This window comes from Papaver somniferum, chromosome 3 (genome assembly GCF_003573695.1).
Source record: "Papaver somniferum cultivar HN1 chromosome 3, ASM357369v1, whole genome shotgun sequence".
In the NCBI taxonomy this organism is placed as follows: Eukaryota; Viridiplantae; Streptophyta; class Magnoliopsida; order Ranunculales; family Papaveraceae; genus Papaver; species Papaver somniferum.
The window spans coordinates 164,944,296-165,016,384 of NC_039360.1; the positions used below are offsets into that span (position 1 = coordinate 164,944,296).

Genomic DNA, 72,089 nt, shown 5'->3' on the forward strand with positions numbered 1-72,089 from the left:
AAAATAAAAAAAGGAACCTAGTCCAATTTTGAATACTTTCAGAATTAATCTGTTAGACAAAGACTACTACAATTTCGTATAATTGAGACCAAGTTACTCAGTTCCTTTAGTATCCCTATGGCTACAACCAATCTGGTTTATGCACGTAAATCCTAAGATATAGTCCACTATATTAAGTCCCTCCACCTTCCGAAGACTTCTAGCACTGGAGAGACTTGTCAGTAACCATCTCTTATCTTTCATGTTTTTCAAATTGTTCTTTCATCAGCGCAAGGTCTGTAACAGTCTTCTCGATATTTCCTTTTAGAAAATTCTAATTTCAAATCGATATCATGAGTTTGGTTCTTAGTTCTTCGAAACTGGCGATGTAATCAACCATTTCATCAGTATGAATGATACAGGTGTATCCGTACTCCTTTAGGGAACTTAGTTAACCTCAAGCTAAGTTGAGGGAAGAATCCTACTCTAGGCAGGAATCCTTTTTTAGGCAGAATTCCTAGTTAGGGAAGAGTTTTGTTTTAGGCAATACTCTTAGTTTAGGAAATAGATTCCTAATAGAAGTCCTTGGTTGGGTGAGTACGATGAAGGCTATAAATAGAGGGCTTTGGTTAACAGCTAAGGACACACAGATATTAGGTACAGAAAACCTAGAGAAAGCTTGCGACAATTCTGGTGCAAGCTTAGCAAACAATTTAAGGTTAATCCACTGTTAGAGAAGATTGTGAGCGTAACAAGAAGAGAATTGTAATAGTTTTCTTGTTCATAATCTAGAGAAGATATATTTCTTCGAATCATTACTTGTGTTCTATTTTCTAAGTTTCTCGTCTATTATTATTCTGAATTCCGCCTTTACAGTAATAGCTACCAAGGTACAGAGATCATACGTACCAAGTTGGCATCACGAGCAAGGTTAGTTTCTAGGGTAAATCCCTGTGGTTTATGGTTTTCACTAGATCTCTCTACATAAATCTTGGTGAGGTACTCGAGAAGCTAGAAGACGTTAAGAAAACAAGGGGATCAAGGATGACAAAGTCAGATGATGATCCTAAGCAAAGCGAACCACAAACTATGGAAGAAAAGGTGGCTACGCTGCAAACATACATGAAGTCGATTAAAACCACCCTTGCAGAATTGACTGAATGTATTCGTTCTCATACACCCAAGCCGAAGGCGAAGAAAAAGATTATACCTTCACTTGTAGATTCAGAAGAAGAGGATGAGGATGAAGAAGAAGAAAAAGAAGAAAAAGAAGAAGAAGAATAAGAGGAAGAAGATGAGGATGAGAAGAAGAAAAGTGATTTTCTTAAAAGTCCTACATCAACTAAATCTCATGGTAAGAGTCTGAAAATTGATTTTCGTGTTGATATTCCACTTTACGATGGAAGTGTCGATGTAGAAAAATTGGATGACTGGATTGAACGTCTAGAGACGTATTTTTGTTTCTTTGAATATGGTTCAAAGGAAAAGATTTCTTTCGCGGTATTGAAGCTACAAAAGCATGCTCTAACCTGGTGGAAAGCTTATCAAAGACAAAACCTAGGTAAGGGAGCACTGTCATGGAAAAGATTCAAGGCAGTTGTAAGGAAACAGTTTTATCCGGTTGGCGACCTTGAGGAGAGATGGTTCAAGTGGTACAACTTTAAGCAGACTTACAACCAAACCGTGCAAGAATATACTTCGGAATTTCAGAATCAAGCTATGGTTTTGGATTTAGACTTGGAAGATCATGCTATCTATATGAAGTATATTTCCGGGTTCCATGAGTATATGCGGAAGGAGTTGAAGATGTTTTCGGTGGATACTATCTCTGAAGTAAGTATAAAAGCTAATGCCATTGAAGGCAGGCTTAAGAAATCTGATTCAAAGGGAAATACTAAGGTGAAATCTGGAAGTACAACTACAAAAATATCGACTTTTAGCCACATGCTTTTTGCCACGGATTCATACTAGTCGTGGCTATTGATAACATATTGCCACGGCTTAGCCTGAGATGTGGCAGTAGATCACTCATTTGCGACGGCTGGTTGAGTATTTGCTTCGGGCTGACAATTTACCGTATTTGTATGCTCCGGAGGTATCTTAGTCGCGACATGGTAAGCCGTGAGTACTGGTGGGCTTTTGCCACAGCCGGTCGTGGCTATATTAGGAAGAAACTTCCCATGTCATAAGCGCCAAATCCCCGCCGAATGAGAATTCGACGCATGTTGTTAATTGAAGATAAGATAAAATAACTTACCACTTCCCCTTCCCCTTCTTCTTCTCTTCCTCCTCTCAGTCCTCGTTTCCATCGACCCGAAACCACCATGAAATACCTAACCCTTTAATAATTCATCTCCACTCCATTGTTCCAACCCTACGAGATACTCATTCCCACCTTGTTATCAATTGTTCACCTTTAAAATCCTAAATCGTGTTAACCAACTGAACCCTAAACACCATTAAATTAAATCAAAACGAACCAATTATTTCAAGATTCCTCCTGCTTCTTTCTTCTTCTTATTCTTCAGTGAAACCTGGATAATGATTAGTTCGGGTTACAAACCCTAGATACTAAAATTTCATAGGGTAAGGGATATCTCTTCTTCTGTTCCTTCTCTCGAAAAATCTAGATTCTTCTTTTTTATGTCTGGCAATTTAATTCCTTGTTTATTATGATTTTGTAATTTAATTTTGAAATCTAATCTGTCTTAGTTTAATTTTTCTCATTTATGGATATGGGGTGTTGTAATTGCTTGAATTGATGATTATAAAGGGCAGAAGAGGAGAAAGAAAAGGAAAAATAGGAGAGACTAAGGTCGATAGAAGTGGTGGTGGTGGTTATCTTTAGCTTCATCATAAAAAGATGAACATCCTAAAGATTGGTAGGATGAGTTTTTTAGAAGGATTACAGGTATGGGTTTTCATTTATGTCACTTTTCTATTAGTCTGTGGTGAACCATAGCCCCTAGGGACAGGAAGTTCGTAGGATTGCTTTTAGTGAAGATGTCAGGGCTTTGTAAATCATAAGCAGTAGAGTTTGATCTCCTTGCCTGGGGTTTTCTTCACTTCTTTCAAATTCTTCCAATTACAATTTATGTTTGAATTTTTCTTAGCTGAGCTTAAACCTCTCCAATTGTTACAGATCATTTCTTGTTGAATGTTGCACCAATTTCTTGTTAGCCCTACCACCGATGCATTTTCCCTAACATTATTAGCGTTTTAGTAAGAGTAATTGGTTCTTCACAGGTATTCACTTGCGTTCATATTCACATGGTTTGTCATGTTTTCTTCTTTTGCTTTCTTTGCATCTACAGAATGAGCTATATCGTCCAATTTTTGCTTGTAGTTCTGTCCAGTATTATTTTAATATCTGAATCGTGCAAGTAGCGTATCACTGAAGTCCCATAGGTCTCATTGGATACTTTTGATTTCATATGCATATTTATTGATTTTATTACTTTAGTGAACAAACAAGAAGCATAGTTTTGTAAGTAAAATGTTTATGTTTCATTTCACATAAGATATATGGTGAATTGGGAATATTATTTTTGAAATATATTGTTCAACACTAGAAAATTAGTGGCCAAATGTTGCTCATCCTGCACAATCTTAACATATAACAATGAACTTTGAAGACAGGGAGAGTATGTTTTCATCCAACAGGCTACCACATGCCATAGGTACATATATAGGCACATTTTTTTGTAATTATTTTACCCTGCTTGATGTTACTGTTACCCAAGGTTATGGCCATCTCAGATCTAGTTTTGGGGTGAGCATAAACCATATAAAAGCTTAAGTTGTAATCGTGTAATAGAAACATTTTAATGGGGGTGGGTCTGTGTAAGTTTGTGTTTTCAAGTTACCTACATTAGTTTGGTAATATTTGATCTTCATTAAACAAGGAATCTTTTGTCGTTTTCTTTGTTTTAGATTCCAACAACACGGCCAAAATCACCAAAACTGAACGAACAAGACTTATGGTGCAGTAGATAACTCTTCCGAAGGAAGTGGGTCTTCTCAGAGCCCAAAATGAGCAGCCCTGGACCACAAAAAATCTTCCAAAAGATTGTCAGTAGACACCGTTGAAGACTCGGTTTCTTCGAAGACACCAATTAGGAGGTCATCCCTCTTCAGGATTCCATCGGTGTCTACTGTATGTAATCATGGATTATTGACTTATCGTTATGATTTATGGCGTATGAATGATCCTGTTTGTTGTGGTATTTTGATTCTGGAAAATGGGTTTCAAACATTAGATAACTCTTTATGATACTCCTGATGCTTGCAAGTTTTGGCTGAAGCAATGACTCAGTGAGTGAGTTTGGCGAATTGGTGTCTGATCCAAAAACCAATGAACTTCTGCACTACACGAAGAAACCCGAGACTTTTGTATGTACAAGCCCCTAAAATTATCTAACTTTTTCGAACATTTTTAAATGATATACTGTTCCAGAGCTTCAAGTGGTTTATTATGTATTCGTCTTTCTCCCCATAACGTATTTTAATTTCCTTGTGTTATTCAGGTGAGTGATATAATTGATTATGGTGTGTACATATTTTCCCCATATATTTTTAAGGCTATGTTTGTGGTGTAATTTTATTTTGGATCTGTATAGGTAGAATATATATGCAGTTGTATATGTTAGGAATTGTGGCTTAATCTGACAATGCTGGATAACTACATTAAAATCGATTTAAGAAGATTTTTTGATATAAGGAATCGATTACTTTCCCAAACTAGTAAGAATTTTGTTTACTTGTCTGTTGGATGTCCTGGTAAGTCGTACATTTAGAATTTCTTCAAACCCAAAACTTTAAATGCGGTGATGTTGCTTTGATATATTCAATTGTAGTGGTGATACCCATCTATTATTCTTGCTTTAGAGTAGTTTTGAGTAGTTTTCCTTTGTTCTTTATTTGGGATCTTCCTGGTGAGGTGATAACCCACAAATCAACATATATTAACTGAAATCCCCATATTCATCTTCAAGTTATGAAGGTCTTATATTTAGAATTTAGTTAATGAAGTATTTGTTGGTGTATTTGCTATTACAGGCTAGGAAAAGTTGATAAAGACAAAGCGGTACCTTAATAGCTTATGAAGCAGAAAGTACTATCGAAACAGGTCTGAAAAAAGTCTCCAACAGGTCTGGCAACAGACAGGGCGAAAAGCTTTGGGCACCAGAAAACAATGTGAAAAGTTACCATAGAGATTTCTAGTTCAAATACATCTTCCTTAATTGGTAAGTAGAGATTTTTTGCATTTTTCTCAGGTAGAGCTCTGAACTATGAACTTCTTACCCATTGCCACTAGCACTGAACTATGTAGGATTATCTGCTGTCTTTTTAGGTTGCTTGATTTCTTGATGATATTTATCTTCGCGGGTAAATGCTAATGAAGTTGTCATCTACTTTTCATGCATATGCTACATGAAGATTTTGGGATACCTGATTCAATCCTCCATTAAAGTTTAAAGCCAAATGCGAAGATGTCTTATCAGAATCTGTTAGAGTTCTAGAGAAACCAGTTCATGTCACTCATGTTTTTTTATTTTGTTTCAATATCGCGAACTTACTATTATATTATCTGATTCTAATTGTGTTGGAATCATCTTGATGTATTTAACTTTCATTAATGAATGAATGAAAACTTTACATATTTTTCTTGCCTGTATTTTTGGTGAATGATTTCAGTAGCAAAAATCGAGCCATGAAAACTACAACGAACTGAGCATATATATTCAAAGAAAAAGAGTTGACAAGTGATATTTTGCCACGGCCACAAGATGTGGCAAGAACGGTAAATCATGGCACACATGTGTGCTAAATAGTGACGGCTGAAAACCGTAGAAAATGATTATGTGGAATTTGCCACGACCATAAACCGTGGCTAGCATTGTGGCAAATAGTATTAGCCACTGGACTATTTGTTACGGGAAGATAGCCGTGGCAAGTTGTCTTTTGCCACGGATTTTTGATCAATTGCCACTACTCTTTGGCATGGCTAAAACTCAGTATTTTTGTAGTGTACCACTGTGAAAGGAGGTGAAAGGAGCAAAGAAGAAGGGAAGTCTAGTGACAAGGAAAGTTTGACTTGCACTCATTGCAAGCAAACAGGCCACGTAGTCGACAAGTGTTGGGTTAAGAACCCTCATCTAAAGCCTAAAGGGTTGCATATAAAAGAAGCCAAGAAGGCGGCACTAGTCGCTCAAATTCCAAAAGAAGTCCACGGACTAACGGAACCCAATTCAAAGCTTTCTCTTATGACAGGGGCAAAAGAAAGACCTTCAAAAGATGATCTTAGGGAGAGACTCTTCACAGTGAAGATGCAAGTCAAAACACCACTAGTTGATGTTATTATTGACCTGGGAAGTCAGAAGAACTTACTTTCAAATTTTTTGGTGCAGAAGTTAGGATTGAAGACTATGAAACATCCAAGACCATACCCTTTAGGATGGATTCAAAAGGAAGGAGGCTTACAATTTTCACATTAGTGCACGTTCAAATTTGCTCTAGATGAGTCATATATTGACGAAGTTACATGCGATGTAGTTCCTTTGGATGTCTGCCAGGTAGTACTAAGTAGTCCTTACTTATGGGATAGAGATGCAACTCTACACATGAGGGAACAAAAGTATACCTTTACTAAAGATGGGAAAAGTTTTGTGATTCGGCCTATAGATTCTCCTCTTGAGGGAGCAATCTTAATCACAACCACTCAAGCTAAGCGGTTGGTGAATGCTAGCACAAAGTTCATTCTCCTTGTGATCCGTTCTCTTGAGGAGAAGCCGAGTAGAATTTTTTTGGCATCCTTGTCTGCACAACAAGAAGATGACCTAGAAAGGTTGAAGTTGAAGTACAAGGATTTATTTTCGGATGTCACGGGATTACTGCCAAAGAGGAGTGTGGAGCATGAGATCATGTTGACCGGGGAGGGTTCTCTACCTAATGTAGGTCTTTATCGCATGACCGTAGAGGAATCCAATGAGATCAAGAAACAAGTCCAGGAACTTCTAGAATTAGGAATGATAGTGCCAAGTGCTTCACCTTGTGGATCAGCGGTGTTGTTGGTACCAAAGAAAGATGGAGGCTGGCGTATGTGTATTGATTATAGAGCATTAAACAAGATCACAATCAAGAATCGTTACCCTCTACCTAGGATAGACGACATGATGGATCAGTTGGAAAAAGCTCCACTCTTTACAAAATTGGATTTCAAATTCGGATACCACCAGATAAGAGTTCGAGAAGATGATACATGGAAGACTGCTTTCAAAACCAAACAAGGCTTGTTCGAATGGTTGGTGATGCCTTTTGGTTTGTGTAATGCTCTAGCGACGTTTATGTGTTTGATGAATGATTTGTTACGACCTTTTATAGAAGATTTTGTGATTGTTTACTTGGATGATATCCTAATATACAACAGAACTTGGGAAGAGCATCTTGTTCACGTTGAGAAGGTTTTTAAAATGTTACATGAAGGCCAGCTGAAGTTGAACGTAAAGAAGTGTGAGTTTTGGAAGGAGGAGTTAGTATATCTCGGATTCATTGTTGGTAGTGGAAAACGGATGATTGATCCAAGGAAGGTTGAAGTGATCACTAAGTGGCCTACACCTAGTATCGTAACTGAAATGAGGAGTTTCTTAGGGGCTTGCACCTACTTGCGTAAGTTTATCCGGCATTTTTAGAATATTACAGGACCATTACATGGTTTGACAGGAGCTAAGGAAAAGTTTGAATGGCAGCAAACCCATGAAGACGCTTTTCAGTTACTAAAAAGGAAGATTTCAGAAGCACCAGTGTTGGCATTTCCTAACTTACAACGTACTTTTGAAGTTGAGACCGACGCTTCTAACTATGCATTGGAAGGAGTGTTGTTACAAGATGGTAAACCAGTGGAGTACCATTCAGAATTGTTCTCAGGTGCTATTAAAAACTACGCACCTTATGACAAAGAATTTTATGCTTTATGTCAATGTATCAAGCATTGGCGAGTGTATCTCTTAGGTAAATAAGTAGTGGTACATTCAGATCACAAACCATTGGAGTATCTACATGCACAGACGAAACTACAACAAGCCCGACACATGAAGTGGATGTCTTACTTGATGAGTTTCAACAGTCTCATTAGGTACAAGAAGGGAGTAACAAACAAGTTGGAAGATATGTTATCTCGACCTCCAGTTCGAGCATTAATGGTGGCCATGATAATTCAGCCAATTTTTCCTCAAGAGTATGCGGAGTCATACGCATCCAGCAAAGACTTCAAGAAGGTGTTAGAAGGTGTAAAGAGTGGTCTGAAAAACGAGTATGAAGTCCGAGATGGATTGTTATACAAAGGTCAGTTACTTTGCATACCAGAAGATGGAGATCGTTTACAGTGGTTGAGAAAGGCACACACTTCCCGAGTTGCTGGACACTTTGGGATGAATAAAACTCTACTTAACCTCCGGCGTTATGTCTTTTGGCCAAAAATGCAAGATGATGTGGCTAAGTTGGTTAGAGGGTGTAAGTTGTGCATCACATCTAAACCTTCCAACAGAAAACGTGGGTTATATCTACCATTACTAGTACCATCAAGGCCTTGGGAAAATATTTCTATGGATTTTCTTGGTGGGTTACCGAAGACCAAGTCTGGTTATGATTATTTGTTCGTTGTGGTCGACCGATTCAGCAAGATGATCGAATTAATTCCATGTACAAAGACGGTCTCGGGAGCCGGTGCAGCAAAGCTCTTATTTGAGCATGTGTGGAAGCATTTTGGTTTACCTACTTCGATTATTTCTGATAGGGATAGTCGATTCCTTAGTCATTTTTGGGATTCTTTATGGAAGATGATCGACACTAGGTTGAAGAAGAGTACAACTTTTCATCCACAAACAAATGGATAAACAGAAGTGGTCAACAAGACTATGGTTCACATGTTAAGGGGATATAATTCTAAGCATCCTAAAACTTGGGATGAGAGTTTACCATATCTACAGTTTGATTTCAATAGAGAAGTTCACAGTTTTTCGGGAAAATATCCTTTCGAGACGTGCTATGGCTACTTACCATCTAGCCCGTTTGATCTGGTATTCTAGTGACACCTCTATGAGGGGAAAGGAAGGAAGTGAACCACAAAAGGCACACAAGTTCTTGGAGAAGATGTCTCAGATTCATGCAACTGTTGAAGCACAATTAAAGAAGTCACAAGCCAGAAACAAAGCAAAGCATGACAAGCATCTTGTGCCTTGTAATTTTGGTGTTGGTGACTTGGTATGGTTAAATTTAGGTAAGGAACGACTGAAAGAGGAAGGTAAGAAGTTGAAGCCATTGAGGTATGGACCGTTTCCTATACTCGACCAGATTGGTGACAATGCCTTTCGTCTGGATCTGCCACCTTATCTAGTAATGTATTCGGTTATAAATGTTGAATACTTGAAGTTGTTTGAACCACCATTACTTGATGATGACGGCGACGACACTATGATCTTACCACGAGTAGAAGACTTATGGTTTGATAGAGAAGAATCACTCAAGGAAGACTGCATATTGGAGAGAAAAGTGACTAAAACACGACAAGGATAGAAGGAAGCTTTCCTAATTGGATGTAAATGTCAAGTTCCTAGCAAGGCCAAGTGGTTTAACAAAGAAAAAGGGACTCTCGAGTTCCCTAACCTTCATTTTTAACTCTCACAGGAGTTCAAGTTCTTAAAAGGGGGACCCATGATACAGGTGTATCCATACTCCTTTAGGGAACTTAGTTAACCTCAAGCTAAGTTGAGGGAAGAATCTTACTCTAGGCAGGAATCCTTGTTTACGAAGAATTCCTAGTTAGGGAAGATTTTTGTTTTAGGCAATACTCTTAGTTTAGTAAATAGATTCCTAATAGAAGTCCTTGGTCGGATGAGTACGATGAAGGCTATAAATAGAGGGCTTTGGCTAATAGCTAAGGACACACATATATTAGGTACAGAAAACCTAGAGAAAGCTTGAGACAATTCTGGTGCAAGCTTAGCAAACAGTTTAACGTTAATCCACTGTTAGAGAAGATTGTGAGCGTAACAAAGAGAGAATTGTAATCGTTTTATTGTTCATAATCTAGAGAAGATATATTTCTTCGAAGCATTACTTGTGTTCTGTTTTCTAAGTTTCTCGTTTATTATTATTCTGAATTCCTCTTTTATAGTAATAGCTACCAAGGTACAAAGATCATACGTACCAATGAAACTACTTGTTTACCTTTGGATCTTGATAATCAAAATCAAGCAGGCACGATTTCCTTTTGAGATCCTTCAAAACTATCGGAATCATAATTGAACATGGTTTTAGGGACAATCTTCTTCTTCACCCTTGACAATTCTTAACCTTCTGAGCTTTTTTTTGTCTACCTTAGTTAAATTATGAGTTAATAGAGGCATGCTCAAAGTTTTAGATAAAAATTATACAAGAGTTTCTCAATAAGTAAAGAATTTTCCTAAAAGGACTACGAAAATATTTTCGGACCGAAAATAGAAAAGAGTTCCCCCTGAGAAAAAATTCAAAAGTAAATTTGTATATTTTCTTGCCAAAATTGAAAGAAAAAATCTTTGTCCATAAGTCTCAAATATGGAAAAAGATATTTTTCCATTAAGAAATAATCTTTGAAATCAAAGTTATTTACAAAATCTTACACACCAAAAATTCATATTAACATGAACCTAGACATTATGGATTCACAGTTACCCATTAAGCCCATCAAGAAATACCCGAACAACAATCAAGTTACTTGATCAAGATAAAATTTGAATGTCAACGTATTATGATATTCACAAACACAAGAAATATGTGCTCTCGTTTAATGTGCTTCATCATCTTATTCTATCTGAGCACTAACTAGATGAGGTTGCACTTTCACAATATAACTAGGTTGCATTGGAGTAAGCCTTGATGAGCTTTCAACGAGTATCAGAATTTTTGTTCATGTTATTCTTGAAATAGTTCTGCCCAATCTGATTATCTTTCCTCTTTTCACTTTGATCTTTCCTTGAGATGCTACGAAGAGGATTGTATGTAAGAGATGAACTAATATAAGAAATATCTGGAACCTTAAAATTTCTTTTTATTCTGTCAATGAGATTTTCGTTATATTTTCTCATTTTAAGGACTTCCTTATGACAGATCTTAGTTTTTCACCATAAGTCATGGCAGGATTTTTTGGAACCCATTTCTAAGTGATTCTCTTGGTGGACGAATGGAAGTTCTCCATAGGTGATAAACCTTCGTGTGAATTATGGATGTTCCAATTTCAGTATAGAGCTGAAAATGCGGGGGTCTAACAACCACACCCATCAATTCGTTTGGCAATCTGAGATGACTTACTCCAATATACTTTCTAGAGAATCAATTAGACAGTTAGACTCAATCTAGAGAAAAATATATCAAAGAGTTTAATATCTATGTTTCACAGTGTAATCAGCAAATCAAACAAATAGAAATCCGCGAGCCTGATTATTATGTGAAACAACTTGAACGGTACCAAAGACCAATGTTCAAGTGTCAATCAATTTATATCAACAACCAAAGGTTGAATTATCTAATTGATTGATCTTAATGCACATCCTGTGATATTTCAATTATATAACAAAATATAATGCAGAAAATAAATAACACAGATACCAGAATTTTGTTAACGAGGAAAACCGCAAATGCAGAAAAACCCCGGGACGTAATCCAGTTTGAAAACCACACTGTATTAAGCCGCTACAGACTCTTGCCTACTACAAATTAACTTCGGACTGGACTGTAGTTGAACCCTAATCAATCTCACACCGATTCAAGGTACTTGCGTTCCTTATGTCTCTAATCCCAGCAGGATACTACGCACTTGATTCCCTTAGCTGATCTCACCCACAACTAAGAGTTGCTACGACCCAAAGTCGAAGACTTGATAAACAAATCTGTCTCACACAGAGAAGTCTATAGATTGAATAAATCTGTCTTTCACAGAAATACCCAAGAGTTTTTGTTCCGTCTTTCGATAAATCAAGGTGAACAGGAACCAATAGATAAAATAGACTTATATTCTCGAAGAACAGCCTAGTATTATCAATCACCTCACAATAATCTTAATCGACTAGCGAAACAAGATATTGTGGAATCACAAACGATGAGACGAAGATGTTTTTGATTACTTTTATCTTGCCTATCGGAGATATTAATCTCGAGTAAATTATTTCAATTGTACTCAATATGATAGAATCGGGCAAGATCAGAACACGCAACTACAAGAAAATAGTTGGGTCTGGCTTCACAATCCCAATAAAGTTTTTGAAGTTGTTAGCCTACAGGGTATCGATAAAAACCTATGGTTAAAAGAGAATCGACTCTAATTATGCAACTAGTAACACACAGGAGGTGTGGGGATTAGATTTCCCAGTTGCTAGAGTTCTCCCTTATATAATTTTCAAATCAGGGTTTGCAATCCAAGTTACCTTGGTAACAAAGCATTCAATACTCACCGTTAGATGAAAAACCTGATTCAACCAAGCTAATATATTTCAACCGTTAGATCGAACTTAGCTTGTTACACAAAAATGAAATGTACCCTCATTTAGGTTTATGTAACCGTACCCAAACGTGTACACCATGTTGGCTCAACAATAGTTAACCAAAGTTAGTCGTATGATTACTCTCATATCAACCTTATTCATTTTAACCATAACTAGTTCAAATGACTCAAATGAAACTAGTTAAAGAGCCTTTCAATTGCTATATTCTCATATAAGTATACAAGAACACAATTGAAGCAAAATCTATTTGATTCACTCGAATCAATACATGGACATTATAGCCACGGTTTGCAAAGATTGCATTCCTTATTTTATAAATGTTTAAGTTCATGTACACAACCGATTTTAGAAAGTAACCAACTTAAGTATGCAATCGGGTCTGCATACTTAAGTAGCCGGACCGAGTTTGGTAATGAAAAAGCGGGGGTCTAATAACACCACCCAATATTTCGCTTAGCAATCTGTATGGAATAAGTCCGAAATACTTTGCTAGAGAATCAACTAGACAGTCAGACTCAATCTAGATAAAAGTATCTCAGGGAGTTATTATCTCAATCTTTCGATTTGATTTCTACTCAAGCTAAAATCAATAGCGAGTCTTTATCAAAGAGAGATAACTTGGATGGTACCAAAGACCAATGTCCAAGGATCAATCAACTACAATCAACAACCAAAAGTTGGATTAAAGAAGTTGATGATCACGAACGCACAACCTGTATTATTTCTATTATATAAAATATAATGCGGAACAGAAATAACACAGACACCAGAAGTTTTGTTAACGAGGAAACCGCAAATGCAGAAAAATCCCGGGACCTAGTCCATATTGAATACACACTGTACTAAGCCGCTACAGACACTAGCCTACTCCAAGCTAACTTCAGACTAATCTATAGTTGAACCCCTACCAATCTCCCAATGATACAAGGTATAGTTGTACTCCTACTCCTCTGATCCCAGCAGGACACTGCGTACTTGATTTCCTTTGCTGATCTCACCCACAACAAAGAGTTGCTGCAACCCAAAATCACAGGCTTGATAATAAACGAGTCTGTCTCACACAGAAAATTCTATCGAAAGGATAAATCTGTCTCCCACAGATAAACCCTAGGTTTTGTTCCGTCTTTAGATATAAAATCAAGGTAACATGAACCAATTGATAATCCGGACTTATATTCCCGAAGAACAACCTAGATTAATCAATCACCTCTCTACAATCCTTCCTGACTACACAAGCGGATTGTCGAGGAATCACAAACAGTGAGACGAAGATGTTTGTGACTTCTTTATCTTGCCTATCTGAGAACTCTCACGATCTCAAGCCAATCAATCGATAGTACTCGTACGATAGAAGATGCAAGATCAGATCACACAACTACGATAAAAGTAGTATCGGTCTGGCTTCAGAATCCCAATGAAGTCTTTAAGTCGTTAACTCGAGTTTAGAGAAGAAACTCAAGAGTTAATGGAGAACGACTCTAGCGAGAGCACTAGTAGCACACAAACGTGTGGGGATTCAGTTTTCTCAATGCTAGATGTCTCCTTTATATAGCCTTTAAATCAGGGTTTTTCCTTAGGTACAAAGCAAACTCTATTCACCGTTAGATGAAAACATGATTTATATTCAAGCCAATATCTCTCAACTGTTAGATCGAAAGACATAGCTTGTCACACACACTTGGGTACACGTTTACTGGGTTTGAGAAAACCATGCCCAAACGAGTACACGTATGTTGGTTCAACATGATAACCCAAAAGGTCAACCATATGAGCATCTCATATTAATCATGTTCTTCTTCACCATAACTAGTTCAATTGACTCAAATGAACTAGTTAATAGTTGTTCAATTGCTATGAGATCTTATGTAACTACACAAGACACAATTGAAACAAAGATGATTTGATTCGATTAGAATCGGCTCATGAATGTTATAGCCACGGTTTGCATAAAATATTCCTTAATAATTAATGTTTCATGTTCAGAGCACATCTTTAGATCATAACCTCTTAAGCTCACAAACAAGTTCTCGGACTTAAGCTAATCGGTTGAGTTTTCCAAACTCAGCAGAAATTCTCTGGTCGAGAACTTCCGCCAGTTCGCGGACTGGGTTCACGGACTGAGTTCGCGGACTTAGCACACAAACGAGTTTTGGAAATCCCAGCAGAAATTCTCGGTCGAGAACTTCCGTCAGTTCGTGGACTTGGCAAGCCAATTCCACAATCCTACCGATTTCTCTTGATCAACAAATTTCGAAAAATTCGGTTCAAGGAATACATGGTTATATAATCTAAACTCTCATTTCAATCATTGAAACATTCTCAGAGGGCGATATTCAGTCGTGAAGAACAACAAACCTTTCTCGTCAGAGCAATTTCCAAAGTGATTGAAACTTTCATGACTTTCGTCACTAGGTGAAGATAAACCTGATCAAAGCGAAACGCTTTACCAACACATGATTTCGAGTAAAAGATAAGCAATGAATACTCATCTCGAAATATCAAGTGTATATGATCTAGTCTATATAGAATACGACTTTTGTCTCATAAGAAGTAGGAGAAGACTAGATAGACTTTCGAGTGATAGATAAGTTAAAGTCTTCACATACCTTTTTGTTGATGAAGTTCCACGGTTCCTTGGTGTAGATCTTCGTCGTTGTCGTTGAATCACCATGAAGTCCTTGAGCTCAACTACGCTTTTCTTATCCTAGTCCGAGACTTAGCTAATAGGCTAGAAATCAAGACTTTATAGTTTTGATCACTAACATTGACAAACATGCTTGATATAGCAACGCATGCGAGGTTGACCGAGCTATGCTCTAACAATCTCCCCCTTTGTCAATTTTAGTGACAAAACTATTAATGCATATGGAATACAAAAAAGATAAACTTTAGTGGCTCCTATTCCATAGTCCAATCTTCAATGTTCCTTGAAATATTCGTCCTTCCAAGTACTCCAATGATCCCAAAGGTTGTAAGTTTAGTATCACCGTTGTTGAAGATCCGTAGCTATAACAATGAGAGAAATCGAGATTCTCGATCCTTATTATACATTATCATAGTATTATTATGAACATCAAAGTCCAATTGCATCACGACTTTAACGATAATACTATGGTGATATGTATCACTCCCCCTTAGTCAATACTCCATCTCGATCATGGAAACCACTCCCCCTTACACAATGATCCGAAAACCATATGTATTTGTAGTGTGACCTACAATATTTCTCCCCCTTTTTGTCAATAAAATTGCAAATTACAAGAACGGGTTCATAATGAAATTTCCACAAGAGACATTTCATGACCAAAAGAAAGATAACATATCATCTGAATTTAGATGCAATCTTATAGCCGAAGATAACAACATTCATCAAGGAGTTTTAAGACACAAGATAACCCCTATAGAATTCCACATCCGCACTCCCCGCAAGATATTACCATTAAGCACAAGTTCAAAAGAACTCTCCCCCATTTGATGTCATTCCCAAAGGAACAACAAGATCGACCTTAATTTCGAAAGAAAAGAAGGATTTTTATTTGGACACCAAAAACCATGTGAATGATTTTTTATATCCAAAACTCAACCAAAATACTCACATTTAAACCCATGAATATTCTAATTGGAAAACGCAATTAAATCAAAACCACAAAAGTGGTCAATTTAATTGAAAGTGATCAACATAAGTAAACTCACGGAGCAACAAGCAATGGCTAAGTTAATCATATGAAGGTGACTAACTTAACCGTTCAAGTACTCAACATAAGGAAAACCTTACGGAATACTTGACTACATTAACCAATAAAACATGATAGTGTAGCCGTTCATATACTCAACACAAGAACTTGTGGAATATATGAAAACTCAATTAGATTAATTACAAGAGAACCTATAATTAATCTAATAGGAATACAAACAAATAACCAAACTAATCACCGAGGTAATCAATTTAATTATTTTGGGCTCAACATAAGAGATTATGGAACCCCGACTAAGATTACCATAAGACATGACAACCTTAACTGTACATGTACTCAACATAAGAAAGAAGACTTATGAAGTACAAAACTAAATAATCAAGGGTGATTAATTTAGTTCATAATGCTCAACATATAGCATTTTACGGAACAACCAACAAAGCCAAGGTTAATCGACTTAGTTGTAAGGTGCTCAACATAAGACACACAATGGAGCCTTCACGGTAAAACATAACAATATGGATCAATGAAGATCAATACCGTGGATAACATACAAGGATCTATTCTATCTTTGCATCATTATATGCATAACAACGTAATAGACTTTATCCTTGTCATACAAAAGATTTAATCCTATTTTCCATCAAATACATGATTGCATAGGCATAGCTTTTGTATATGTCAAAAGTCCATTCGTACTTTCATCAATACAAATACCAATTCATGGACGACTTTACTTATGACCGCAATATGGGACCTTCAAGTTCACGGACGCAAACAATACATATCCCATAAAAATATTGCAATATAGCAAACCAAGAAAATACTGCAATAATCATCATCCTCCAAATATTTTTAGAATTTAAAACAAATAAACCTAAAAAATAACATAAGAAGATGAAAACAAAAATAGTTGTGTGTAGTCACAATCATCGCTATTCAAAGCACTAGTTATTCTTCCAACTAATCAAAAAAGAAGACATACTAGGTGACAATGCCTTTGAGAAATTCAGAATCATTCCCAAACTCCTTGTTGTCAACAACCATTGGAACATACGGTTCAAGAAGATAGGAGATTATATCAACGAACTGTCTTGGCTGACTATGTCGTACCAGGGCTCTCTGAATTTCTAAGGACTTTGACACAAAATCCTTTATTTCATGAATCTTCTTTCTTACTTCTTTTAACTCATCAAGAACATCGGAAAACTTCCGAGAGTTAGAAGACACTGCCTTTGGCTTTCTTGTATTCCTCCTTTTTCTTTTTCGGGACGGAGTTACATGAGATTTTTCTTTTTCCTTGATTGATGGCTTAACAATCATGTTGACGTCACTTATCTCCATAGACATGTTTTGAGAACAGTTAAAACTGATTTTTGTGGATGAAATTCACAATCTCATCAGGTCTAGAGATAAAAAGGATATCAAGAAGGAAAAAGGAATGTAGGGTTCGAAACCTATAAACAGGTTCGTGGTCGTCCAACTCTAAACCCCATAAAGAGTAGAATTGTCGATAATAACCCTTTCTTTTGTTTGATAGACAAAAAATAACAACCCTAAAGAACCACTTTTCCACAAGCCTGCACGTTTGCGATCTTATCTCTTTTGATCAGGCACATGAGACAAGATTTTCACAACAACACAATTAATTTGTGCTGTGGTGAACAACAATTTGTCCACCATTTTCCTTAAGAGAGGAATCTTCAGGCTTCTGTCTATCAAAACGATTTGACCATACTTTCTTTTCAAATGGTCTAATTTTATCCCTGGAAACCAACTTCTTTGAATAAGATAAGATCCTACATACCTTGGCGGTCTTCTGAGCAAGTTCCAACTTTCTTGCGAATCGATCTGCTCTTCGTTGAAGTTTATTGGCGTGCCTCATTTGATGATTTTACTTGTAACATCTTGATAGTTCGTTACCCATTATCGAACAAAACAAGCACATCAATCTTGGATAATATTCAGGTATCTGTGGTGCGAAGACGGCTAAACACATAGTAGATCCTGAAACATCACGATCAGAGTTTCCATAGGATAAATCAATCGAATCTTCCAGCTTGATTGGGTTTCCTTCTTCCCTGAAACCATTGAGGTTGATATATGTATTGCTACAAGTATCAAAATCGATGTTTTCACCAAGAAGCCCTACACTTGATTTCCTATCTTCATCGGAATCATAGGTTTCAGACATTTCATCAAGTGTTACAGCTAGACCTTTGTTCCCAGTGTATTTTCTGCGATTAGGGCATTCGTTTGCAAAATGGCCAAACCCATTACACTTAAAGCACTGAGGCATATCCTCGTCATCAGCCTCGTCAACATCTCTGTTTTTAGGAGGTACGCGACCGTGAGGTTTGTCTGATGACCTAGGTTTGTCTCTTGAAAACCGTTTACTTCTCTTCAACAGAAGATCCCTGAACTGTCTTGTGATCAAGGAGACCGACTTGTCAAGGTCTTCATCTGAAAAATCATTCTCAGACTGATCATCCTCCGAGACATGAACACTTTTACCTTTGGCAAGTAATTTAGTGCTCTTTTGTGCTTTAAAGGCAACATCCTTACCGACTTTGGATGTATGCTCATGATCAAAGATCTTTAGCTTCCCAACCAAGGTGTTTCTGGAGAGATTATTAAGGTTATTCCCCTCAATGATGGAATGCTTCTTAGACTCGTATCTAGGTGGCAGCGATCTGAGAATTTTCATCACAATGTCCTTTTCAGGAATAGTCTTACCCAATGCAAAAGATGCATTAACAATTTCAGATACTTTGTGATTAAACTCATCAAATGTTTCTTCATCTGTCATATGAAGGTTCTCCCAATCGGAATTAAGGTTTTGAAGCCTAGCTTCCTTTTCACTAGAGTTTCCTTCAAATACGGTTTCTAAGATATCCCAAGCATCTTTAGACCTAGTTCAATTAGACACATGGTATTGAAGACTTGGGGCAATGGCATGTAAGATAGCATTCAGCCCTTCAGAATTATGCTTTGCAGCAAGAATCTCGGCAGCATTATATTCACCAATATTCTTGGGAACAGTTACGTTTCCGTCTGCAACAACTGGCGCATCATATCCATTGACTACATATACCCATGATTGAAAATCACGCGATTGAAGAAAAGCTCGCATAACAATTTTCCACCATAAGTAATTTGAGACATAAAAGACTGGTGGTACGTTAATAGAGATAGCACCTATGTCCATAGAGTCAGATCGCTACAAACACAGACTGATGAGGTCTTTAACGTGTTTGTGTGCTCTGATACCAATTGAAAAAGTGGGGGTCTAACAACACCACCCAATATTTCTCTTAGCAATCTGTATGGACTAACTCCGAAATACTTTGCTAGAGAATCAACAAGACAGTCAGACTCAATTTAGATAAAAAGTATCTCAAGGAGTTATTATCTCAATCTCTCGATTTGATTTCTACTCAAGCTAAAATCAATAGCGAGTCTTTATCAAAGAGAGATAACTTGGACGGTACCAAAGACCAATGTTCAAGGATCAATCAACTACAATCAACAACCAAAAGTTGGATTAAAGAAGTTGATGATCACGAACGCACAACCTGTATTATTTCTATTATATAAAATATAATGCGGAAAAGAAATAACACAGACAGCAGAAGTTTTGTTAACGAGGAAACCGCAAATGCAGAAAAACCCCGGGAAAAGAAATAACACAGACAAAGGAAGTTTTGTTAAGCCGCTACAGACGCTAGCCTACTCCAAGCTAACTTCGGACTGATCTATAGTTGAACCCCTACCAATCTCCCACTGATACAAGGTACATTTGTACTCCTACGCCTCTGATCCCAGCAGGAAACTACGTACTTGATTCCCTTTGCCGATATCACCCACAACAAAGAGTTTCTGCAACCCAAAATCACAGACTTGATAATAAACGAATCGGTCTCACACAGAAAAGTCTATCGAAAGGATAAATCTGTCTCCCACAGATAAACCCTAGGTTTTGTTCCGTCTTTAGATATAAAATCAAGGTAACATGAACCAATTGATAATCCAGACTTATATTCCCGAAGAACAACCTAGATTAATCAATCACCTATCTACAATCCTTCCTGACTACACAAGCGGATTGTCGAGGAATCAAAAACAGTAAGACGAAGATTTTTGTGACTTATTTATGTTTCCTATCTGAGAACTCTCACGATCTCAAGCCAATCAATCGATTGTACTCGTACGATAGAAAATGCAAGATCAGATCACACAACTACGATAAAAGTAGTATCGGTATGGCTTCACAATCCCAATGAACTTTAAGTTGTTAACTCGAGTTTAGAGAAGAAACTCAATAGTTAATGGAGATCGACTCTAGCGAGAGCTCTAGTAGCACACACACGTGTGGGGATTCGGTTTTCTCAATGCTAGATGTCTCCTTTATATAACCTTCAAATCAGGGTTTTTCCTTAGGTACAAAGCAAACTCTATTCACCGTTAGATGAAAACCTGATTTAGATTCAAGCCAATATCTCTCAACTGTTAGATCGAAAGACATAGCTTGTCACACACACTTGGGTACACGTTTACTGGGTTTGAGAAAACCATGCCCAAACGAGTACACCTATGTTGGTTCAACATGATAACCCAAAAGGTCAACCATATGAGAATCTCATATTAATCATGTTCTTCTTCACCATAACTAGTTCAATTGACTCAAATGAACTAGATAAAAGTTGTTCAATATGAGATCTTATGTAACTACACAAGACACAATTGAAACAAAGATAATTCGATTCGATTAGAATCGACTCATGAACACTATAGCCACGGTTTGCATAAAGCATTCCTTAATAATTAATGTTTCATGTTCAAAGAACATATTTAGATCATAACCTCTTAATATCACAAACAATTTCGCGGACTTAAGCTAATCGGTTGAGTTTTCCAAACTCAGTAAAAATTCCCAGGTCGAGAACTTCCGCCAGTTCGCGGACTTATCACTCAAACGAGTTTTGGAAATCCCAGCAGAAATTCTCGGTCGAGAACTTCCGTCAGTTCGAGGACTGAGTCTGCGGACTGGGTTCGCGGACTTGGCAAGCCAATTCCACAATCCTACCGATTTCTCTTGATCAACAAAGTTCGAAAACTTCGGTTCAAGGAATACATGGTTATATAATCTAAACTCTCATTTCAATCATTGAAACATTCTCAGAGGGCGATATTCAGTCGTGAAGAACAACAAACCTTTCTTGTCAGAGCAATTTCCAAAGTGATTGAAACTTTCATGACTTTCATTACTAGGTGAAGATAAACCTGATCAAAGCGAAACGCTTTACCAACACATGATTTCGAGTAAAAGATAAGCAATGAATACTCGTCTCGAAATATCAAGTGTATATGATCTAGTCTATATAGAATACGACTTTTGTCTCATAAGAAGTAGGAGAAGAATGGATAGATTTTCGAGTGATAGATAAGTTAAAGTCTTCACATACCATTTTGTTGATGAAGTTCCACGTTTCCTTGGTGTAGATCTTCGTCATTGTCGTTGAATCACCATGAAGTCCTTGAGCTCAACTACACTTTTCCTATCCTAGTCCGAGACTTAGTTAATAGGCTAGAAATCAAGACTTATAGTTTTGATCACTAACATTGACAAACATGCTTGATATAACAACGCATGCGAGGTTGACCGATCTATGATCTAACAGGTTACGCCAGTACGTGTATGGGTGCGCATACCAATTTACATTCCAAACTCCAGCAAAAATTCACGGACGTGAGACTTCCGCCAGCATGCGTACGGGTACGCATACTTTCCCAGATATCCAACAACCACCAGTATGCGTACGGGTACGCATACTTCAGGTTCCCGGTTTTGGATTTACATACAAATGTGATAACACATTATGTTTATATCCAAACATGGTTACATGATTTTAAGCTCTTTATTTCAATCATTGAAACTTTATTAGAGGAAGACAATAGCCGTTTCCACAAACTATTAGCATCAAAGTGATTTTCAAGATATTGAAATAATCATTATCTAAACATTCCAAGTCTACACCAAATGATTGTATCACACAAACCATGTAAGATGTTACTCGAAAATTTTCACATGATATAAGATGAACTTGGTCGAAACGAACGCTTGCCAACACATATTTCGAGAAATATATAAGCGAGATAAACTCAGCTCGAAATCTCAAATGTGTATAATAGAAAAATATATCGTAATACGACTTATGTCTCAATATAGGAGATAGAGTAGAAATAGACTTTCCAAGTGATGGATGAGTTTCAGTCTCCACATAGCTTTTGTCGATGAAGTTTCACAAGCTCCCCTTAGTAGTTATTCATCTTCAAATGATGAACGCCGTGAAGTCTAAGCTCAACTACACAATCTACGTCCTAGTCCGAGAAATCTATAAAGAGGCTAGAAATCAAGACTTATAGTTTGATCACTAAAATTGACAAACATGCTTGAGATAGCAACGCATGCGATTTCGACTGAGCAATGCTCTAACATGAGCAATATTTTTCCAGAAGATATTATAAACTATTTTGCAATGATCATTAAAGTTGACAAGTTTTGTCTGAGACTTGGATACTTTGTCTACTGCGAAGTGATCTTTCAGGCCTTTATGACAAGATACTTCTTTTAACACTTTCACATGAATATAGTAGTACTATTTTGTTGTCAACTGACTGAAAGGTTGAATCCTTATGATCTTCCCTTTGTGATCGATTCAAAGCTCCATTTGAATCAAATTTCAGATTATCAACAGTAGTAGTAGATGGAAAAATTCCAATATTTTCTTATGACTTGATGATTCTTACAGGACGTAAGCCTTTATCAAAAGAAACATGCTCTATTTGAGATATGACAAAACTAGGCTTATTATCACCATCCGACAAAATTGTGCAATGACTTTTTATTTCTTCATCAGAAGAAATTATAACAGATACATTAGTCAGTGTCTTATATCGAAACTCTTGTTCTTGAGTTATCTGAGAGAGACTTGTTCTCTTCAGTTAAATTATTTAGTTGCATATCCTTTTCTCAGATCTCTTGTCCTAGATTATTAGTTTTTGTTTTCAATTTCTGAACCTCGGCGGGAAGAAGACTAACTTTATGAATTTGGATAACTTTTTTTTTATCATCTCTTTCAACATCAAAGTCAGATTCACCTTACATATAATATGTGTTTTTAGTTATCTTATCTCGAGAGTGATGAGATGTAGATAAAACAACATGAACAACTTATGTGCTTCCGAAACCTTTTGGTACATTAACAAAATCATTCTTAATTAGGTTCTTTCATAACCATATTTAGATTCAAATCTTATAGGTTTGATTACACCAAATACATATTGCTAGATCTTATCGTGTTTGCTACTTTGGTACCAATTGAAATAACGAGGGTACCAAGTACACCACAATATTTTCGATATCAACCTATTCAAGACACACCTTGTGCGATCTAATATAGACAAGAACTATCAAGAAGACAACACCTACAAGATGTACACTTGGTATACAGAGTAAGTTCAAAATTCTATCCAAACTATGGGATCAAACCAAGTAATCGATTAAAGTACATTATATTTACTTTAATTATAAGACAAATAAATATAATGTGGAACTAAATTAAATCACACAACAAACAAGATTTTATTAATGAAGAAACCGCAAATGAAGAAAAACCTCGGGACCTAGTCCAATTTTGAATAAATCAGAATTAAGGCGCTATACAAAGACTACAACCAACTTCGTAAAGTTGATACCAAGTAAAGTAACACCAAGTTACTCAATTTCTCCAGTATCCCTTAGCCTATAACCAATCTGGTTTACGCATGTGAATCCTAAGATGGAGTCCACTATCTTAAGTCGATTTACCTTTTGTGAATACTTCTAGCACTCAACTCCTTTGGATCGTATTCTTAAAAGGTAAAGGACTAATATGTTTCAGTAACCTCTCTATCAATCTCCCAGACCAACAAGTTAATCATAGATAAGTTGAGCTACAAGGAATCTTCCGTTTAATCAATATAAATTCCTTTGTATCGGCTAAATTAACAAAGATCAAGATTACCGAAATAATCAATCCTAGTTCACAATCTATCAAATTCGATCTCGCAGGAAATACCAAATGATAGATTTTCAATCTATACAACAAGCTATAAAAAGTCTATACGAGATAAATAATCTTGTCGGATCCCAGTCAATCAAGTGGGAATGAAGTATAACAAGGATCCAACACCAAACAGTAAATATTCTGGTCTTCAAATCTCCAAATTTAAAGTACCTTCGCAAACAACTTTATTTCACTTATATTTGATCACGTACAAAACAGATTCTATTGACAATGGATGATCACAAGTACTATCTTCAGATCAAGATGCAATACAACAGATCCGAAATCGTCGATCCATGAACTAGTTCGAGCGACCTTATATCATAAAAGAAGGATCACAAAATAAACTAACTGGATCTATTAAGGTTTAATATACTGTTAGTAACAATCTAATAAAATAATTGAAGACTAAATAAAAATATGATTTATTTTCCCACCAACTGTACTACTAGAAGCTTCTTGATGCCAAAGAAGTCTTTAAGCAGGTGCATATGATGTAAGAGATTTCACCTAAGTAGCATACCCTATTCTTCAGTCAGTATTACGAGAATACTGATAGCAGGCTTCCTCACACAAACATGAAATTCCATGTGTTCCAGAATAATTTTGCAAGAAAGAAAAACTTCACCATTTATTAATCAATGCAGTTTGGACACCGAAGAATTACCAAATCCGAAAATACAAAAGATATGAAATAAATGCCTATTTTCAATTTTATAAAAATACCAGCTGTAATCCAACTAATATTCCGAAATATTTCTTGGATGTAAACACAATATGATCTAGCATAAAGAATATATTTTACTTATATAGCAACCAAAGATATGCTTATCCATTGGGATATGAATGGCACATAAATACCAAATATAACAAAGATAATTAGGATTTTTTGGTATGGGATCTCACCTTGAGTATCAAGAAAAAATTTGAATATTAAGTAATAAGAGTTTAACACATATTCAAAAATTAAGTCGACATCTTGTTAACTTTCCATATTAACCAAACCATATTTTCGGACGATATCAAAACCCTAAATGAACAGACAAAATCGGAAAATATCATATTTGGTTAACATTAAGATCGGTCCATCTAAATATTCTTGTGAAGGGATCGGTCCTAGTAGAGATCCTTGGGAGCAGTCCTGATAGAGATCCTTGCTTAAGGGATCGGTCTTACTAGAGATCCTTAGGCTCAATCTCAGTAGAGATCCTTGTTTAATGGATCAGGCCTAAAATAAATCATTTTATTCTTTTCAACTCCCAAAAAACTTTCGAAAGTCTACTTCCTTAAACTCATGTAATTAGACATAGTTTTCTAGGTATGAAATCAAACCGAGAATTCGACACACTAAATAGTAACAAACCACTAATAGTATTATGTCGAATACGAAGTTCAGAAAATAAATGTTAAGATGACGAGGGTGTTAGAGAAATGCTCGGTTGAACCCATAAGTTTTGCTATCTCAAGCTTGTTATCAATGTTAGATGATCAAAATTATTTCTTGATTTCTAGTCTACCAAGTCAAGTCTCAGACTAGGTTAGAATTTGGTAGTTGAGCAGGCATCACCCCTTGAAGACTGAAGATCGACAAAAACATTTGAATAAATTTCGTATTAGGTATGTGAATACTGAACCATTATATTTTACTCACTATCTTACCATTCTATCTATTGAGATTATGTCGTATAACTTCTAGTAGATTTACAAAGAAGAAATTTCGAGTCAAGCTTGTGTTGTTAAAAATATCGAAATATGATTCTAGCATAGATGTTCAAAGGTCCTTAACAATATTTGTTCGAAAGAATTTATTGTTTGAGAATTAGTTTTTGTATCAATTTAAAATAGCCCCTACAATTGATCTTATCATTTGGGAATGTTTTTAACATCATAAGAAAGAGATTCATGAACTTCTGATATTTATGTTCATGGTAGGTTGGCAAACCCATTTACAAATCATATATATCTTATTTCAGAAATACGTGAAGGTTGGCGAACCTGTTCGCAAACCATAATTTCAGTTGGGAACAGCTCAAGAACCCGGCTGACAAACCGTGGTAAACTGATTATTTAATGTTGGTACAAAAGGCTTAAGGTTGGCGAACCCGGTTGGAAAATTGTGTCTATCTGAGTTCATAATCCAAGAACGGTTGGCGAAATCAGTTCACAATTGTGTCCATCTGAGTTATCGAGCCGAGTAAGGATTGGAGAACCCGGTTCACGAAATGTAGCTCCCTGGCTCGTGAACTAGGCTAACGCTTCACGAACCATCTCACTAATTGTCTCGGAAAACTTAGCAGATGCTCAAAGACCTATTTTTAAATATGTTTAGCATTGCTATGACTCTCTTAAACACTTCTAAGATTTCATTGATCACTTAAACACTTATGTGTGTGCATCATGATCAAACTCTTAAGTATTTTAATGAACATCATATTGTTTTTTGTTCACATGGCATATTCGCCAAACCGAACAAGTTATTATACACGGTTCCAGAAACCAGACCACTATGTATATTCTTTTATTGTAAATTCTCTTCGTATCAGACTTTGTGATTTCTCAAGATAAATATTTGATAATCGATCTTAATTGATATTTTGAAGATTGTTCTTGAGAGGTGGTTAAGAATCTAGTATGCTCTCCGGGAGTCGTAAGTTCCGTATTTGTGAGGTTTGCTAGCTTGTCTATTGCAAACAGATTTCCACACCTTGATCTCTTGATCTAAACAAAAATAAAAAAAGGCTTATCTGTTAGAGGCAGATAGGTATCAAAAGTCATCACTGTGGATGAAGCAACTACTAGGATGTAAAGGACGTCATCTAAGGGAATAAAGTTCCTAGAGTCTTGTGAGGTTTAAAAGACATAAGGATTTCGGTTATAACTGAATCTCTCAGAGGGTCGATTTGGTCTCATCTATATTCTAGTCTGATGTTTGATAGTATGCTAATGTCTATAGTTGGTTAATACAACTCGGTGTTTAAATCTGGACGAGGTTCTTTTTTTTTTTTTTTTTTGCAGCAGCAGCGGTTTATTCGTTAGAAAATTTATGGGGTCTTATGTCTTTTTGTTTTATCTATAGTTGGTTAATGTACCTACTCCTACAACCAATCTGATAAACGCATGTGAAGATCCTTTGTTACTGAAACTGATTAGTCCTTTACTAATATGTACGTTCTTAAAAAGATTTAAAGAATGAAATCTTTATTAGTCTAGTAAATACATATTAAAACCATAAACAAAAGAATTTTTAAAAATTTGTACAACAACAAGAAATCTAAGGTTAAATTCCTTCACCAATTTTTCTCAAATTTTATAAGTTGATCATAACTGATTTCCTTAGAACTAGTTTCAACTAGGACGTGGTTCATTTGGAAAACAAGATGTAGTAAAACTGTTAGAGCACGCTCGCAAGCGTTGCTATCTCAAGCTTGTTTATCAAGTTTAGTTGCCAAAACTATAAGTCTTGATTTCTAGTCTACTTATATCTAAGTCTCGGATTAGGATAGAAAGTGTAGTTGAGCACTAGACTTCACGGCGTTCATCGATTGAAAATGAATAACTACTAAGGGGAGCTTGTGTAACTTTATCAACAAAAGGTATGTGGAGACTTGAACTCATCTATCACTCAAAAGTCTATCTACTCTATCTCCTATTAGAGACAAAAGTCGTATAGCTATATAGACTTCGATTATACACATTTGATATTTCGAGCTGACATATTTCTCGAAATATGTGTTGGTAAGCTTTCGCTTTAACCAAGTTCATTTTATATTCTTGACGAAATTGAAAATATGATCATGCGAAAATCTCCTTGTAACATCTTACATGATTTGTGTGAGACAATCATTTGATGTAGACTCAGAATGTTTCGTATTGATCATTCAATCACTTGAAATTTCTTTGAAGCTAATAGTTTGTGTGAGACAAATATTTTCGTCTTAAAAGAATGTTTCGATGGTTGAAATGAGAGTTTGGAAAAATTAACCATGATTGGATATAGCACAATATGCGTACTTGTATGCTAACTGTTACAAGTTATTCCAAGTCCGGGAACCATAGTATGCATACCCGTATGCGTACAGGTTGGTTAATGAAAGTCCGGGAACTTAGTATGCATACCGGTATGCGTACTGGCGTGAGTTTTAAGTTCCGGAAATTCAACTGAGTTTGGAAGGTATACGTACCCGTTCGCATAATGGCGAACCCAAACTTAGTCCAGCCACTTAGGTATGCGTACCCGTTTGCATACTTGAGTAGCTAATGTTCTAAAATCGGTTTGTTCATGAACTAATACATTTATATAATAAGGAATGCAATATTTTGCAAGCCGTGGCTATAATGTTCATGAATTGATTCGAGTGAATCAAAATCGATTTTGCTTCAACTGTGTCTTGTATACTTCTATGAGAATATAAAGAATTGAAAAACTCTAGAACTAGTTTCATTTGAGTCATTTGAACTAGTTATGGTTAAGATGAATAATGTTGATATGAAAGTGTTCATATGGCTAACTTCGGTTAACCATTGTTGAGCCAACAAAGGTGTATACGTTTAGGTACGATTCCTCATATCTAAATGAAGTCACTTTTCATTTGTGTGTAACAAGTTAAGTTCGATCTAGCGTTTGAAATATATTAGCTTGAGTCTAATCGGGTTTTCATCTAATAGTGAATATTGAATGCTTTGTTATCAAGGTAACATTGATTGCAAACCTTGATTTGAAGACTATATAAGGGAGAACTCTAGCAACTGGGAAACCTAATCCCCACACCTCGTGTGTGATAGTAGTTGCGACTAGAGTCGATTCTCCTTTAACCTTAGGTTTTGCCAAAACCCTGTAGGTTAACGACTTAAAGACTTCATTGGGATTGTGAAGTCATACCCAACTATTTTCTCTATAGTTGCATGTTCTGATCTTGCTGTTTTCTATCGTATTTATTATTATTTTCTCTAAGATTTGTTCGAGATTTAATCTCCGATAGGCAAGATAAAAGGTAGTCACAAACATCTTCGTCTCATCGTTTGTGATTCCACAATGTCTTGATATTGTGAGTTTTGTTTGACCACCATACGATTAAGATTATTGTGAGGTGATTGATATCCTAGGTTGTTCTTCGGGAATATAAGTCCGGTGTATCAATTGGTTCCTGTTCACCTTGATTTATCAAAAGAAAGAACAAAACTCATAGGTATATCCGTGGGAGACAGATTTATCTATTCAATAGACTTTTCTGTGTGAGACAGATTGGTTTATCAAGTCTTCGACTTTGGGTCATAGTGACTCTTAATTGTGGGAGAGATCAGCCAACGGAATCAAGTGAATCCGGCGTGGTTCTAGAGACGTAAGGAACGCGACTGTACCTTGATCAATGTGAGATTGGTTAGGTCTCAACTACATTCCAGTCCGAAGTTAACTTGGAGTAGGCTAGTCTATGTACCGGCTTAATATAGTGTGGTGTTCAAATATGGATTAGTTCCCGGAGTTTTTCTACATTTGCGGTTTCCTCATTACAAAATTTCTGGTGTCTGTGTTATTTCTTTTCCGCATTATATTTTCTATATAATTGAAATATCACAGGTTGTGCGTAAGTTCAATCAATTGTGAATCCAACCTTTGGTTGTTGATTAAATTGATTGAAACTTGGATATTGGTTTTCGATACCGCCCAAGTTATTTCTTATATTCAATCGGGCTCGCAAATTCCTATTTGTTTGATTGCAGATTGAATTGAGAAATTGAGATACAACTCTTGGATATACTTTTCTTAAGATTGAGTCTGAATGTCTAGTTGATTATCTTGAAAGTATATTGGAGTTAGTCCATACAGATTGCTAAGTGAAATATTGGGTGCGGTTGTTAGACCCCCGCTTTTTCAAAAACCTTTCAAGGGACCTTTCAAAATCCTCAACAATTAGCACTAGAAATTCAAATACATGTATATAACTGGACAACGAAAAATAAAACTACTAGATCAAACAGTAGAAAAGGAGTTAAAAATCATCTTATTCCCTGGGCAGCTCCAGCTAAACATAATCTAAAAATTAATGTGGATGCAACTTGGATATCAAAGTCGCTTCCTTCTAGTTTTGCATTAATTTTACGAGATGATACAAGTTCTTTTGAATGAGAAAGAGAAGGACCTTCAGATTGTGAAGATCTATAAGAAGCAGGGGAAATAAGAATACTGCAAGCAACATTGCGGGCTGAAGAAAAAGGAACCACCAACTCCAGTATTGAAAGTGACTGTAAAAGCTTAATTAAAAGCCTTAATGGAACCAGTAGTCATACCTTGGAGCAACAAGCTATTTTGTAGGAAGCATACAGAAGAGTAAGACAGTGTGAAAACTTTATAGGATTTCATTTTTTTTTCCTAGAACTGGTAATGAAGTAGCAAACACATTAGCTAAAGAAGCAATACATTTTCCGGTATTTTGGGTTGGAATATAACCCCCCTTCATGTATTAATCATAAAATTTTAGTAGATAAATCTAATATTAGGAGAAGAGAATTTACCTCTCAGGTATTAGATAGCTCTACTCATGATGTAATTCAGGCTTCGACCTCCTTTTAATGTTTTACTAAAATCTTATTTACAACAAAAAGAGAAGGTGGAGTGGAATTGACTTTTTCATGGTGCAAGTATAGACATTTGGATCATTGTTTTACGTCTCCGGCCGATATGTTTGCTGATCGGCTGTTGACAGAATTAAACCCATAATTTCTCGGGGATCAAAATCATTCACTGAGTTTCAAAGCCGTCGGAATTAATCATAAATCTTAGTAGATAAAACTTTTAGTAGATAAATTAATATTAGGGGAAGAGAATTTACCTCTCAGGTATTAAATAGCTCTACTCATGATGTAATTCAGACTTTTTCATTTGATTCTTCTGCGAAGGTGGAGTGGAATTGACTCTTTCATGGTGCAAGTAGAGACATCTGGATCATAATTTTACGTCTCCGGCCGGTATGTTTTCTCATCGGCTGTTGACAGAATTAAACCCATAATTCCCCGGGAATCAAAATCATTTACCGGGTTCCAAAGCCGTAGGAATTAATCATAAATATTAGTAGATAAAATTTTTAGTAGATAAATCTAATATTATGTGAAGAGAATTTACCTCTCAGGTATTAGATAGCTCTATTCACGATGTAATTCAGGCTTCGGCCTCCTTTTAGTATTTTAGTAAAATCTTATTTACAACAAAAAGGGAAGGTACAAAAAAAAATTAACATGTACAAAAAGATGTCGACACCAGCACGTGAAAAACTTTCTTATTTTCCCACACACCAAGGTCTAAAATAAAACACGTAAATGGTCTGTGAATGTTGTTTGAGCAATCAAAAGTCAAAATACAAGTACAACATCATTGGAAAACGGGAAACAATTGCATGATTGTTGCATACTTTAAATTAGCCATGCGGGATTATAGTTTGACTTCTGCTAAAGAAAGACTTAGAGCATCCACAGTCATGACCAAATTCGGGGACTATACCCAAATTTGGTCCAAAAACCAGCCACAGTGGAAGGGACTAAAGTTATATATGGTATGGAAAATTAGGGTTTGAGACTAAATGTAGTCACTAACCAGACCAAATCAACATATAGTGGGGCACATGTATTAATAGCGTTTGAGATTAGACGCAAGTATAATGAACGTTTGTATCCAGGCGGAAATAAAACCAACGTTTGAATGGGGCGCAGTTATTAGCTCCGCCCAGCCAAACTCATATAATACCTGCGCCTCACACCAGGCGTGGTTAATATATCCGCCCAAAATGGGGACCTGTGTGTTTGTCGTGTACAACGTCCCATGAAACGCATCTTTTATCCCCGTCTCACTCCATGCGTTTGTAATACTTACGCCCGTATCCAAGCGTGCACAATACCAGCGTCTCATACATACGTTCAAAATACCCACGCCTCACTGTCATACGCTCGTTATATTTATGTTTAACTTGGGGCGCTATTATATCGTCCGCATGATTAAATTTTAGTCTTTCACCACTGCATTTTACCTCCACTATACCCAATTTTTTTTAGCTTTTAGTATGACTTTTAGTATTTAGTCCCCTTCATGACTGTGGTTGCTCTTAGCAGAAGACTACCACAAAAAGATACCATTTGCAGCAGATGTAAAAGTGGAACTGAGATTACAATGCACATTCTCCTTGACTGTCCTTATGCGAGAGTTGTATATTTCTGTACAAGCTATAATTTTGCAGATACTCAAACATCAGCAACAAAGGAGTGTATCTCATCTTGGTTTATTAATACAGACACCTCTACGACAGCTAGAATGACCACCATAAGCTGGTTCTTATGGAAGGAAAGATGCTGCGTTGTTTTTAACAAAAACTTCATTACAATCAATACTGATGCATATTATTGTCATATTACAAAATCCAGAGGATATGCATTAATGTTCAGGAATTTTCCAGGTTCACACCTAACATTGAGTTGCACCAGCATGGAGCAATATGATTTGAACACTTGGAATGTCTTAGTTAAAGCAATTAAAGGATTGGATGCCGACGCTCCATATGAGTTTAGGGGAATAATAGAAGACATTATCCTTCTGTTAATTTCATTTGAAAACTGGTTTTGTAAGTACATATATAGGCTCGCTAATAAGTGTGCCGATGAGTTAGCAAAATTTGCTCATAAAGAGGATATTACTAGTAATTGGATAGTTTTTTGTTTTTATTTTTGATATCCTAAACCAGTGATCCCTAACCTATTTCCAAACTCCTTAAATTGGATTGGATTCTAACAATTATGGGGTTCGAACCCCTACCTCCGTAATGGGAGGGAGCATTATCGTTAATTGGATCGTTGATCCTCCTCATTTCTGTTGAACATTATTGAGCACGACATAATTAATCTACATTTTTCTTGCATAAAAAAAGAAGAAAAGGATTATAGTTTGACTTGAGCCAGTGTTTTTTGACTGACTCCATAGGTAACTGTGAGAAAATTTTGGGCACAATGACACTGAAAAGAGTCAAAACCACTTCATTGAGCGAGTTTATTCTGTTTCCCCCATTCTCCCTCCTACTCTTTCTTCTTCTTCTTCCCGTGGTAGGAGCTGAAAATGTTTCGATCCGTAAGAGAAAATCCGAAAAGGACGATGGCCATTAATAGACAATCATCATCTGCATCAGCAATTCATTATATTCTCTTTGTTAAATTTCTATCCAAATGTTCTCATTAGAACTAGGTGTAGTTCCATCTCCTATTCATTCTCTACTAGTAGTAATAATAATGTCAGCTCATCTTCTTCTTCTGATTCATTTGTAGTTAGTCGTTTGATGAATTCATGTGGATTGTCTGAAAATGTAGCTTTTACTGTTTCTAACCAGATTCAGTTTTAAAATTGTTTCAAAACCATGGTTTCACTAAACCCCATATTTCAAAATTCATCTCCAACAGACCATTTCTTTTGTTATTTGATCCTCTTTAAACCATAAAACCCAAGTTGGATCTATTCATGTCTAAAGGGCTACATGGAATAGAACTTGCGGACACCATTTTAAAGGACCAGAATGCTCCGAAACTTAGCTTAAAAACATCAAGTAGGCAAGCAACTTGGAAAGCAGAAACGGATGTTTACAGGGGATGGGGTTTGTCTGATGATCAGATTCTAACAGCATTTAGGTAAATCCCTTCTGTATGAAGGCTTCTGAGAAGAAGATTATGGCAATTATGGATTTCCCTGTGAATGAAATTGGTTATGATTCATTAAGTGTTGCAGAAAGCCCAGAGATTTAAACTAATAGGTTGAGGGAGAGGATTATCCTTAGGTGCTCCGTTATCAGAATTTTAATCTCAAAGGGTCTGATTGAGGAAAAGATTTCTTCTGGTCACTTGGAAAAATGACAGACAAGTCCTTCTAGGAAAAGTTTGTGGAACCGTATGAGCAAGAAGCTCTTGCATTAATGAGGGTATTACAAGGTTAGTTGAACCACTTAGAGCTAATTCTGAAATAAAGGATTTGGTGAGATGAATATCGGGTACGTTGTAGATTATCTGAATTTAAAGTTCTTGTGTCCATTGTCTTTTTTGCCTTTTGTTTACTTGCTACCTCTCTTTATGAGTTTACCTCTTAGTTTTACATACACTTGCCACTTTTCTTGTTTTGTTTAGGTGGTTATAATGTGCATGGTCATTTTAAAACTTTGGTACAGATTGTGGTTTCTGTGAGTTCATGGTTTTCTAATCTCTTCTCTTAATGCTGAAATACAAGCTCATGTTGGAAACATACATCTGCACGAAACTGATCACACAAGAATCTGGTCAATTTAGGAATAATTGTACATATTTTCTTTATACTTTGTTCAAGCACAGTAGATATACATCCATGTTTGAAAGGATAGTAACCAGAACATGTAGACAGCGCCAAAATCCGGTGATATCTACTTGAAGCTTCTAGTTAAGGTTTAATTTTAAAAACCAAATTCTCTTGTGCTTCAATTTTTCATATGCACTCTTTGAAATTTGGTGAAATGGTCTTTTTGGGTTTTTGTTATGTGACTAGCTGTACTGATTTTTGGTACAAAGAACGTAGGCTATTCAGTGTAGTAATATTGAATTTTATGAGCAAGGTTAATCAAGGACCATTATCTCTATCTATGTTGGATCAAGTTTACGGAAGGAAAGCTTTGTTTCTTTTAGTCATTTTGTCGAACAAGGATGTGCATAAACATGAGAGTTGATTTTTTTTTTTCTTGTGTGTGTGTAGGTTTGATTGGGTATTTTTAGAAAAAGAAATTGTACTTGTTGAAATACCAAAATAAAGGTGGCTGCTTTAGCTTTACAGAGAGTGCAAGGGCTAGGATTGTGAAAGCTGCTGGAGAGTGCTTCACTTTTGATCAGCGGCTCTTAGTGATCCTCTTGCACAAGATACGAGGGGAAAACCTTAGTTGTGTTGTTATAACTAGCTGAAAATCATGTCGTGTGTATGCTTGTGTTGTCTGAGATGTATAGTTTCTTCAGTCTTTTTGTATGGTGTCCAATTTTGAAATGAGAGTACACGATGACTGACTTTCTTATCTTGTTTTCTTTTCTTTGCAGTTAGAGGATGACTCCCTCAACTTGATACTAGATGTGCTTTGCAATATTTATCATGGAGAGGTTTGACTAAATTAGTTATTTTTGCAACTCAAGTTTCCACTCATGCTGCTCATTGTACAACATAGAAATGAGAGTACATGTGACATTGAAAACTTAAAGCTTCTAGATGCTTTAAAATATATGAGGCTAGAAGAGAGTCCTTGACTGTTCGCAACGTGTTTCTCTAACCCTTCCAGCATGAGTTAGGGAGATACCTCATAGCTACATGGGACAGCTCCTACTCCTAGTTAACTTTAACTTTATCTAGCATTAACCTTAAACTAGTCTTTGGTGCATGATTACCACTACTAATCCGGCTTAATTTAATATAGTCAAAGGTTGCTTATATGCTAATGGAGATTTGTTGCCCAAAACATAAAACCCAACAATGAACACTTTGCCCTCTTATTGGGTATTAAATGTATATTCTTGTATATATTGCAAAATATTCACTTACCTAGATATAGAGATATTTACTTTTGTTAGGAGATCACAAAATATCCTTTGTATCAAAGCTCTTCTATATATGAGCCTCTTTTGTAACAAGAACGGGCAAGAGAAATAAAACTTTTCTTCTTCATAATATCTTGTCAATATCTTGTCTCGTCTTAATTCCAACATGGTATCAGATAAACCTACTTCTTCTTCACCTCAAAATCCTAATTCGCTCTATGCTCTAGCTTCAAACGATGGACCAGGAACTATAATAACTCATGTGGTTCTCAAAGGATCAAACTATGAAGAATGGGCTAAAGGGTTTCGTATTTCGCTGGGTGCAAAACGGAAGCTTGGATTCATTGGTGGTAAAGTTCCTAAACCTTCTTCTGATTCTCCTGACTTGGACGATTGGTGGACTGTTAATTTTATGATTGTTGCTTGGATATTTAACACCATTGATCCAGTTCTTCGCTCTTCTATTTCTTATCGTGATACTGCATTTGATCTGTGGGAAGATATTAGGCTTCGTTTTTCTTTAGGGAATGGAATCAAAATCTATCAACTAAAATCCGATGTTGCTGACTGCAAACAAAAGGATGGAGAATCCATTCAAAATTTTTACGGGCGGTTGAAGAAACTTTGGGATGACATCAATGATTTTGATGCTCTACCTTCTTGTTCGTGTTCTGGTTGTACCTGTGATTTGAACGTGACTCTTCGTAATCGACGCAATAATGATCAGGTACGTGAACTTCTAATGGGTCTCGAACCCTATTATGCTACTATACGTTCCAGTATTCTGGGGACCGAGCCACTTCCTTCTCTACATACTGTCTATTCTCGTCTCATACAAGAAGAAGAAGTTAAGTCTTATACTCAGAAGAGGATGGATACAAACACTCCTATGGCCTTTGCTGTTCACGGACATAGAACACAGGGTTCCAAAACAGGAGGATCCAAACCTCCACTGAAGTGTACTTACTGTGGTCACAATGGGCATCTTGAGGATCGCTGTTGGGAGAAACATGGCTATCCTGATGGTCGTCAACCACGACGTCTACCTGCGGCTCGTACCAAAACAGATTTCGCACCTACCAGCAGTCAACCATCAACTAAAGCAAATGTTATATTTGGTGAAGCCTCAGCCACTACAAATCACGTTCGTCTCAATGGTAAGAGTGGTCATGCATGGATTGTTGACACAAGAGCCTCTAATCATGTCTGTTGCGATGACACTTTGTTTGAATCTTGTCGTGTTCTTCCATTCCCTATTCAAGTTGGTTTGCCTAATGGTGTAAGTATAGAGGCGACAAAAATTGGGACTGTGAAGTTGAATAACTCTCTTGTCTTGCATAATGTGTTGTTTGTTCCACAGTTTACCTGTAATCTTATATCTGTCTCTCACCTCTTGTCTTCATCGCATGATAAGCATGCAACGCAACACATTATCAGTTTACAATTCACTAATTCTGAATGTGTTATACATGACAATACCTTGAGGACGAAGATTGGTCTGGGTAAGCTCACTGATGGGCTTTATTGCTTGATAATGGGGGAACCATCTCGTGTTAACGTCGTGTTAGAAAAGGCTTCTACAGAATTATGGCATAAACGGCTTGGGCATCCTTCTTTACAAGCGCTGCAGTTTCTACCGCAAGTCAGTAGTAGTAGTCAGTTTGATTTTCATGCTTGTGAAGTCTGTCATAGATCCAAGCAAACTCGTAATTTGTTTCCGCTGAGTGATAATAAAGCAGCTAATTTGTTTGAGTTGATCCATTGTGATGTTTGGGGTCCTTATCGTGCAAATCGTGCCTGTAACTCAAGATATTTTTTAACTATTGTGGATGATTTTTCTAGATGTGTTTGGGTATATTTGATGAAAAACAAAGACGAGGTACCTCGTTTGATTACAACTTTTTTTGCGTTGATTGAACGACAGTTTACAAAGAAAGTTAAGTTTTTTCGTAGTGACAACGGGACTGAGTTTAAAGGTCTATCTTCTTATTTTCGGGATAACGGTATTGTTCATCAAACTTCTGTTGTTAAGACACCACAGCAAAATGCCAGAGTAGAAAGGAAGCATCGTCATATCCTCAATGTGGCTCGTGCTTTACGTTTTCAGGCTTGTTTGCCAATTGATTTTTGGGGTGAGTGTGTGCTAACCGCTGCATATTTGATCAATAGAACTCCTTCTCGAGTGCTTAATTTCAAGACACCGTATGAACTTCTCTATGGTTCAGCTCCGACGCTTCATTCTATTCGAGTGTTTGGATGTCTTTGTTATGCGAAAAATCTTAATCCTTGTGATAAATTTGATAGTCGAAGTCGTCGTTGTATTTTTCTTGGCTATCCCTTTGGGAAGAAAGCATGGCACTTATTTGATCTAGATACTGGACAATACTTTCAGTCACGCGACGTAACATTTCTTGAAGACCAATTTCCTTTAGCCAACAGCAAGGAGCGTCTGCAACTGCACTCTTTGTATCCTGATGAGGATGTTGGTTTAGCATGCCGGGACATGTCTGCTGTTCACTTTGAGGCTGATCATAGTGACTTATTGCATTCTACTAATTCTTCCTCCACTGCTGCTCCAACTTCTGACACTACTGCACTTCAACAGGCGCATTCAGGCAGTACATCTGCACCCCAGGAAACAATTCAGGTTACAGTTGACAACACAGAAGAAGCAGACGTACAGGTGCTTCCTCATTCTGAGCCTGCTGTACATGATGAGCGCCCTGCTGAAGACGTTCGTGACATAGCAGTGAGTTCTGCTGAGGGGTCTCGTAACTCAGCTGAGAGTTCTATGAGTTCTGAGAGTTCTGATGCTCATGAGAGTTCTGCAGCATCTCCTACCTCTATTACTTCTCCAGAGACCGTAACTCTGTCTAATGAAGAATTGGGAAGAGGTAAACGCACCAAAATTGATAATATTCGAAACAAAGATTTTGTTCGATGGGAGGGTATTCCTAAGAAGACTAACACGACATTGGTTTCCCCCGAGTCTTCACCTATACCAATCAAGTCCTCAGGTACTCCCTATCCTATAACACATTATGTGAATTGTAATGCCTTTTCTGTTGCACATCGCAATTTTGTTGCAGCTATTTCCAATGATGTTGAACCAACTTCATTCAAAGTGGCTATGCGTGATCCGAGATGGCACAAAGCAATGAAGGAAGAAATTGATGCACTGATTGCCAATGGCACATGGACAATTGAAGATCTTCCTCCTGACAAATCTGCTATTGGTTGTATGTGGGTTTTCCGGATTAAGCGGAAATCTGATGGCTCTGTTGAGCGCTACAAAGCTAGATTGGTTGTCTTTGGTAATCATCAAAAGGAAGGAATCGATTTCACTGAGACTTTTGCTCCCACAGTAAAGATGGTTACTGTACGAACTCTTCTTGCTGTTGCTGCCATCAATAACTGGGAGCTAGTTCAAATGGATGTTCACAATGCGTTTCTTCATGGTGATTTAAATGAAGAGGTATTTATGCGACTTCCCCCTGGTTTTAATAATGGTTTATCAGGCAAAGTTTGTAGACTTCACAAGTCTTTGTATGGTCTACGACAGGCTCCACGGTGTTGGTATGCAAAGTTAGCAACTGCTTTGCGTACATATGGTTTCTCTACAAGTGCTTTAGATCACTCATTATTTATCTATCGCAAAGAAAATATTCTTATGTATATTCTTGTATATGTGGATGATCTTGTTATTGCTGGAAACAATAGGGTTGCCATTCGAGATTTTCAAGAGTATCTCAGCAAATGTTTTCATATGAAGGACTTGGGAAAATTAAAATATTTTCTTGGTATTGAGGTAGCTAGAAGCTCCAAAGGGATCTTTCTTTGCCAACGAAAATATGCTCTAGATATTTTGACAGAAACCGGTCTACTTGGATCTAAGCCATCTAGTGTTCCTATGGAGGAAAACCATCGTCTAGCTCTTGCATCAGACACGCTCATGAATGATCCTGCTCGTTATAGAAGGTTGGTGGGGCGACTGATTTATCTAAATATTACACGACCAGATTTGTGCTACTCAGTTCATATTTTGTCTCAGTTCATGCAACGTCCAACTCAATCCCAGTGGGATGCTGCACTTCGAGTTGTTCGCTATTTGAAATCTAGCCCTGGCCAAGGAATTTTACTACGGGCCGATTCAAACTTCTTTCTTAACGCTTATTGTGATGCAGATTGGGCTAGTTGTCCACTTAGTCGTCGTTCACTTACTGCACACTTTGTGTTTCTTGGCGGTTCTCCTATCTCTTGGAAAACGAAGAAACAAACAACAGTTTCTCGCTCCTCAGCCGAAGCAGAATATCGTGCCTTAGCTTCAACAACTTGTGAGATTATCTGGTTAAAAGGATTACTTCGAGGTCTGGGTATAGGACATCCACAACCAGTCTCGCTTCACTGTGATAGTCAAGCTGCCTTGCATACTGCTAACAATTCGGTCTTTCATGAACGTACAAAACATATTGAGATTGATTGTCATTTTGTGCGTGATGAAATACTACGAGGTACCATTATTCCATCTTATGTTCACACTACTTCTCAGTTAGCTGACATTTTGACAAAAGCTTTGGGACGTCAGCAATTCCAAAATCTTCTTCTCAAGTTAGGCATTTCGACTCTCCATGCTCCAACTTGAGGAGGGGTATTGGGTATTAAATGTATATTCTTGTATATATTGCAAAATATTCACTTACCTAGATATAGAGATATTTACTTTTGTTAGGAGATCACAAAATATCCTTTGTATCAAAGCTCTTCTATATATGAGCCTCTTTTGTAACAAGAACGGGCAAGAGAAATAAAACTTTTCTTCTTCATAATATCTTGTCAATATCTTGTCTCGTCTTGATTCCAACACCTCTATATGTTAGAACTTGGAAAGATGTTGTTGCACTTTTTCAACACAGTAGTCATTTTCATTTCATATATGTGGTTATCCTAACTTTACTATATTCGAGGAATGCATAGGAAAAGGAGAAAGAGTAAGCAGAAAGCTAATGCGGAATCTAAGTTATTGCAGTAAGGACATTTCTGTAGTTCTGGTACATGGAAAGGAAGTTCAAAAAATCCGATCTTGATGCTTCTTGAGATTTTATGTCTATTTCATTTTTGTAAGGGTATAATCTGGTAAGCTAGTGGGAATGTGTGTACTGTGTTGCTCTCTGAAACACTTAAATGCGAAAGAAAATAAAATTACAAGGATATATCTATGCTACACCATCCTTTAGGTATTTTCCTAGTTGTCACGTGTGAAAACTGTGGATTCCCTTGACTGCTTTCTTCCTTCCCAGGGGGCAAAAGTTTTTCAACCCAAGTACTTTGTCCATGTAGTTTAAGTTTTGTCTTACCAGTAGCATGGCTAGAATGGCATAGATTTGTCACTCTTCTCATACTTTGTGATGTTCCTTTCCGAAATCGGGAAGGACGTAGCATTATGTTTAATGCTGTTTTGTAGCTAAGTAATTACTTCAGCATAGATGGCTCTCATATCTGAACACTAATCTTGCAGGTCGTCAAGGAGAACCAGATGCTACATAAAGGTCCCGGGAAAATGAAGAGGAGTCTGCTACTCCGTCTGACATGAATATATTCCCAGGAGGTGTGCTCTTGGCGAAAGATTAGGAAATCGACAAGAGTCGTGATATCACAGGTAGTTTAATATTATCATCGCTGTAAAGATTTGCATAATGCCAATGTTAGTCTCATTTTACATTTTGTTCCCTGAGTATTGTAAAAGCTACTCTAACAACCATACTAGGAAATTTGAAGCAAAATACTATTGGTGGTTCGTTCAGACAACACATGAACGACAAATTTTTATTTTCTTCTCTTTGGCTTCGAGAAGCTTTAAGTTTTCACTGTCACCTACAATTGAATCGAAATTGAAACACTTGAAGAAGCACTAGGATATTTAAGTAGCATGTCTTTGAATTCCATCAGTTGTGCGGCTCTATCAGGTGAGTCTGTTTTAGAACTGAAAAGCGTTACTTCCTCCAAGACAATGGCTTTCTCCAACAAAACTTGTAAAAATTTGAGTTCATTAAGACATCCTTGGATACCCTGAATTTGAACAAACTTGAGGCAGGGCAGGCTAGGAAATGACGATCCTATTATCCAATCGCCTCCTGTGTTGTTTGAATTTAACTCTGCCTAAGCATCACAAGAAAATGAAAACTAAGTAGGTTCATAATGATGAGAGTAGTACGGTATATGAAATCAACAGACAAGAGTTCATTTATTCCTTACCCGCTCTATTGTTAAGATGATGGATTCAATATTAGGGGATATCTTGACCAAGTATGCTATCACATCCATGCAGTTTCTCGAGACCCATGTTAAAACCTCCAAAACTCTTAGATTACAGAACTGAAAGTAGGGGTCACCTGCTAGCAAGTCGAGAGATCCTGAGACAACCTTTGCACATGGACAAGAAGCAAAACATTAGTTGAAAACTTAGATTATGTCGTACTTATCTGTTTATAGAGTGAAATATGACAGTCCAAACGCATATTAAGAAAATAAATCATCCACACTACTATTTATATGTGCAACTTATAGGGATCCATACCTCAAGAAACCCAGGTGAGGACAATGTAAGATCTGTCACGTTACGGACTGCTCTTAATAATTTTATCATCCGAGCACGATACAACTCTTTTACATCTGTAGCTAGCTCTGAATAAGTATTCGGCATTTACGGTGTAGGATCCTCATCAGCATATTTCACTCTCATTCCAATATGAGCGGTGACCAGAGAAGAAAGGTTCTCTAGAGAATAATCCTGTGACATATAATCTTTGCAGACAATGGATATAAGATTTGGAGCACGTAGCTTGACTGTGGTATCAGTAGGCCCAGAGGTGTCATAATTGTCCAATTGAAAGTGTTTAAGACTAAGAGAAGAAAAATCTAAATGTATACTGCAGTCTGTTAGCAGCAAAGACTCCAAAACTGGACAGTTTGTGAAAAGCTTACTGATCAAAGTGTTTTCATCGGAAACTGCAAGTGAGACGTCCGAAAATGCTAGATATTTGAGCCGAGGGAAATGCATCGTATTAGGCAAAACAAGGCCACTGTGTTGCATACCAGCGCCACAAAACACAAACTTTATCAACGACTTACAGGCGAAGAAACAGTCAGGCAACTTAAATATCTCATATGCAATGATAAAAAGAAGAAGCTCTTGAATATTATGCTTAACCGCAGCCATGATCCACGTATTCATACGATCTGTTATGTCATACTTGCCAAGTACATCAAGATGGTGTTTAGCGGTAAACCATGCAAGATCTAAGGTTTGGATATCTGAACTGTCACGCAGAAGCAGTAACCTATCCACAAAATTCATAAATCTATTGAAGGTGACAAAATATGTGTCTCCAGATTGGATGAACGGGATGTCCACTATAGTTAAAGTAGATAGAGAAACCCAAAGATACCTCCATCTTCTCGACAGAATACAGGTCTGTACAACATATTTTATGTCAAGGAAAGAAAAGATGCGATGAATTAACGCATCAGGTAATGCACTGATTCTGTCTTCATCCAGTGAAAACCTTGATTTTTTTGTTTCCATGCTTCGTGCCTTGTTGAACAATTTTCTACAACTTTAGGTTTTTGGAATAACGACCTTTTATCTTATACAGGTTTCGTAGCCCGTAAGAGCAAGTCCAACGGGGAAAGTTAAATTTGCCTATCTGATGGTGGATGGACAGATCGGTAAAAAAAAAAAACCAAACATAGCAATCTTGGCCGAGCCGGTCAAGTTGAGACGTTGTTTCGTAACCTGTAAGAGCAAGTCCAATGGGTAAAGTTAAGTTTGCTCATTCGATGCACAAATCAGGGTCCCTAATCTAGGATGCACTGACGCATAACCGTATGAAATCAACAATTTGTCTTATTAAAATAGCGTCACACTCACATTGCTTTTGTATCTGTCGCTTTGGAACCCAGTAAAAGAATTGCTTGATTTTCATCCGCCAGAAATTACGGGTTTAATTCTGTCAAACAGCCAATGAGCAAACATACCGGCCGGAGACGTAAAACTATGATCCAGATGTCTCTACTTGCACCATGGGGCAAATATAAAGCATGCAACAAACTAACTAGGGTCAGAGATGAGGTCACTGGATCAAACCCCACTGTGAACAAAACACAACTTATTCAAAATTACCTTGAAGTTTCTCACGCATCTGTTGAAGCCTAACTATACTGTACGGTCTGTACCACCTTCGCAGAAGAATCAAATGACAAAGTCACCTTTTTAAAACAAGCTAGTTTTACCATGTGCTACCGTATCCTTATTTGGGACATAAAGCAAACATTCTTCATTGCGAAGGCAACAAAAAGGAGCATTAGGAACTGGCTTTTGCCATAAAAAGGAAGACAGATATGGATATTGCATTGAAAGTGTAGGTTGGCAGGTAGACTTTAGCTGCATCTTCTCGGCAGTTTCCCAGTTGCTTCTCTATTAATTCAAAGTTCTGAGCCTGTTGTATAAGTTCCCACTACTTCTACTTTGTACTTGCAGTCCAATCGAAGCCAGATAACAAAGAGGAACCCTTAATTCCTGGTATACAAAAACCAGTGCCATATGGAATGATGCTTGATAATGGAAACTTTGTGTTATATGGTGCAGGATCTGAGATTGTTTGGCAAAGTTTTGATTACCCTACTGATACTATTCTTGGCGGTCAAAGTTTAAGATCCGGAGTTGATCTCATCTCTGGTGGAAGCAGATTGTCAGTTCAGGAGATCAATGGTGCAGTTGCTATGTATAGTGCAATATCAGATGCGCTTCGGGGTTCAATGATGATACCATTACCATTACCAGTTATCCGAAGTTTGAACTTACACACTAATGGTGACCTATGTCTTGTTGGTTCTGGTGATGTAGTGCTTACATATCTTTACCGAAACGAGAATCAACAACCAAGGCAACAAGATGAAGAAAGTATTGTCAAGGAGGGTGTTCATATGTATAGAGCAACACTGGATCCAACAGGGCATTTCAGTCTGTACAAGGACAGAATTGATGGAAATGTTAGTGATCATGAGGAATCTTCTATTCTAGTACAGTCATGGCCAGTTTATCATATGAGTTCACTAAAGAAATTCCTAATCGGAGCACTGGCAATTGTTGGTTCTGCTGCGGTGATGCTGTGCGTTTCTTATTGCTGGTTCTCTTGCTTTTTGCTTTTTGTTGGTACTGTTGCTCTTTTGTGGTTGCTGGTTTTGTTGGGCATATGAGTATCCCTCAGATGTACCTAATCGCATTTAGAACGTATATATACTGAGATGTAGGTCGTATGATAGGATTTCAATTCATCAATCTATGTTTTTAGAGGAGCTTGATTGAGAGAGGTCCTTCCATTATTTGGGGGAGTTTATCTTCCTCGAGTCTATTATGATATTTACAGATTATATGAACATTTGAGTCATGTTCAGTAAATGCACTATCTATAGTTATTCCATTCGTATTTGCTTTCTGCTTGTTGTTCTTGTTCGTTGCTAGTAATTACTTGCTGCTATTTGTGTGTAATTGCTTAATGATCCTTGTTGCTAGCTCTATTCAGTAGCTGTTTTTGGTTAGTTTTGCTAGTGGTTTGAGAAGGAAACTTTGTTTTGAGTAAGGCTGCACAACGGGTAGGGTGGGTAGGATATGGCCTATACCCGCCACCCTACCCGTTTATTGGCGGTTAAGAAAAATTTCACCCGCCATCCTACCCGCCATTAAACGGGTAAGATCCTATCCAACCCATTCTCTGGCGGGTCGGGCAGGGTAGGGTGGCGGGTATAACCGTTTTTTTTCTTCTGCAGGAACAGATACATCATCAAGTACAACAGAATGGGCTATGTCTGAGATGATGAAAGTGAATTACAGGAACTAAACTAACAAGAGAAACTGCTGGTTCTTGTTGTACAATTAAGAGTTTTCTGCACTTCTTGAGCAAGTAAATCTACGTTTGGTGATCCAGAAGATGAACCTACTTCAGAAATTGAAGGAGGAGGAGTCGAATAAACGGGTGCTGCTGGTGTTGTACCTCTACCCCAAACACCACCACCGCCATGACCTCCAGCTATACCACCACCAGCACCATGATCTCCAGTTACACCACGACCAGCAAGTCAATCCACGTTTGGTGATCCAGAAGATGAACAAACTTCAGAAATTGAAGGAGGAGAAGGAGTCGAAGATATGGGTGCTGCTGTTGGTGTTCCTCTTCCTCTTCCCCAAACACAAATACCACCACCACCACCACGATCTCCAGTTTCACCAACACGATCTCCAGTTTCACCGCCTCCAAGACCTCCAGTTACACCACCACCACGACCTCCAGTTACACCACCAAAAGTTAACAAGTGATATGAATAGAAAGAACAAGTGATATGAATAGAAAGCAGAAAAAGTTAACAGGCTTCAAAGGGTCCTAATAACAGCACTGAAATCTAGAGAACAACACTGAAATCTAGAATTAGACAGTAGTTATATCCGTCTGTTGGTTAAGATACCCTTGGAGAATTAGAGGGTTCTATTGGTATCGATGATAGTGTTATTCTGCGTTGTATTGACTTGGAATAAGGAATTTGAGACTCATGTATAGATCTTTATTGGGAAAGTGGCATTCGAGATATTCTGCAGACATACAAGCATTGTGGAGACAAGTTATTTGCGAGAAAACATATATACTGGACTCCAGTGTCAACTGTCTATTTAAACTACAAAACAAATCTCTCCTTTTCTCACCCACCTAGCAAAGGTCTTAAATGTACTCACTCACCTGACATGATGCTAATGTTCAATCAAACCAATGATTTTCATTAATACTACTATTGCTGTGAGCAGAATCTAAAGCTAATTCAATTGCTTTAGATAAACCTTTAAAGACATGGGTGTCACATAATCAAAATCTCACTGAAATTGTTTGAAATATTGATAATCTAAACATTTAAAGACATGGGTTTTAGATAGAAATCATGAAGAGACAATTTATCAATCAGTTTACATATGACCACAGATTTTAAATCCCATTCAATTGCCTTTTCCCATCTCCTAACAGAATCGCATTGAAACTCGTCATTCATGAGGAACAAATTAAATTTCTATGAGAAATTTCATCAATCAGTTAACATGCATGTCAATTTTTCACGATGGCAATCATATTACTCAACTGATTTCAAGTAATTTCTTCAAATACAAATAAAATCACCAAGCAATACAACATATAAAAGAAAAACCCATTCAAATTATTAAAAAAATTATTCAAATTTTCACCTGAAAATTAGTTTGGATTTCAAATTAGGAGGAAGAACCACTCTCTAAACCCTTCATTAGCTTTCCAAACTCAGATTCCTCATATCCAACAACATGCATGAAATCTTATGATTTTTCAATCAATTTAACACAAAAAAAAAAAAGAAACAAAATGAACTTTGAAGTTAGATCTTACCTTGAATCAACCTATTAAAAGGTTCTAAACGAGATCTGTTAACAGATTTGAAGTTCTAAACGAGATGTGAGAGGTACTGGTAAATCAGAGGTACTGGTTTTATGTTTCTTCCGTTCTCAAAAACTCCCCTGGCCAGTTCTTCTTTTGCGTTGTGGATTCACAAGAATAGGGTTTTTCTTTTCATGATCTTCTCTTCTCTAGATTTTTTTCTTAGCAATGAATTCAGTTCTGGGAGTTTCTCTGCAGAGATAAAATGAAAACTGAATCCAGTTTTTAGTGTTGTAGGAAAATATAAAGCAACGGCAGAGATCAATAGTTGAAAGATCAACGGCAGAGATTAAACGAGAACCAACGGCAGAGATCAATAGTATAAACAGGCGGGTAGGGTAGGATAATTTCGAGCTTTACCCGCCACCCTACCCATCTAGCGGCGGTTAAGAAATTTTTTACCCGCCACCCTACCCGCCAAATAGTGGATAGGGTAGGATACGGTTAAAAAACTGACGGGTAGGGTAGGATTGGCGGGTATGGGTAGGGTATGTGCACCCCTAGTTTTGAGCTAGTAGATGATATGGGCGCGCGAGCGGAGTAGTAACAAGGGATATGAGAATCTATTCTACTGTCAACTTTCACAGTGCACTGTTTCTCTGCTTTGTTAATTTTGTGATCAGTTTCCGTCTTTAAAGTTCAGTCTAGTCTAATACTCAAATGTGAGAACCCCAACATGTACACCAGTAGTGGTGATCCACTGATCCTAAATGTGAGAGCCCCAACATAGAATAACCATGTTAACAAATTTTAAGTAGACTTTGCACAGAGTCAAGAACATTTCTCAAAAATTTGGTAAAACATTATCTTTATCTCAACCACTGACAGCAACCACGAGAAATGGACAAATACAAGTTCCAAATATGCAAAATGTCATACAGGTGCTCCATTGCATCAATGTTTTCAAATGGGAGCTTAAAACACTTGGTAATGAAATTATTCTTCTTCTGTGGAAGTATGATCAGCAGATACCCGCAATTGAAAGTTGGTGTGTGTGATATACCAGTGTTGTAGATGTCAGAGGGTACGTAAACAGTTCAATTGTTCAAAGCACATCTTGTTTGATCCAGGTGGAATATCTAGCACATAAGTTGGTTGAGACAGGAACGGAAGACAGTTGGATAACACATAGATCAGATTCCAATTACAGCCAAATCTGTTATGCCTAGTTGAATGCAGAGCGAGTAAACAGCTAGGCCCAGTAAACAGCTAGCAGAACAAGTAACCAAGGAGAAGCAATGAACACCAATTTTGGGCATGCCTAAAACTTTCAAGGCATACAAAGGACTAGTCCTAACTTGGGTGACCTTATAAGGGGTACCCTATGGGGTGGTTCAATTACCTATATGTCCTTAAATCCATTAAATTACTACTAATCTATCCCTAACCCTAATACAAAACCTATAATCAACTACACCTAAAATCAGTTTCATTCACCTTCTTCTTCTTCCTCTCCACAACCGAACTCCACCCTTCCCTTTATTTTTTTTTCATCGCGGACATTTAATTGTCGATTTGTGAAACTATATAATGGATCGTCGTAAGGCAGTATCTCGTTCAAATCGATCGATTGAACAACCTATTCATGCAGAAGAAGATTTAGAGAGTGAAGAACAAACTCAAAATCAACCACAAAATCAATCGGAAGAAGAGATTGAAAAAGAACCAACGCCGGAAATGAAAATAAGAAGGTTAGTTCTACAAACCCATCTCATATTTGATGTTTTTGATTGTTTTGGTCGATTTAATTCGTCAAAATCATGTGTTCTGCGGTGGTTACAGGGTATGGTTCGGCGTAAAACAAATGTTAGATGTGCGCCGAGCTGTTCTTGAAACTGAACTCTGAAAGTGCATATGAAAGGCTCGGCGTATATCTGAAATCTGTTTTGAGCCGAACTTAGTAAAACAGAGACTTATATTTAGGATCGGCTTATTCGATGGTGTTAGTTTTGTGCCGAATATGTTTTGTGAATTTCAGAAATTTTGCATGTGCGTAGGATCGGCTTGTATGGTAGTATTAGTTTTGTGCCGAATATGTTTTGTGAATTTCAGAAATTTTGCATGTGCGTAGGATCGGCTTGTATGGTAGTATTAGTTTTGTGCCGAATATGTTTTGTGAATTTCAGAAATTTTGCATGTGCTTAGGATCGGCTTGTATGGTAGTATTAGTTTTGTGCCGAATAAATTAGGATCGGCTTGTATGGTAGTATTAGTTTTGTGCCGAATAAATGTTGTTTGAAATTCAGAAATTTTGCATGTGCTTAGGATCGGCTTGTATGGTAGTATTAGTTTTGTGCCGAATAAATGTTGTTTGAATTTCAGAATTTTCGCATGTACTTAGGATTGGCTTGTATGGTAGTATTAGTTTTGCGCCGAATAAATGTTTCAATTCATAAGTCTAGATTCGGCTTATTCGATAGTATTAGGGCTGCGCCGAATATCATTGTTAAAATTTAATAAATTTTACAAGTGTGTAGGATCGACTTATTTATATGATATCATGTTGCGCCGAATACATGTTTGAGTTCATAATCATAGGTTCGGCTTATTCGACAATATCGGTTGTGAGCTGAATACAGGGTTCGGCTTACTCGACAATATAGGTTTTGAGCCGAATATTTAGGATCGGCGTATAATTATTTTGTGGTATGAGCCGATCCACTCTCTGTGTAAGCTAATAAAAATTTCAAGACATGATTCATACTTGCGCCGAATTAGTCTTATAACTTTCATACTTGTGTCAGGACCAATGCCGCGGGTAGGGAGATGTTGAAAAAAATGAAGGACAAAATTGATTCCAAAACACCAATGACCGTGGAAGAACAAAACTACCTCTACAAAAAGTGGGATGCAATCATCAACAACGGAGAAGGACCCGAGGAACCCGGACAAAAGCCTACCACTAAGAAGAGGGGTCGTGGTTAAATGTCCTTTTATGTTTCCAACTTCCTTTTAATGTTTTTCTTAAGTTTTAAGTACACTTTTATGGTGTTGCAAACACCTTTGCTTTTAGGTGCTCAACTTTGTTTTTAATTGTGCTGGGTTTGGTTATGGACACCTTCAATTTCATGTTTTAATGAATAGCTTAACGGTTATGCGCCGAATTTATAGAGTTCGACTTATCCTCTAATGTTAGTTACGCGCCGAATCATTTGTCCTTCAGGTTCGGCTTTTTCTATAATTTGAGTTATAAGCCGAGCCTTAAAAATCATTATTGGTGTAATCCAGTACATAGTTCGGCTTAAATCTCACCAATATGGTGAGCCGAATCTGTAAAAATTTTCAATTTTTTTTTTAAAATAGCCGTTACTTATATAGGTTCGGCTTATGTTCTAAAATTTCTATAAGCCGAACCTTTACTTTTTTTCACGAAAATCTAGGAACGACTCTTTTTTTGAAAGATATAGCCGTTGTAAAACTATATTCTATATATACTTACATGTTTTTTCATATTCTTAACCACATATGCTCAACAAATGGCACCCCCAACTCCTAAGTTTACTCTAGAAGAAGATTTATCTCTTTGCACTAATTATGTAGCATACTATCCAAAGAAGGGTGAAGAACGACGAGTAAATGGTCTGATGAGTATGTACTACTTGGTTAGAATTCATGAAGCCTTCAGCACGGAAACATGTAATCCTCACAACCGGGATAGTGCGTCCTTGTTTTGCCTAATTATAAGTATTAAGAAAAAAGTCTCAGACTTCATAGCTTTAGTTCGTATTGTGAGTCGATATCGACTCAAAGGTGAAACAAACTCTGAGATTGAAGTTCGAGCTCTAGAGGAATGGCGACGATGGAAGGGAAAGAATTTCAAATACAAAGATCACTACCACATTCTTAGAAGGTTTCTCATTACCCGTTTAGGATATTAGAAATTAATTGCAAGCCTACTATGTAGCAGGGATGTAATCCATAATTTCTATGAATTTGAAAAGTCTATTTGGAATGATATGATAATTCTTGTTTTCATGAATCATGAAAGGTTCGACTTTCTTCAGAAATATACTACAAGCCGAACCTAGCAAAGTAATTCTGGTTTTTTAAAGTTTCAAGATTCGGCTTGCAGTGAAATAATAATATGAGCCGAATCTGAAAAAAAACTCTGGTATATTTTTGTTGTCAGGTTCGGCTTTCAGTGAATTCTTCTTATAAGACGAATCTGACACAAAATAAGAAGATAAATCAATGAAACATTTTTTATGGAGATCCTAAACGAATCTCATCCTCGTCACTGACCTCTTTCTCATCATCTTCACTGACCTCATTCTTAACATCTTCATCCTCATCACTTGAAAACGTAATTACTTGTCCACTTGGAGGCTGCACATGCAAAGATTTCCAAAGATCCATTTCCGTCGCATAATTTGCACACCAATCCATCGCAAAATTATTTTCAAATCTAGGCCAAAAGGCTGCACTCATCAAGGGTGGTAATGGGCAACCAGGTCTAAGTTTGAGGCCGATAAAATGACAATCTTGAACAAATCCAAGAACAAGTCTTTTATCCTTTACACCATCATTGTAAGGTTTTGTTGGAGGCGCGTAAGTAAAGATACTACCCGTCCATGCGAAACAATGTACGACGCAATTGAATGTCCCCGCTATTAAAAACCCACAAATGGGCATTGACATCCAATGTTCTTCGGTAATGATAAAATCCCCATGAAAACGACGTTCGAATGCAACGTACTCCGCTGCCACCCCTGCATCTTTTCTTAGACCTGTTCTCATCATTGTCTTATAGAATTCTTTGTTTTTACGTAGGGTATGTAACAATCGTTGCCGAATATAGTTCACTTCATTTTCAGGGGGCACCAGATTATTCCCTTCCATAAAAGGACCAAGTTGTTCCGCCGTGACGTAATAACCACAATTTCCATCGCCTTGCACGTCGTCCATTGCTATAATATGCTCATGAATTATTGGAGATAGATATTCCAAGTAGTTATCGTATATAAAATTGATAGGCCTCATATACCTACCGGACTTATCTCTTTTGGGTCCTCTCATCCTACCAATTTCATGTACGGTTCTTTTCTCCTTTATCTTAGTTTGTGAAGGATACATCTTAGCCTTCCCCTTGACATCCTCTTTACTATCCTTAGCTTGTGACGGACAATCATTATCATTCACCTCTTTGTTACTTGTTTCCGATTTTTGAATACTCGGGCGACCTCGTTTTTTTGGAACTTTGACTTCTTCCTCCTTCATCAACTTCTCAATTTCTTTCTTTTCCTTTTCAAACCTTGCATCATGGTACTCAACGCCGGATGGATTCCGTTTAGTAGCCAATAGTTCCTTGTTGGCTTGTCTAGTTTGAAAATTATTCATTTTCTTACTCTTCCTACCTTTCGGGTCACTCTTCTCCGGTTCCAAAATATTTTCTTGGGTGAAAGGATACATGACCGACATCATGTTGTCCCATAGGAATTTCTTTTGAGGTCGGGACATATTCCTACACATCTCCGCCAATTTTTTCCCATTTGTCGTGTCCCATATCTCTAGATCATCCTCATCGTCTTCGGTTGGGAGAGGATCGAAGCTTAATTGTTTCCAAAAATGATCAATATCCTCAAATGTATGATACCATCCTTGTACCGAAGTAGGTCATGGCGGCATGGAAGTCCCATAGATGTCTTCATTGTACAAACACACTCTTCCTCCAAGGTGGCGCCTAATGTCTCAATCAAATCCACTTCTTTCATCAACAAGTCGATGCATAGATGGGAGACTTTATAAGTTAATTCCCGTAGCCAATTAGTACCATAATTCTTGTGTCTAAACATAAGGTCATGCTCGAACGCGGTTTTAATTCTCACAACATCACTTTTGAAATATTCATCAATTGCATCAAAAACCGTGACAAAAGTGTCAACACAACCAAAAAGGTTCTTCTTCAACGATAATGAGCCGACTCTACCATACTTGTGGCTTGGTTGTCGAAGTGTTGTGCCGATTTGTGAAACAACTCACGAACCTTTCTTTATTAGGTTCCAACACATCTTTGACCAAGTAAGTAATGACATCGGGGTAGGCGGTCTTCCAATGCTTAATAAGCATTTTAAAATTTTTCTTCATAGACATCCTCGGTGATTGACCATATCAAAGCTTCCCATTCGCCTTGGAAAGAAGCCCACAACATCTCATTATGTTCATATGCTTTCAAGAATTCCTTCTTTTTCTTTACTCGTGTCTCCAACGGTAGCTTAGCAATATTCTCTAATTCTTTCAACTTAAGTGGTTGAATTATCGGTTGACATTTTTTCCTCACATTGCACCATATGTGAAACGTACAAAGAAAATTGAATGCATCCGGAAATACCTTCTTAATAGCATACATCAACGATGAATCTTGATCGGAAACGAACACTTTAGGAAGACACCCTCCCGGAAGATTAACTTCAATTGTTCTAACCCCCAAACATAACTCTCTTTCTTCTCGTTTTTCATGAAACAAAAAGCCACGGTGAACGGTGCCTTTGTCGAAGTATGCCCCACAATGTTCATCAACGGCATCTCATATTTATTAGTCTTATACGTGCAATCCAATATAATAACTTGTGGGAAGCACAGAGCCAATTGGGAGCATTCCGGGTGGGCAAGGAAAAAGTGTGTGACTTGACCGAAGTCATCCAACTTCTTTTGGAAAGCGTAGTTATTCTTCACCCCTAACCACATTACTTGTTGCATCACCATCCTACCTTGCAAATTGAGTATTCTAATCTTTTGTCTTGCATTGTAGATAGTTTGCATAGTCGACTTGTTATTGTTGTTGTCCGCCTTCAATTTGCTAAGAATCCTAGAAGGTGGCAAACGTGCTCGTGTCATTTTATCCACTTCTAGCATCTCGTCGGGTTTGAGTCGCGCTACTTTCGCATGTCCATGAAGGTCTTTGGGACGTGGGTGGTTATGACGACAATCCATATATTTATTCATTATCCAATATTGATCTTCTTTGTTCATGGACTTATTCTTGAGGTTGAAAACGATCTTGAAAGGGCAATTTCTTTTCTTCATCTTCGTCCTATTCTTTCTCCCGGTCTTCCCAACGTATACAATACCCTTTTTAACCTTGCTAGCGCCGGTTCCACTACGCTCATAAATCATTTCAAACCGATCCCATCGGCTTTGTTTTCCTTTAACTAGTACACAATTTATCTTCATCGCGTGTTCCTCAAGCCAATCCAGAACTTCTGGTTTAGTTTTCCATATCTACGTTCATTCCAAAACAAGTAATTAGTAAGCAAAAATTTGGAATATTCCGACAACATTAAGGTAAGCAAAAGGTTCTTACATACCAAATCATTTTGGAAGTGATCTTTGGTATCCTCGTGAATTATGTCTACTGGATCAGGTTGATTTTCCATGGGTCCAAGCACGATCTACAAAGAATATCACAAGGTTAACCACTAGAAAGGGAATATAATAACAAGGTTCGGCGTATTCGATAATCACATTATGTGCCGAACTATAAACATTTAGAGGTTTCGGCTTGTACGATATCCTCAATATGTGTCGAACCACAAACAATATTTTAACCCAAAAATTAACAAATGAATGTTCGGCTCAGAAGATAATCATATTATGTGCCGAACCTTGGACATAAGAGGTTTCGGCTTGTACGATATCCTCAATATGTGCCGAACCTCGAACAATATTTTAACCCAAAAATTTACAAATTTATGTTCGGCTCAGAAGATAATCATATTATGTGCCGAACCTTGGACATAAGAGGTTTCGGCTTATACGATATCCTCAATATGTGCCGAACCTCGAACAATATTTTAACCCAAAAATTTACAAATTTATGTTCGGCTCATACTATAATCAAATTATGTGTCGCACCTTGAACATAATAGGTTTCGGCTGATACGATATTCTCCATATGTGCCTAACTAGTAACAATATTTCAACCCAGAAATTAAAAAATTATGTTCGGCACGTACGATTTTGGATATGTAAGCCGAATTAGTAATGATTCTATTCCGGGCTATTCAGGATGTTGTTCGGCTTACTATGAAACTTTCATATAAGCCGAACTAGTGTCTAGCAAAAGGGTTGGAATTGGAAATTATAGGTTCGGCGCATGCAGTAAACAGATTCAGTAAGCCGAACCGTTCATCAATGGTAGATTCGGCTCATAGATGTGAGCCGAACCTCAACCTGTTTTGCCGAACCATGATTCAAAAAACCTAACTTTTGATAATTGAGAGCTATAAAAGTGAGATTAAGTATAGTATATAAGTGTACCTGTGTACTAGAAGAATTGGGTTCCTCATCAATGTATTCATCATCAGGATTTGTCTCATTAAAATCATCATTTTGAGTTTGTGTTTGAGTTTGAGCTTGAGTTTGAGTGGGTGTAAAATCATTCTCATAATCTAAGAAATCAGCCATTTCTGGATCATTGTTGTAGTTGATGTGTATTTTCCTAGGTTTTTTAGATGAATGATGACCCTCCTCATCCTCCATTGAATCAAAAATTAGAATTTTCTCACTTTCTCCTTCTCTTTCTCTCCTTCTTAACCAAACCAAAACTTTGATTTTTTTTTCCTCAAAATTTTCATCTAAACAACTCTTATAATTCTGAAAATTATCTTAATCACTAAACAAAATATTTAATCACTAATCAAGATTATTAACACTAATACGTAAAGGGCAGATTTGCCATTAAAAAAAATTTGGGTTAAGGGGTTATCTGATTTTGCTATTCAACAACCTTTTTTGTCTTCATTCAGTATGCCTTGAAAGATTTTGGTATGCCCAATATTATGGTTCAAAGCAATAGCACCTTGGATTAACAGGTAAGCAGAATTCTCGGAGTGCTGCATTATCATAGAAGTTCTGAGCACCCAACACTCTCAGCATGCCACCAATCATGTGCAAACACATAGGGCACTTGCCAAGTCAAAAGACATGCAACGACACCAACTTAATTACTTGTCAAGTCAAAACACATGCAATGATACCAATTTAACTCCGTAGTGGAAGAGTGTTACCAAGATGCATAACACATGTCAGTCTCCTTGTTTGCTCGGCCTTGTAATCCACCATCAATTGCTTGCCTCTGCAGAATGATATGAGGAGGGAGTTAGCTTTCACTATTCATTAGAGCTCAAAGACACATCTGTTGTAAAAATATTTTTACTAGTACCGAAATCAAACAAAAAATGCAACCTGCAAGCACCATTCCAACAACGATTGCACATTGATAACAGAAGTTGTTGTCCCTTTGGACAAAACGTCATCTGCAATAAATCCCAACATGCAACCCTTGCTTTATCAGATGCCTGGAGAACATTATAATGTTTTCTAAAAAATTTGTCTCTTCAAGAAGACTAACATTTTATCAAGAAAGAAAGTACATGGAGGAGGCCAAAAGGATACTAGGAAAAACTCAATCAAAAGCGCAAGAACACAGATTGACACTAGAACAAGTGCATCACGTATTTGGCAACCATGGGTAGATAGTACTTTTTCTGTGGGAGACCGTTATGACTACTGAAAAAGAGGGGGTCGAACAACCACACCCAATATTTCGCTTAGTAATATATATGGACAAACTCCAATATACTTTCAAGAGAATCAACTAGACAGTCGGACTCAATCTTTAGAAAAGTATATCAAATAGTTTATATCTCAATTTCTTAATTCAATCCGCAATCAAACAAATGGGAATTTGCGAGCCCGATTGAATAAGAAAATAACTTGGACGGTATCACAAACCAATATCCAAGTGTCAATCAATTCGATCAACAACCCAAAGGCCGGATTCAAGAACTGATTGAACTTAACACACAAGCTGTGATATTTCTATTATATAAACAAATATAATGCGGAAAAGAAATAACACAGACACCAGAAATTTTGTTAACGAGGAAACCTCAAATGCAGAAAAAACCCCGGGACCTAGTCCAGCTTTGAAGACCACACTGTATTAAGCTGCTACAGACACTAGCCTACTACCAATGAACTTCAGACTGGAATGTATTTGAGACCTAACCTATGTCACACTGATCAAGGTATAGTCAGATCCTTATGCCTCTGAATCCCAACAGGATTCTACAGACTTGATTCCCTTAGATGATCTCACCCACAACTAAGAGTTGCTATCACCCAAAGTCGAAGACTTGATAAACAAATCTGTCTCACACAGAAAAGTCTATTGAAATAGATAAATATGTCTCCGACAGAAATACATATGAGTTTTGTTCCGTCTTATGATAAATCAAGGTGCACAGGAACCAATTGATAAACTGGACTTATATTCCTGAAGAACAACCTAGTATTATCAATCACCTCACAATAATATTAATCGTATGGAAACGAAACAAGATATTGTGGAATCACAAACAATGAGACGAAGATGTTTGTGACTTCTTTTTATCTTGCCTATCGGAGATCAATCTCGAGCAAATCTTAGAGAAGATAGTACTCAATACGATAGAACAGGGCAAGATCAAAACACACAACTACAGAGAAAATAGTTGGGTCTAGATTCACAATCCCAATGAAGTCTTCAAGTCGTTAAAGGAGAATCGACTCTAGTCGCAACTAATATCACACAGGAAGTGTGGGGATTATGTTTCCCAGTTGCTAGAGTTCTCCCTTATATAGTTTTCAAATCAGGGTTTGCAATCAATGTTACCTTGGTAACAAAGAATTCAGTATTCACCGTTAGATGAAAATCTGATTAGACTCAAGATAATATCTTTCAAGCGTTAGATCGAATTTAGCTTGTTACACACAATGAAATGTACCTTCATTTAGATATCAGTAACCGTACCTAAACATGTACACCTTTTGTGTTCAACAATAGTTAATCGAAGTTAGCCATATGAACACTTTCATATCAACCTTATTCATCTTAACCACAACTAGTTCAAATGACTCAAATGAAACTAGTTATAAAGTTGTTCGATTGTTTATATTCTCATAGAAGTATACAAGACACAATTGAAGCAAAATCGGTTTGATTCACTCGGATCAATTCATGAACATTATAGCCAAGGTTTGCAAAGATTGCATTCCGTATTATATCAATGTATTGGTTCATGACACAACTGATTCTAGAAATTAACCCAATCAAGTATGCAAACGGGTACGCATACTTAAGTAGTCGAACTTTGACTGTGTCCGACAGTATGCGAACGGGTACGCATACTATCACACATCAAAAAACAACAGTTGAATTAGTATGCGTACCCGATAGTTCTCGGACTTCAACTGAGTTCGCCAGTACGCGTAGGGGTACGCATACCAAAGCTCCCGGACTTTACCTGACCTCGCTGTATGCATACTATACCGGTCTTGGATCAACAAATATGCAAGTACGCACACTATGTCTATAATCCAATTATGGTTAAGTATTCTAAAATCAATTTCAATCATTGAAACATTCTTAGAGGATGAAAATAGTTGTTTTCACAAACTATTAGCATCAAAGAAATTTTCAAGTTATTGAAATAATCAATGCGAAACATTCCGGGTCTACATCAAATGACTGTCTCACACAAATCATGTAAGATGTTAGCAGGGGATTTTCACATGATCATCTTTTGACTTGCGTCAATAATATAAGATGAACTTGGTTAAAGCGATAACTTACTAACACATATTTCATGAAATATGTAAGCGATTTAAACTCAGATCGAAATATCAAATGTGTATAATCGAATACTATATAGTAATACGACTTTTGTCTAAAGAAGGAGATAGGGTAGAAATAGACTTTCTGAGTGATAGATAAGTTTCAGTCTCTGCATATCTTTTGTTGATGAATTTCCACAAGCTCTCCTTAGTAGTTCTTTGTCTTCAATTGATGAACACCGTGAAGTCTAAAGCTCAACTACACAATCTATCATAGTCCGAGACATCACTATAAGTAGACTAGAAATCGAGACTTATAGTTTTGATCACTAAACTTGACAAACAAGCTTGAGATAGCAACGCTTGCGAGTTCGATCGAGCAGTGCTCTAACAATCTCCCCCTTTGGAAATTTTAGTGACAAAAATATCAATAGATATGGATTACAAAATAAATAAAACGTTCTAGCTTCTCATCCAAATGCTTGATCTCCTTGGTTCTTCAACATTATTTGAAATCTTCGTCACTTCTAAGTACTCCAGTGATTCTGAACGTGTTCAACCCAACATCATAGTTGTTGAAGATCCATATCGATAACAATGAGAAAACAGTTGCTCTCAATCATTGTTATACAATGTCATATTATTATTACACAACATCAAAGTTCAATTGTACCACAACTTTGACAACAATATTATGGTGATATGTATCAGTCCCCGTTAGTCAATACTTCACCTCACAATGAAAACCACTCCCCCTTACATAATGATCCGTAAACTATATGTATTTGTAGTGTGAACTACACATTAATTCTCCCCATTTTGTCAATATAAATTGACAAAGGTACGAGAACTAGTGGGATCCTAATGAAATTTTCATAGAGATACTTCATGACCAAAAGAGAACGTATCAATTTTGTTTAGATGCAATCAAATAGTCGAAACTAAATGCATCCATCAAGGAGTTCATAAATATACAAGAAAACTCCTACAATATTCCACAACTGCACTCCCACAAAGATTTGGCAATTAAGCACAAGTTCCAAAAAGAACTCTCCCCCATAAAATGTCATTCCCAAAAGAACAACAAGAGCGACCTTACTTTTGCAAGAAAAAAGGGATTTCTTTGGACATAATCAAATCACATGAAACATGAGTTTGTATCCAAAAATCTCGATTGAATTAACCACAAAGAAAATGATTAATACAATTGGCCATGCTCTATATAAGAGAACCTATGGAGCAACACAGTACTTTCACAAAGATATGGATCAGGGAACGACCAATATTGCGGAATAATCAAAGATTCATTTTATTTTTCATCACTATTTGCACAATGACATATAATAGACTTAATCTTTGGTATCAAAAGTTCATTATATCTTTCGTTAGTATTTGCATAAAGACATATGATAGACTTAAATTTTGAGCATTTATGGGATAATCATTGTATCTTTGGTTAGTATTTGCATAAAGACATATGATAGACTTAAATTTTAAGCATTTATGGGATAATCATAGTTCACGGACGTAACCACACATATTCCATAACAATTTTCAATATATAAAACCAATAAAGATTTATACTGCAAAATCATCTTCCAAATAAACTTGAGAATTTAAATAAATAAATCTAAAAACATGGAAAGATGAAAATCCTTGGAAATAGCTATGTGTACTCACAATAATTTCTATTCCAAATCCTAGTTATCCTTCTTAAAACACAAGAATAAATTCTCATAAGAAGTTTCCTAGACATCAAGACAAACTCGTAATGCACATACAAGATGATTTGTCCTTAGAAGGTAGAATCGATCTTTTTCGCACGTATTTTCACCAAGAATAGCTACCAAAGGCGTATAAAAAGATTTTCTTAAGAAAGAAGAACATATAAAGTCATTATCGACCATGCACTATAGTTCACATAAGATGGTTGTGAACATTCAAGAATCCCATAACAATGCATGCTATTGCTCATTCTTGAACTTCCTTATTTGTGATTCACCAACAACACTCTTGTAAATCTACAAATGAGATTAGAAGAGAGGTAATCCAAGAATCCAAGTTCCCAAGTCCAAGAGAAATGGAACAAGTGCGATGAAACGGAGCAAAACACTCAACCACAAGAGACAGGACAAGGACCAATCTTAACTCATCCAAATTCCGGAATTCTCATCTTCATTTTGAAGAGAATTCAAATATGAAGGTAATGCAAAAATAATGAGGTGATTCTTAGTTAGGACGAAGAAATTAGTGCCACAACAAGTTAACCGAAAATCGACATCTACAGGCCAGTATGCATACCGGTTGATCTGGAGCAGTATGCAAACGGGTTTGCATACTGAAACCCCTGGGAAGAGATTGCCTTTACAACACAATCAAGTTGTGTTTAGGTGAACAATGTATTGCTCACCATAAGTGACTTTTGTATTATCATGAAAGAGATCGCCTTTAGAACCTTTCACATCCAAATCCATCTTTCCAAAGAACTTTTTAAGTTCCAACATCAAGGATACTGCCTTCTCCATAGTCATGGAATTTTCTGGAGATCATTCCTTTTCACACTCAAAATATCATTGACTTTCTTTGGTATCCACTTTTGCGTGCGTTTAGGAACAACCAGAACCTTCTTCCCATTACTCTCTTCTAGAATTCTCGGAAGAGAATTGGATTGGCTATTATTTTGCATGTTAGTCTTTCTCCAATTGGGAGCATCGGATCTTGTCTTCGTCTTTACGAAGTTATCCTTTTGATAACCATTACGATTGTGAAAAGGATTCATATGACGTTTATAGGCAAATCTAGGTTTATCTTAAAAATGATTTCTTTTCCTAAAGGTTGGACAGTTACAACATGTAACGTTAAGGGTATTAGTCTTAACACATGTAACAAAAACATCATGAAGTTTCTCTTTCCTTATACGCAAACGACATCTCATTTCAAGGTGACCTTTATTTCCGCAGTGATGGCAAACATAAGGAATGTTCTTACCTCGATCCGTGTACGCTGACTTTAGAGGTTGATATACTTTGCTCTTTTGAACCTTAACTGCCGGTGAAGGTATTTCACTTTTGCCATCAGTAGAAACCTTTTGTTGAGAAGAATCACTAGCCTTGACAAATTTTACCTTTGCTAGTACTTGAAGCATCTATTCCCTTATAGCCCAATCCTTGTGTATCATGATGATTTTTACTTGCTCCTAGCATTGTGTTTAATTTGTTTGAACTAGAATTGAACTTTTTCAAGTCCCCTTCCAACATCTTGATTTTATCAAGAGCAGCAGTTAGATCAGCCTCAAGTTGCTTTTCTCGAGAAAGAAAAACACTTTCTCTGTCTTTGAAAAAGCTCTGTTGAGAGTTAATCCTTGCTTCAGATTCATCAAGTTCTTCTTTCAACTTAAAGAGATTTCGACGAAGATTTTCACATTCAGACTTTTTTGAACGTACATCTTCTTCACGATTTTTAAATATAGATTATATAAGATTAGAACCACAATTGTATCCCTTAAAGATTTTTCTCATTTTCCTGTTTTTCATACAGAGAGGAGTCAGAAACTCAGTCAAGCAAGATGTTGACCATTTCTTCTTCATGAGTTGGTTAAAAGCTTGATATATTGTGAGACTTCCTTATCAATACCATGTCCCTCATCAGAATCACTTCCATCTGAAAGATCGTCCAACAGCTCATCTAGGCGTGCTTCTCAGTTATACACAGTTTCATACAATTGAGAAGGTGTGAGAGACATCTTAGGAAAACCAAGGCTTTGAACCAAATCAGAATGTTTCTGAACTGGTGATGCATTATCTGAGATAATATCATCCATAACCAGATCGCTACAAACACAAACTTATGAGGTCTTAGCGTGTTTTCCTTCTCTGATACCAATTGAAAAAGCGGGGGTCTAACAACCACACCCAATATTTCGCTTAGCAATTTGTATGGACAAACTACAATATACTTTCAAGAGAATCTACTAGACAGTCAGACTCAATCTTTAGAAAAGTATATCTAAGAGTTTATATCACAATTTCTTAATTCAATCCGCAATCAAACAAATAGGAATTTGCAAGCCCGATTGAATAAGAGAAATAAATTGGACGACATCACAAAACAATATCCAAGTGTCAATCAATTAGATCAACAAACCAAAGGCTGATTCAAGTTCTGATTGAACTTAACGTACAACCTGTGATATTTCTATTATATAAATAAATATAATACAGAAAACAAATAACATAGACACCAGAAATTTTGTTAACGAGGAAACCGCAAATGCCGAAAAACCTCGGGACCTAGTCCAGATTTGAATACCACACTATATTAAGCCGCTACAGACACTATCCTACTACCAATGAACTTCGGACTGGAACGTAGTTGAGACCTAATCAGTCTCACACTGATCAAGGTACAATTGCGTTCCTTACATCTCTGAACCCCAACAGGATTCTACGCACTTGATTCCCTTAGCTGATCTCACCCACAACTAAGAGTTATTACCACCCAAAGTCGAAGACTTGATAAACAAATCTGTCTCACACAGAAAAGGCTATTGAGATAGATAAATCTGTCTCCCACAAAAATACATATGAGTTTTATTCCGTCTTATGAAATCAAGGTGCACAGGAACCAATTGATAAACCAGACTTATATTCCTGAAGAACAACCTAGTATTATCAATCACCTCACAATAATATTAATCGTATGAAAGAGAAACAAGATATTATGGAATCACAAACGATGAGACGAAGATGTTTGTGACTTCTTTTTATCTTTCCTATCGGAGATCAATCTCGAGAAAATCTTAGAGAATATAGTACTCAATACGATAGAACATGGCAATATCAGAACACGCAACTACAAAGAAAATAGTTGGGTCTGGCTTCACAATCCCAATGAAGTCTTCAATTCGTTAACCTACAAGGTTTTGGAAAAAACCTAAGGTTAAAGGAGAATCGACTCTATTCGCAACTAGTATTACACAGGAGGTGTGGGGATTATGTTTCCCAGTTGCTGGAGTTCTCCCTTATATAGTTTTCAAATCAGGGTTTGCAATCAATGTTACCTTGGTAACAAAACATTCAATATTCACCGTTAGATGAAAACCTGATTGGACTCAAGCTAATATCTTTCAAGCGTTAGATCGAACATAGCTTGTTACACACAAATGAAATGTACCTTCATTTAGATATCAGTAATCGTACCTAAACGTGTACATATAACTATTGGTTCAACAATAGTTAACTGAAGTTAGCCATATAATCACTTTCATATCAACCTTATTCATATTAACCACAACTAGTTCAAATGACTCAAATGAAAATAGTTATAGAGTTGTTCAATTGTTTATATTCTCATAGAAATATACAAGACACAATTGAAGCAAAATCGTTTTCATTCACTCGAATCAATTCATGAACATTATAGCCACGGTTTCCAAAAGATTGCATTCCTTATTGTATAAATGTATTGGTTCAGGACACAACTGATTCTAGAACTTAACCCACTCAAGTATGCAAACGGGCACGCATACTTAAGTAGCCGAACTTTGACTGTGTCCGACAGTAGGCGAACGGGTACGCATACTATCACACATCCAAAAACAACAGTTGAACTAATATGCGTACGAGTACGCATACAATAGTTCACGGACTTCAACTGAGTTCACCAGTACGCCTAGGGGTACGCATACCAAGTCTCTCGGACTTTACCTGACCTCGCCAGTACGCATACAGGTATGCATACTATACCGGTCTTGGATCAACATATATGCAAGTACGCATACTATGTCTATAATCCTGAAAAGCGTGGGTCTAACAACACCACCCAATATTTTGCTTAGCAATCTGTATGGACAAACTCTAATATACTTTTTATGAGAATCAACTAGACAGTTAGACTCAATCAATAAAAAGATATATCAAAGAGTTTATATCTCAATCTCTCAATTTGATCTTTACTCAAGCAAGTGGAAATCTGCGAGTCTTTATCAAAGAGAGATAACTTGGACGGTACCAAAGACCAATGTCCAAGGATCAATCAATATCAATCAACAACCAAAGGTTGGATTTCCAATTGATGATCTTTAACGCACAACCTGTATTATTTCAATTATATAAAATATAATGCGGAAAAGAAATAACACAGACACCAAAATTTTTGTTAACGAGGAAACCGCAAATGCAGAAAAACCCCGGGACCTAGTCCAGATTGAATACACATCGTATTAAGCCGCTACAGACACTAGCCTACTCCAAGCTAACTTCAGACTGGACTATAGTTGAACCCCAATCAGTCTTCCACCGATCCAAGGTACAGTTGTACTTCTATGCTTATGATCCTAGCAGGATATTGCGCACTTGATTCCCTTAGCTGATCTCACCCACAACCAAGAGTTGCAACCCAAAATCGCAGACTTGATAATAAACAAATCTATCTCACACAGAAAAGTCTATCAAAAGGATAAATCTGTCTCTCATAGAAAAACCCTAGGTTTTGTTCCGTCTTAAGATATAAAATCAAGGTGACATCGGATTCGGTGGCCCGAGTCGACTACAACCGATTCATCCCCCGTCTGGAATGGGAGGTAAGATTCTAAGCACCAGCGAATCTCCTGTCAGCGGGTTTACTGTATTCCTTCAGTTGCATATATATTGAGGACCGAATACGGACTTTAATTTCCTAGTAAAGGGAAAGGCCTGGACATACAAGATAAGGGTTTGGATTTCATCACCGTTCTCTTCTTGCCCGCATTAGGAAAACGATACCAAACACGAACCCAAGCTTAAAATTTTGACTAGAACGAGACCGATAAGGTAACGAGCTTGTAGGAAAATCGTTCAAAAGGACTATATTGGGTATCTTATTAGCTTAACTCGTTCCTTAGAGGTTTGCTAAAATTGTACCTAGTTGCCTTTCAGAAGATTAAAAGTTGGTCTAGAAATAATCTAAGTGGATCCATCATGCTTTTTGTTTGCTAGAAATCAATAGGTTTGATTTGGTTGAGTCAGCCTTATTTTGTGAATGCATAGAATCCCCTTCCTTATTTGCATGCCTGAACGTGAAAGAGACGCCCTAGGTAGATTTGTTAAAAAGAAACCTAGTAGTTCTAGGCGTCTTGATTACCTCAATTTAGAAAGTACGATTTTTGAAGAGTCCGTTTTTGAACCTCCGTTTGAGGAGGCAATCCCTAATATTCCGATAGTGCTTGCAGAAATGACAACTCTGAAAGCTTTGTTGAACCCCAACTAGGACTACTCGTCCCCCGTGTATCAGGTTAGCTGAAACGGAAGCAAATTATGAACTTAAACCTGGGACCTTACAGCTTCTCCCAATCTTCTTAGGGAAAGAAAATGAAAACCCATATTTCTATGTTAGGGACTTTGAGGAAATTTGTAGTACCCTAAAGATTAGAAACCTTGATGATGATGCTTTGAAACTTAGGTTATTTCCCTTTTCCTTGAAAGATAAAGCTAAATCGTAGGCTATATAGTTTGGCTTCTGGTTCAATTGAAGCATATGGACAACTTACTTCTGCCTTTTTGAACAAGTTTTTCCCTAGGCACAAAACATCGTCTATTAGGACGCAAATCTGCACGTTTTCTCAACAAGAGGGAGAATCTTTGTATAGGTATTTGGAAAGGTTCAATGATCTATTAGACCAATGTCCTCATCATGGTTTAGAAAAGGTTAGAAGCTTTAGAAGTGGGTCACACTAGTGGTAGATTATAGCCTTTTGGGAAGGCCAGAATAATGAAGAGCAAGCCAATACTCTCTATAATAACACTAGATTTGATAATCGTCAAAAGTTTGACCCATATTCAGAAACCTATAATCCTGGTTGGAGAAATCATCCGAACTTTTCTTGTTCTAAGGGCCAGAGTCAAGGTCAGTTTAGTAATTCTAATGCTCCCCCAGGTTTTGGTTACACTAAGAATTCTTCGGGCCCAGAAAATAAAACGACTAGCTTAGAGGAATATATTAAGATATTAGCAAAAACTCAAGATATGTTAGCACAAAGCCAAATTAGTTTTCAACAGGAAACCAAGCAGAACTTTCAAACTAATGCTCAGAGCCTTGTTAAGTTAGAACTTCAAGTGGGCCAAATAGCTAAGACCTTAAGTGAAAGAGATAACGAAAGGTTCCCTAGTCAGACTAATCCCAATCCTAGAGGAGTTCATGAAGTAGGTGCAAAACCATCGAATCAGTTGAATGCTATTAGAACCCTTAGGAATGGTAGAGTAGTAGACAATCAGGTAACCATGCCCGATAGTGAACATACTATAATTCACCCCTCAGGACCACCACTAGCTGAGGGGACTGATAAAATTTCTGATGATGCGAATTTGGTTCCTGAGAGGTCTGATTATGTGCCTAGAGCCCCATTTCCCAGCTATTAGTACCAACAAAGAAGGAATCGAACTTTAATGACATATCGTAGGTTTTTAAGCAAGTTACCATAAACCTTCCTTTATTAGATGCAATTAGGAAAATTCCTGCTTATGCCAAGTTTCTTAAGGATATGTGTACGCGAAAGCGAAAACTTAGCGTCCATAAGAAAGCCTTTTTAGCTAGTCAAGTAAGTTCAATCATTCAGAACACCACAACTCCAAAGTACAAAGACCCAGGTTCCCCTACCATTGCTTGTACAATAGGTAAACACCGGGTAGAAAAAGCTTTAGTTGACTTAGGAGCCAATGTGAAATTACTTCCTTACCATGTGTACTTACAACTAGGACTTGGTGAAATGAAACCTACTCAGATGACACTGTAGTTAGCTGATAGGTCTGTTAAAATTCCTCGAGGTGTTATTGAGGATGTTCTTATTGAGGTCGACAAGTTTATTTATCCAGTGGATTTCGTGTTCCTAGATACCAAACCTGTCCCTGACCCAGAGAACCAGATACATGTGATTTTAGGTCGCCCATTTTTAGCTACGTCTAATGCGATCATTAACTGTCGAAATGGTACGATGAATTTTTCTTTTGGTAATATGACTATGGAGATGAACGTTTTTAATGTCAGTAAGCTACCTTATGATCTAGATGACACTTGTGTTGAAGAGGTGAACATGATAGAAGCCTTAGTTCAGGAGTCATTACCAAACATTTTGTCTGAGGACCCATTAGAAAGTTGTCTATCCCATTTTGGTTTAGATTTTGACGACGATATCACTATTGAACAAGTGAATGCTCTATTAGATTTTACCCCTGTGTTAGACACTGATAGATGGAAAGTTAGGTTCGAACCATTACCAGTTTCTGAGACTACCCTAATTCCTTCTTTAAAAGAGCCTCCTAAGTTGGACCTTAAACCACTACCCGACACTCTAAAGTATGTGTTTTTAGGCCCATCTGAGACTTTACCTGTGATTGTAGCTTCCGATTTGGATAGTGATCAGGAAAGTAGGTTAGTAAATGTACTTCAAGATAATAAGGAAGCTTTAAGGTGGACTATAACAGACATTAAGGGTATAAGTCCTACTGTGTGTATGCATCAGATTCATTTAGAGGAAGACTCCAAACCTTCTAGGGAGATGAAACGTCGACTGAACCCTAACATGAAAGAGGTAGTTCGAAAAGAGGTGCTTAAGTTGTTAGATGCGGGTATTATCTACCCAATTTCAGACAGTAAGTGGGTCAGCCCCGTTCAGGTTGTCCCCAAGAAATCATGTATCACTGTAGTCCAGAATGATAATAATGAGTTAATCCCAACCCGAGTGACCACGGGATGGCGTGCCTGTATTGACTATAGGAAATTGAACAAGGTCACAAGGAAGGATCACTTTCACCTTCCTTTTATCGACCAAATGCTAGAGAGATTAGCTGGACATAATCATTATTGCTTCTTAGATGGCTACTCCGGTTATAATCAGATCGCTATTGCCCCAGAAGACCAAGAGAAAACCACTTTTACCTGTCCCTTTGGTACCTTTGAGTATAGACGCATGCCTTTCGGGCTATGTAAGGCCCCTGGGACTTTTCAGCGTTGTATGATGAGCACATTATCCGATATGGTAGAACGGTTTCTAGAGGTCTTTATGGATGATTTTTCAGTGTTTGGTTCATCTTTTGATGAAGGCTTGCATCATTTGACATTAGTGTTGACTAGGTGTAAGGAAAAGAATTTAGTGATTAATTGGGAAAAATGCCATTTCATGGTTAAATCAGGAATTGTGTTAGGGCACATCGTTTCTTCAAAGGGTATAGAGGTAGATAAAGCCAAAGTTTACCTTATTAAGACTTTACAGGTCCCAAAAATCGTAAAAGATATTAGGTCATTCCTAGGGCATGCAGGTTTTTATCGTCGATTCATTAAGGATTTTAGCTTGATTTCTAGACCTCTTTGCAATTTGCTTGCAAAAGATGTTAAGTTTGTCTTTGATGATGCTTGTTTAGAGGCTTTTGAGAAGCTTAATAATTTACTCACTACTGCCCCAATAGTCCAGGCACCTAACTGGAACCTACCCTTTGAGATTATGTGTGATGCTTCAGAATATGCTATAGGCGTTGTGCTAGGTCAGCGAGAAAACAAATTACTTCATGTGATTTACTATGCTAGCAAAACCCTGAATGATTCCAAAATGAACTATACAACCACCGAGAAGGAACTCTTAGCCATCGTGTTTGCTTTGGATAAGTTTAGATCCTACCTATTAGGTTCTAAGATCGTAATTTATACTGATTATGCTGCTTTGAAATACCTTTGTCTAAGAAGGATACCAAACCTAGGTTGATTAGATGGATCCTTTTATTACAAGAATTTTGTCCAGACATTAGAGACAAAAAGGGTGCAGAAAATGTAGTAGCATACCACTTGTCTAGGCTAGTTGTTAGTTCCCCTAATGATTCCCTTCCTATAAGGGATAACTTTCCTGATGAACAATTGCTCTCTGTTTCCCAATCACCTTGGTATGCAAATATGGTGAATTATCTTGTTACTGGTCGAATGCCTCAACATTGGGGTAAACAAGATCGTTCTAGGTTTTTAGCCGAGGATAAGCGTTTCTTTTGGGACGATCCTTATCTATTTAAGTATTGTCCAGACCAGATTATTAGGATATGTGTATCTGAGTGTGACCAGTCCAGTATTATCTCCTTTTGTCATGAACATGCATGTGGGGGTCATTTTAGTGCTAAGAAAACTGCTGCTAAGATATTGCAGTGTGGATTTTACTGGCCTTCGTTGTTTAAAGACTCCCATAGTCATTGTGTTTCTTGTGAGCGTTGCCAGAGGTTAGGAGCCATTTCCCGTAGAAATATGATGCCTTTGAACCCTATTTTAGTGATTAAGGTCTTTGATGTGTGGGGCATTGATTTTATGGGTCCATTTCCTAATTCTTTTGGTTATCTTTACATACTTGTTGCTGTAGACTATATGTCTAAGTGGGTTGAGGCGGTTCCGTGTAAAACAAATGACCACAGGGTCGTAGTCCAGTTTTTGAAAGAGAATATACTTACATGTTTTGGTACGCCGCGAGCTATAATTAGTGATGGAGGTTCACACTTTTGTAATAGACCGTTTTCTCTTTTAATGAAACAATATTGTATTACCCACAAAGTAGCTACCCAAATATCACCCACTGACTAGTGGTTAGGTAGAGGTCTCTAATAGGGAAATTAAACGTATTTTAGAGAAAACAGTTAATCCCAATAGGAAAGACTGGTCGTCGAGGCTTACTGATGCCTTATGAGCATATCGTACTGCGTTTAAGACACCCATTAGAATGTCACCTTATCGTTTAGTATCTGGCAAGGCATGTCACCTGCCTATTGAGTTAGAGCATAGAGCCTATTGGGCTATTAAGCAGCTAAATTTTCACTTGAAAAGGCAGGATCTCATAGAAAGCTCCAGCTCAATGAGTTGGACGAGATTCGTAGAGATGCATACGATAGTGCTAAGGAGTATAAGAACAAAATGAAACTTGTGCATGATAAGAATAATTTACGAAAGTCATTTTCTCCAGGTCAAAAAGTTCTTCTGTATGACACTCGTTTGCATCTATTCCCCGGGAAGTTGCGCTCTCGGTGGACCGGTCCTTTTGTGGTCCGTACAGTTTTTCCTCATGGCGCTATTGAGATTGAGACACCAGATGGTAGTAGTTCTTCAAAGGTTAACGGCCAGCGATTGAAACCCTTTTTAGAACATTTTCCTACAGGTGATGTTGAGGAGGTCCCTCTGGAGGACCCTGTTTACCTTGATTGACCATCGAGGCAGTTTGTATGTTGTATATTATTTTTGTAGGTTTTTGGTTACACTTTACCCAGGTACTATATTTCCAACTTCTTTCTTTACTTTTTCCTCATGTTATTTATACTTTTGGTACTGTTCTTTCATTAGAATCATTGAGGACAATGTTAGATTTAAGTTTGGGAGTGGGGTACAAACTTTTTGTTGCCTTTTTATTACAATAAATAAACTCCAGAGACTAGAAATTTTTTCTTATTAAGGATGGCACTAACCAATCTAAGTGGATGGAAGCATCTTGGTTGTAGGAGTTGAGGAACCAATCTGATTAGATGGAAACATCTAAAGAGTCTATTCATAAAAGCACAGAGCTCAGGTGTTAGAAATAATATGGTAGTTTCGCTATATCTCGTTGAGTCCTTTTCACTTCTGTTTTTATTTTTCTTTTTAAATATGTTTCTAAGTGATTTGGTGGGGCTCACGATTCAAGTTGTTACCACTGCTGGGTGAAATAGAGTGATTGAGATACCAAAAAAAAAAAAAGTTTAAAAAAGTTGAAAGAAAAAGAAAATGAAAAGAAAAAAAAGAGAGAAAAAGAAATTGAGACCAGACAATCATACCAACCGGAATAAATTTAATAAAGTCGACCACTGGTACCCTTGTATATGCCAGTTGTGTTGACCTAGAGTTAGGATTATCGACCACTGGTACCCTTGTATATGCCAATGTGTTGATGTTAGTCCAGACCAGTATCTCAGTCCATTAGGATAGGTTTATTTTGGAAGTGTCCTTCAGACAGATATGAGAAACACCGTTCACTTTAGTCAACATCGAAAACCATCTATGTTTTTCTCTATATCCATCTTATTGATCTACCCATGTGATTAGTTTGACTCCGAATATTGATGTTCACAGTGTGACTATCTGAGT

General features: G+C 37.1%; 1 protein-coding gene across 1 annotated transcript; it reads right to left on the reverse strand.

Annotated features, from left to right (window-relative positions):
- Positions 1-42,580: 42,580 nt before the first annotated feature.
- On the reverse strand, positions 42,581-43,462 carry LOC113360291 (putative F-box protein At1g58310). Its single transcript, XM_026603815.1, has one exon. The coding sequence runs from the start codon at positions 43,460-43,462 to the stop codon at positions 42,581-42,583; it is 882 nt and encodes a 293-aa protein (XP_026459600.1).
- Between the last annotated feature and the right edge of the window lie 28,627 nt (positions 43,463-72,089).

Coding starts and splice junctions, on each gene's coding strand:
- LOC113360291 (XM_026603815.1), bottom strand. CDS start 43,462: ATGGAAACAAAAAAATCAAGGTTTTCACTGGATGAAGACAGAATCAGT.